A 72,089-nucleotide genomic window follows, 5' to 3' on the forward strand; every position below is an offset into this window, starting at 1 on the left:
TTTAAAGATCCAGCTCAGTTCAATGTTCCATTAGAAATAACTTGTAAGTAAATTATGAATTTGATGAGAACATGCGAGGCTATTATATAAATATGAAATATTAAATCACGGCTGACTTAACATTGGCACAATGAGAATATTATAATAAGCAGGCTTGTAGGGAGTGGGCAATGAAATATAAATTAATATTCCCACCAATCCATGTAATCTTGTAATATTATCAATACCAAATTCCATTGGTTTACAAAGAAAAAGTTAGTAAAATAATTTTGCAGGCTCATTTTTTAATGGCTATTTGTCTTGAGAGATTAGAGGTATTCTATCCCAAAATAGACATATAGGAGGCATAAATTGAAGAACCAATGCGAGATCCTCCACTTACAATCAAACATATATACATTCAGACATCCTGTTACTGTTATATAAAAATTGCCTTTTGGAGTTTCAAGTTAATTTCGCGCGTTGGCTGGTATTGCTTTAAATTTCTATTATAATTCATTTTTTTCTAGTATAGCTACCAAAACTTATTTTAATCTTAAAAATTTTTATTGTAATATCCGCTAAATGCTGTCTATAATACGACGCGATAAATAACAATTATAAAAACTTAAAATGCACTAGAAATAGATAAAGAAAAAAGTAAAATTCTTTGTATAAAAATTAGATAAAAATAATTTGTAATTTATTACCCTTGAAAATACATCAACCAAAAAAAGAAATTATCAATAATAATTATTTCTTTTGCATCGCACTTATAAATTAAGTTAGTATTCTCAAATTTATCTATCAATATATAAAATGTATTTTGGGGGAGAGTAACACCAACCTCCCAACAGAAATTGCCCCTAAAAAACGATTCCTCCAAATTTAGAGATTCTTTGCTACAGACAAAAAAATCTTGTTAATTTATATAATAGAAAATAATAGCAATATTGAAAAAAAGGTTTAAATTATTTTCATTGATGGCTTCAGTAAAAATTCTGATGATTTATTTAAAACTAGCGGCTACGCCTCTAGAGGCCTCTAAGAGCACTTGAGAAGGGGTGAGTTGAATCTTTTAAGATAAAATAAAAATTGGTGGGGAGGGTTTTCCATTTTTCTTTTTTTTGTTTCAAAAAAAAATTTCTATTTTTTTGAGGGGGGGGGGGTTACCTAATTCTAGGGGCGATTTCTCTTGGGAGAGTGGTGTTACCCTCCCCCATAATAAGTTTAAAACCTTCCCGGGACCTATGAGAAGCTACCCTGTTAAGGAGAACTTGATCGGTTCAGCGGTTAGCGAGATCCTTTGGTACAGACAAACAAACAAACATCAAAAAGAATGAACCTAATTTTTAGCCTCCAGTTTATTTTACCTTTTTTATTAGAAAATGTATAAACTTAACTTTTTAAAATCACCTAAACCAAAACTATATAAAAGAAATGAAAACACACAAACATGCTTTTACGCCATTGGCATGATTTAGCTTTCATATGGGAGTAGTTCACTGTTGAAACTGACGGACAGAAAACTGTTTAGTTAGCATCCCACAGCGCATGGTAACCAGAGTAGGAGTGTGGGAGGGGGGGGGCCCGGGGGGGGGTCTAAAAATACCACAACCCCACCAAAATGTCTCACTTCAGATTAAACTTACAGATGGGTTGTTCCTTAAAAACAACAGAAAAAAACCGGATAGTTTGCTGCTTTTTTATTTTAAACAGTCTTGAAATTTTACTTCCACTCTTTAAAGCCTTATAAATGTTTTTTTTTTCTCATATGAATTAAATGTCTAAAGAACAGTAAACTGAAATACGGTAAAATTATAAAGTTTTCTTCCATATTCACTAAATGTAATGTTAGTTATGTTATATTTGTCAATCAAAGAAACACGTACATGTGATTTTAGTTATAGCATCTTTGTTTTAAGTAATCCTTATACTAAAGTAACAGGATGACTGTGTGTTTGTGTGTCTGTACCGAAGGATCTCGCTAACCGCTGAACCGATCGGGTTCTCCTTAACAAGGTAGATTTTCGTATGTCCCGGGAAGGTTTATAACTATTTTGGGGGAGGGTACCACCACGCTCCCTATAGAAATATTTTTTTTTTAATTTCTCGATTTTAGAAAGAAAGTCCAACGAAACATAAACGTCAAACGCAAAATAGCCATATTTTAAATATAAAAAAAAACGTTTAAGTGCCACTAGAGGCCTCTAGGGGCGTAGCCGCTAGTAACATTATAATTTAAAGAACCTGCACTTCTTTTCTCGTACATAAAAGTGAAGCAGATTATAGTGCCTAGTAAAAAATTTCGTCATACAATACAAATGACCAATGATAGGCCAGTATACATTATATCATTGGTCAATTACAATTTATATTGTATCATCGGTCATTTGTATTGTATAATGTCACTTTATTAGGCCCTATGAGCTGTTTTCACAAAAGTATTTGGTAGTTTTATAAAGACACGGTGAACTCGCTGTGGCTATATCGCGACCGACGCGACTAAAAGGCTGCTACCATTTATATTTTTCTCCTCTGAAAAACTTCCACCCCCCCTATAGACTTTTATCTCTCTACGCTCCGAGTACTTAAGGGACAGTATTTTTTTTAAAGCGAGGCTTTATATATAATTAGGGTCGGTCCGTTCGTCCGTCCGTCCGTAACGGATAGCTTTTATCGTTAATTTAGGCATGTTTGATTTAATTATTGTTTTATTTAGAATTGTCCTATCTATTTCAAACTTTGCATGATGATTCATTTAGTAGTTAGGCACTTGTTAGAAAGCGTAGCAACTCTATAATCATTACCAGAATGTTCGAACGTTGATTTTAAACATGTTGATTTTTTTTGTTTATGTTATAGAATCATCTGATTGATCTGATTTTTAGAGTACTGATTCCAATTAAAATAAGGTACAATATTGCATCTCTATAATCAAGTCCTATAAATGTCAGTATGTCCTTAAACATTTTTTTGTATTTAAGAAGTTTTGCTACCAATTTATGTATTATTTTGTCAAAACTTATATATTTATATTTTGTATATTCAGTTCTGGCTATTGAAATAAATATTGATATTTTTTGGATATTTTTAAGATATGATCACTTAGATGTTGCGCCTGATTTTCATGTACTCTAATTAAGTATTACTCACAGCTGACTACAGTAACGATACCCCTCATCCAATCCCTATAACACATACGTTTTCCTTCCACTGCATGAACAAACTGACCAATAAATGATGGCCATATTAGCAGCCTAAATTGAGGGTAAATATTCCCCTGTCAATATATCCACGTATATCCATTTATATAATACTGTCCCTTTACACTACTCTGTTGTGTTAAATGGTGGTGAGTTAAAATGTTTCTACGGCTTTTAACAGAACCATAGCAATGGATATATAATAAACGTGGATATTATGACAGGAGAAAAATTGTCGTCAATTTAGGTTGCTTACATTGACATAATTTATAGGTTTGTTCGTTCATCCATTAGGAGGAGAGGTAATGGGCTAAAGGGGGTGAATTGGAGGCTATCGTTATTTTAGCCAGCTACGAGTTTTACTTTATTTAATTCTAGCGGCTACGCCCCCTAGAGGCCTCTAGGGGCACTTGAGGAGGGGAGAGTGGAATTTGATAATCCAATTTCTTATTTTAGATTTTAAAAGAAAAAGTTTTTAAAAAATTTTTGGGGGGGGCGAAAAAAATTTTTCTTTTTTTTTTGGGCGGGGTGCCCCCCCCCTAATTTTTAATTTTAGTTAAAAAAATGAAGAAAAAAAATTTAGGGGGGGGGAGGATTTTTTATTTTTTGGGGGGATTAGGGGTGTCCCACCCCCCAAGAAAATAGTTATAAACCTTTCCGGGACCTATGGGAAGCTACCCTGTTAAGGAGAACCCGATCGGTTCAGCGGTTAGCGAGATCCTTCGGTACAGACACACAGAAAAACAGACAGACAAACATCATGTTACTTTAGTATAAGGATATAATAATCTGGTGTAAGATCCAAGTAATAATAAATCCATTTCAATTGCAAGTAAACAAAGATTGTTTCCTCCAAGAGTAGCGAGACTGTTGCAAATCATAAGGTTAAAAAAGCAATTCTTTTATAAATTATGTGGAAGGATTTGTACCAAAAAACAAAATAGTCTGTTGATATTTTGCTGTCTATAATGCTCGTTTTTTCTCATACTTATTTGGCTGTTCTTATTATTTAAGTTGCTTGGTGCTTAGCTACTTATGAATATTGTCATCCTTGTTTTCAAATTATTACTCTAGAAAACTTTATTTTGTTTGCACTTTAGAATGGTGTCTGGGCTTTTAATTATTTTATTTTATTTTTATCTCTTTCAGTTATATAAGATAAGATAAAGCTGCCGTTCATGTCATTAGGCTTAACAACATTGTTTTGACTTAAAATTGTAAATGTTCATTTGGTAATCTATAAAAGTAACAGGACGTCTATCTGTCTGTAGCCTCTAATTATGAATAAGGTTTTGGCTATTATATGACATAGCATAATCGACGAAACCTTTTTCTATCATACAATACTATTCTGTAAAGACACTTCGACTTGATAAATAACAGCAAACCCTTAAAAAAGTATATTGATTGTTTAAAGAAATAAAATATAAATATAACTTTTTTCAAGTTATGCCACATATTTTTGTTTAATTCTTATTATTTTCAATTTAATTTTTTAAGCAATTTGTCACAAACAAGAGAAATTGTTAAGTGTTGTCATTTATGAAAGACGTGCTTTGAGATTTATGTATCTTTATTTCTATTTCACACAAGAATAAGAACATTCATAACTAGAGAAATTGCTAAAGAAACAAACGGAAAGACAGTCGCTTTTGATCAGGGCTCGGTAGACGCGCGTCAGCCGCGACTTCTTTTTTTTTGGTAATGTTTAGCTGATTTTTAAAATTGTAAATGGTTGATTTCCCTGAGACTTACAGGCGGCTGACGTGCGGCTGCTGAGTCCCTTTTTTAATCATCTATATATAAAAGTAACAGGATGTCTGTCTGTCTAGGTATACCGAATGAGTATACTGTTAGGTCTGTCCAGGTAGGTTTATAACTATTTCTAACCCCCCCCCCCCCTCCACCTTAAGTTTATATAGACGTCGATAGAGACTATTGTTTTATTTAGTAGTAAGGTTTTTTTACTGTCTGAATCTTAAGATTTCAATAAATACCGAACTGATTGATTTCTCTGTTTATGTAAGTTTCACCTAGGTATTGTTTGAATAGTAGAAAATATTTGCTTCAAAAATTGCATTTTTCAATTACATATTTATTATTATGTATTTGTGGATTTATTTTCTATTAAAATTGGATTTTTCTAGAGTTAGCAAGATTTCAATAATTTTATCGATGTATTATTACTTGGATGTTGCACCAGGTTTTCATGTACTCTGATAAAGTGATGCTCGCAGCTGGCAAAACTAGCCGTGTCCACAATTTTCAAGAAATTACTTTAATCTACTAAGAAGGAGTAATTTTTGTAACTGTAACATAAATTGTTTTCCAGCATGGCATTAAAAGCGATTGATATCCGTTGGATTATAACTGGTTCTCTGTCATACTGAAAAATCATGTATATCATCGTATTACAGACAATTTCCCAAAAATATTAAAATTAAAATAAAAAATTAAGAGCTAACAAAACTGGTTTAAATCTTATATTTTTTTTTTATTTTTACACTAGAGGAAAGCTAATTATGATACAAAATGCAATGATATAAATTAGTATTATTCCTTAAAATCCCTGGATTCCTGCTCAAATGCATTGACCCTTTCAAAAATAAATGTTATCAAATACCTTGTTAAAGATGTTTAAACAAAAAGGCATAATGTTTACTAATCCCACCTTATTATATAAAACTTTCTTGATTTTTATTTTGATATACGTGGAAAATTATCTGTAATGCATGATTTTTCAGTTTGACTGGGAACCTGTTTTAATCCAGTGGAAATTAATCGGTTTCGAATATACATGATGATTCTTGTTGTTTAAGGTACCTTTTAGTAAGCAAAGAGGCTCTGCACCGAGAGTGGCCCAAATAAAGGCCTAAATTGCTTTTTAATTCGATGAAAGTTAAAATAGGTTACAAGATATGTAGCAAAACATTTTCTTTCTTTCTGAAAAGCTGAATATTTTTAGTTCTGTGTAAACACTGATAAAAATCTTAATAGTGCCCGGTTTCATTTGATTAAATTCCTTACATTATCATTCTTTTTGTAATTTATCCTCATTCTTGAATAATATTTATACTTTAAACAAGGATGACAACATTCATAAAAGCGAAGCACTGAAACGGTAGGACAAACATTAACATTTGTATAGTGTCAGAACTGAATAATCAGAATATAAATGTATAAGAGTCGAAGCAAAATTGTAAGTAAATTTGTTGAAAAACTGCTTGATACAGAATAATGTTTATGGACATACTTACATTTTTAGGATTTGATTATAGAGTTGCTTCACTTATAATATTGTACTTTGTTGTTCCAGGAATCAGTATACCAAAAATCAGATCAATCGGATAATCAGATCACATAAAAATTTGTTGTCAAAAAGAAAAAAATCAACATGTTTAAAATGGACGTACGGACATTCTGGTAATGATTATAGAGTTGCTACGCTTTCTAAATCATACCTAACTGTTACATCAATCACCATGTAAAGTTTGAAATCCATAGGACAATTCTAACAAGCCTAATATAACGAACGCACGGACCGACCCTAATTATAGAAAATCTTCGCTATTAACAAGAATGACAACATACAAAAGTAGGAAAGCATAGAAAGAAAACATGAATCGACAAACGGACAAAGTAAATCATGCAAAAAAAGATAGTGAAGAACATATGGAAGTTATTATTAAAATCACGAAACCTTCATCAAAAGTATTTATTTTCCTTTTTTGCATGACCCATTGACTGGCAAACAAAGAAAGTAGTATACTAGAGGAACTTTGGAAAATGACACCGTTACAAGAAAAATCAACAACCTATCTTTTATGGCAGGAGATTACATAAAAAATAGTGTTGAGCTACCCAAACTAGACTTTGATTGTACGATTTTTGTCTGGAAGAAAATGATTTGCTCCTGTTTTGGGCCAAGGCAATCCCCCTACTCTAACTTGCACGCCACTTATTCTTCCTATTAGATATTACATAAAATACACGAATAGAATGATAGATTCCGCTATGTTAATGGATAAATTATTACTTGGTGGATGTTACACAATATTATCATGTTCTCTAATAAAGCAGTAATCACAGCGGGCTAAAAAACGATTTCCCCCTTTCATCACCTGACCAATAAATGATTCCCATGTAAGTAAATTAAATTGACGAAAATTTTTTCCTGTCATAATATTCACGTATATTCTATATCCATTGTTAAAGTTAGTCTTAAACATTTTTGTTTATAAATCTGATTTATTAGGTGTAAATACAAAAATTATTCAATATTTATAATACAGTTAGGGACTTGAATCCATTTTTATAGAAGCAGAAATATAATCTATGATTATGGTTTGGACCCTCTAAAACTGTAATCTACCTTTCCACTTTCCCCTCTCTTGGTGAAGATATCTTCAACGCCGATACGATTTTTGAAATGTAAGATTCTACTTTCCCTTCTCTTGGTGAAGATATCTTCAACGCCGATACGATTTTTGAAATTTAAGATTCCACTTTTGCCTCTCTTGGTGAAGATATCTTCAACAAGAGAGACAAAAGTGGAATCTTATATTTCAAAAATCGTATCGGCGTTGAAGATATCTTTACCAAGAGAGGGGAAAGTGGAAGGGTAGATTACAGTTTTAGAGGGTCCAAACCATAATCATAGATTATATTTCTGCTTCTATAAAAATGGATTCAAGTCCCTAACTGTAATAGAAAATAAAATAAATAGTGTATTTATTAGTTATCTATCGCATCGTATTTTTGACAGCTTTCCACGGATATTAAAATAAAAAATTATGAGATTAAAACCAGTTTTGTTAGCACCAAGGGGCTGAAGGCTTATTCTAACAAAACAGGTATTAATCTTATGATTTTCATTTTAATGTGTGTTGCAAATTGTCTGTAATACGATGTTAAACATGATTTTTCAGTATAATCATTCTCCTTATAATTTACTAAATACATATCTTTATTTATCTTAGTTAGTTGTAGTAGTTTTAAAATATTTCTTGTCCTAATAATCAAAATTCAGAGTGCTTTCTCTCAAAGTTCCTAGCGACCAATGAAACCCCCCTCCCTTTATAGTTAAAATAAATCAAAAAAAAGGGGGGGGGCTACACTCATAGAAGAACAAGGGTGTGGTAAAGAGATGTTTATCCCCCTCAAAATAAAAGGTTGGACGTCCCTAGCTACCTTAGTTAACCTAAAGTAAATAACAAAAACACACAAAATACTCCCCCCTCTCCCCCTCTCCTCCTTATTTTCATATTTTTTCAAAATTACCGGGAGTGTAGTGGATTACTATGCTCGACTTAGCACTTTGTGAGAAAAGGCAACTGGGCTTGTGTTATTTTTTTGCTATTTTGTACAAATATAAGTTTATGTAGTTTCATGGATGGATAATTATTAAAATGTCAACACAATTATAGAAATTAAATAACATACTTTTCATCAAAAGCTCTAAACACACACATTCTAATAGTTATCTATTGCATCATGTTATAGACAGCTTTCCGTGGATATTAATATGAAAGGTTATAAAATTAAAACCAGTTTTGTTAGTTCCGAGGGGCCCAAGGCCTGAGATAACAAAACCTATCTTGATTTTATGATTCTTTTCTTAAAAACTGGTTTTAACCCTTAACGGTCGGGGGGGGGGGGCGTTGAACGCCCCCCCCATACGGTTTTTTCCATCTCATTTTCTGTGTGTGAAAGATAAAGAGCCCAAACTGCTTTACTTTTTAAGTATGGGTATGACACATAACTGAGAGTTGGAATTTTTTGAATATCTCCATCCTGGCGGGCACAGGATGCCAGCAAACCTGGCAGGGTCATCCAGGTAAAGAGCAAAAATATTTTTTTGACTAAAACAATGCATTTTATCATAGCAAAATACTAAACAATCCTCTAGTAGTACATCCTTATATGAAATACAGGTGTTCAAGTCACTTTCAGGTTCCAGGTATGATCCTGCAGGTCCTGATCCTCCAGGTCTCCAGAAATCTTTAAAAGGCCCCTTTGGTCGCAATTTTTGACTTAGAGACTTCAAATTTTAAACTTAAGCTTTTCTTACATGTCTACATAACGTATTAAAATTTCATGAAGATCCGCCGCCGTTTTCCCGCCGACCACGGCGGCTGGCAGCTGCCAAGTACAGCTGCGGCCGCTGAAATTTATATTTTGATATTTCTAATGTAAAATTTACATAAAGATAAACATTTTCTGGAAAAAAAATTTTCTTCTAGCTTCAAAAATAAGAAAATTACAGCCGTTACAGGGGACTTGCACAAAAATTTAGCCCTCTAGCTCTAATAGGAACTGAGATAATAAGGGGGGGGGGCGTTGAACGCCCCCCCCCCCCCCGACCGATAAAGGTCCGGCAAGGGGCCCGACTGTAAAGGGTTAATCTTATAATTTAGATTTTCTTATCCACGGAAGTTCAATCCACACATGAAGGCTTATGCAGTTCGGAGGTTGATCACGGTTTTGACCCTCTAAAAAACATAATGTATTCCATTTTCCCCTCTCTCATGGCCGATATGATTTTTGTAATGTACCATTCCACTTTCAATAAAGACAAAACTGGAATGGTACATTCATGTTTATTAGTGTGGTCCAAATGAAGGTCTAAATCGCTTTTCAATGTGCGGAATGTAAAAATAGGTTATGTATTGTTTGTAGATTTTAGCCCTATAATTGATTTTAAGAAAAAATCTATCGCTATCTCGTCAAATGCATATTTATTTTCACCTTTTCTTCCCCAAATTAAGAAAGCCTTACACCAGATATAAAGCAAAACATCAAATTTTCTGTCTGTTTGTTTACAAACATTGAAATAAAATAATAAAATCACCAGGAATAAACATATGAAAAAAGAAAGTATAAAAATTTATTTATGTACAATTACAATAATTTGGGAAAGCTAATTCATACTGCAAAATCATTGAAGAAAAATAATTAAAGATAAGCTTTACTCTTTATTCCTGGTTTAATAAAAAACAATCAAATTATTTTTTGCAATATTAATTTTTTTGCTTTTTTTAAAGTTGAATATGAGAATACGTATATAACATGCTTTTTTACCTTCATTTAATTTTTTATTTAAATAAATTGTCTCTTTATTGACGACAATGTCTGTTAAGCCATGAAATTTATTAAAACCACTTTTTCCTATTTTATGTCTTTAAAACGTATATTTTTAGAGTTTTTCATAATTTCTCTTCTCATAAGACTAATAGCTACTGTTTTAGTTCAATTTCTTACACAAATTATCAATTTAAATAAAACAATGTTTTTAGACGTTTTTCGGAATTACTCAGCAAGAATATAATTGCTTCATATTTGAACTCTTGTTACATTATTTTAGGTTTGCAGTTCTTTAATTATTTCTTGTTAAAATCATGAAAATATGATTTTTTTGATAAAAAGCTTAAGATTGAAATTTCGAGATCAATTTTCATTGTAGAGAGGTCTAGTTTTCACTAAAAGGTCTACATTTGAGCCGGTAACAACTTCAAGGTATTCGCAAATTGATATTGTAAAGATTTAAAAATTCATGTTTTTTTGGCCAGTCTAATGTTTATACACTAGCGTATATATAAACAATGATTTCCTTATTTAAATCGACATAATAGTAATGGTATATACTAGTTATTATTTCTATTCTACATAAAAAAAAATAATTATAAATAGTACTTTGTACATATTTAGGCTTAACATAATTTAAAAATAGTATACATATATGAGTTCATTTATGTCGTTGTCAAAAGTGTAAACCACCATTCCAGTTTCGCCTCTCTTAAAAGTGGAATCGTACATTAAAAAACCGTATCGGCCTTGAAGATATTATCACCAAGAGCGGCAAAATTGGAAAGGAAGATTACAAAACTCATATCGGCCTTGGTGATAAATTCAGCCATAAATAAATCATATATAGAGAGGTTTTATGACTGGCTTTATAAAAGCAAAGTTGTTCAAAATTTTAAATAAATAATCTTTGCTTTTCTTGTCATGATTATGCGGTAACTCCTAGTGGGTGAAAATTGAACTTGAAATTTTTAAATCTAATTTTCTCAAAAACCGCTGCATTTCAGATTTTATTGAAAAGTGAAATGAAGTTACCTAACCTAGCACACCCCTCCTTAACCGAACTTTAGATTAAAAAAATTTTCCAAACATTCGGACAATTGAGCGTTCAAATAGGACCTAGTGGTAGTTAGAATCAGTTGAGAACAAAATCCCAGCCGTTCCTTCTTGCCAGATATCGCCATTTTAAGATTTTAAGTAAAATTACACTAAATATCCAAATACAAACTTAAATATTCTTTAATTTTTTTAGTATAATTTTAGTGAGACAGCCCAAAAACAGAGTATCTTTGCTCCTGTGGCCAAACTGACTGCCTGGAGTCCCTAATAGAGAGTGCCTTTATGTGTTAACACAAGTAGGGATTCGAACCCATTCCCAAAACTAACCAAAGTGGAATAGCTGTGTATTACAGCATGAGGTCAGTATTTTCACCACTGACAGATGGAAGGCAAGGCCTATCCTAACCAGAAACCCGATCATTCACCCACAGGCCCCAGTTGAGCACCTTGGAGGTCTGCACCACAAGTCAAGAAGCGCTCTAGTTGTACAATCAACTGTCTGGCCACGGTAGCTTTCATGAAGCCACTGCCAGCCACAGCCCTTGTTCCCATCAAATTTCAAGATGATCCCCTGTCAATCACAGATCAGCACAGCCACCATGGAAGGATAGCTGCAGGTGGTGGGCATCATACCTTCAATCAAGATGCAAGTTAGCACTACCCTGATCTTGATCCTCATGGAGATCATGGTGGTGAGCATCTTGAACTATGCCCTGAACCTGGGAGGTTTCTAATGGAGGTGGGGACACAGTTACTGTTTGAAACTATCCATGGTGGAATAGCTGTATATTACATTATTGGGCTCAGGGAATGCATGCCCCTCTGGATACCCTCTAGCTGTTGTTTGTGATCAGCAGGTTTAGCTCCTTGTTAAAGTTTTACTGGCAGTCCCCATAGTCAGGCCCCTGCACTGGAAGTTAGGCCTGGTCATGACCACCATCTCTCTCCTGGGGGGCCGTTTGATGCAGTCGCTTCTCCTGGAGGCACATTGAACACCATGGGGGTGTAAACTAAGAATAGCCCCTGTCCAGTTTCACCTATCTTGATGGGAATGGCCAAGAACTTCACGCTAGTCACTACCCATATCCTGGTCATCAGTCAGCTCTGAACAGGTGCTCCTTGAAAGCTGCTCTGGCCAGACAGTTGATTTTACAGCTAGAGGGCTTCTTGTCTGCAGCAGCTGGTTGTGGGAGGACCACTTGCTTAATGTGAGAAGGGGCGACCATGGCTACTCTCCCTATTGATCCATACCATCAGCTCGGGTTTGTCAAACAGTTATGGTGTCCCCAACTCCCTCAGAAAGAACCCTCCCAGGCTCAGGGCATAGTTCAAGATGAACTCTTGGAGGATCAAGATCAGAATAGGGCTAATTTGCATCTTGAGTGAAGGTATGCGGCCCACCACCTGCAGCTATCCTACCATGGCAGCTGTTCTGATCTGTGATTGGCAGGGGAACATCTCACAGCCCATTTAACGGGACCAGGTGTGTGACATTATTCTAAGCTTGAGCCAAATGGCAGGGTTACTGGGAGTCTAAGGGCTCCATTAGGTCTCAACCTGCCCAATTCATGGACGCAGATGAACAACACCCCAGAAATCATTTGGTGCAGACCTCCAAGGTGCTCCACTGGGGCCTGTGGGTGAATGATCGGGTTTCTGGTTAGGATAGGCCTTGCCTTCTATCTGTCAGTGGTGAAAATACTGACCTCATGCTGTAATACACAGCTATTCCACTTTGGTTAGTTTTGGGAATGGGTTCGAATCCCTACTTGTGTTAACACATAAAGGCACTCTCTATTAGGGACTCCAGGCAGTCAGTTTGGCCACAGGAGCAAAGATACTCTGTTTTTGGGCTGTCTCACTAAAATTATACTAAAAAAATTAAAGAATATTAAAGTTTGTATTTGGATATTTAGTGTAATTTTACTTAAAATCTTAAAATGGCGATATCTGGCAAGAAGGAACGGCTGGGATTTTGTTCTCAACTGATTCTAACTACCACTAGGTCCTATTTGAACGCCCAATTGTCCGAATGTTTGGAAAATTTTTTTAATCTAAAGTTTGGTTAAGGAGGGGTGTGCTAGGGTAATGAAATGCACTATGTCCTAATTTAGGTTCTGACACTAAAGTCAAAGCACCTTCGAAGGCACTGTGTGTTTAACTTTATGTAAATTTTATATTAGAAATATCAATCATGATCAGCGACGGCAGCTGTACATGGAAGCTGCCGTTAAGGGTTAAACAGAATCCTGTATTAACGCAACAAGTTCAGTTATTTTTAAAAGCGAAGCTTTTCTATAATTAGGGTCGGTCCGCCCGTACGTCCGTCCGTAACGGATAGCTTTTTTCATTAATTTAGGCATGTTAGAATTGTCCTATCGATTTCAAATTTTGCATGGTGATTCCTTTAGTAGTTAGGTAAGATTGAGAAAGCGTAGCAACTCTATAATCATTACCAAAATATCCGTACGTCCATTTTAAACATGTTGATTTTTTTACTTTTTTAACAACAAATTTTTATGTGAATTAATCATCTGATTGATCTGATTTTTGGTATGTTGATTCCTGGGACAACAAAGTATAATGTAATAAGCGAATCAACTCTATAATCAAGTCCTTACAAAAATGTAAGTATGTCGATAAACATTATCCTGAATCAAGCAGTTTTTTTTCAATAAATTTACTTACAATTTTGCTTTGACCCTTATACATTTATATTATGATTATTCAGTTCTGACACTATACAAGTGTTAATGTCCGTTTGTCCTACCATTTAAGTGCTTCGCTTTTGGATGTGCTTGGATGTTGTCATCCTTGTTTTCTTTTATTTATATCTTTAAATTAATGTTCTTCTTCTTACAAATAAGTTTTCATACTTGTATTGGTATTTGAATAGTATGTTTCCCGTGTGGATTCGAACTCATATCCTTTTTTTTTAAAATTGGGGGGGAGGGCGAAAAAAAAATTTTAGGGGGGGGGGTGCCCCTTCCTAATTTTTAATTTTAGTTAAAAAAATTTTTTTTAATCGAGGGGGGGGATTTTTCATTTATAGTGGGGGTTTGGGGTGTCCCACCCCCCAAGAAAATAGTTATAAACCTTCCCGGGACCTATGAGAAGCTACCCTGTTAAGGAGAACCCGATCGGTTCAGTGGCTAGCGAGATCCTTCGGTACAAACAAACACACAGACACACAAACATCCTGTTACTTTAGTATAAGGATAATGATAAAATCTTTCAAAAAAAAGTTTAAAATATTATAATCTTGTTTATTAAAATATCAGTAACATACAAAATATATAATTGAACTATTATAAAACATGCAATTGAAAGTTAGGTTATTTTTTGGTTTTATTTATAGAAACTAACTAAAATTTATTTTTTAAAATCACATTTAATAAGAAATAAGTTTTGTCAAATTTTGTGTTAACAAATCTACATTTGTTTCAAACATGGACTTTTTGACTGGCAGAAAATTTAGGTGAAATTATATTTTAAAATTGGCATTGACTGTTAATTTTAGACGTTGAAATAGAAATATATTTGATTTTAAAATTGCTTTAAGTCCGATTCTACCAACAACGAAATATATTGGGGGGGAAAATCACGAAACCTTTATGTGATTTTTAACATAGTTAATGATGACGACCTTTATTTCTGGCTTTATATACCTTGTTAATTACACTAGCGGATGCGCCCCTAGAGGCCTCTAAGGGCATTGAGAAAATTTATTAAAACTGATTATTTTCAATGTCTGTAGGTTTTGGTGGAGATGAAATTACACTGGTTCTTTTCTGACGCCGATTTTGCCTGAATTTTAAAAAAATAAGCATAAATACATCATTGAATTAATACAATAGAGGTGGAAGGGGTTAAAAAAAACTGTATGTTCTTACCCCCGTGGACCCTTTGTCGACTTTCAAGTAGGTCTTTTAATATTAACACAGCCAAGTCGTTACAATATCGAGCAGAAAGCAATTTTCTAGCAGACGAAAAAGGTCCCCAAGACCGAGGCCAGGTAGTTGTCTGGGCTAGACATCTATACTTAATACATTTACGTCCATAAAAACTTGCAATATTGTACCTATCAAAATATATGTAAACGCCCAAAAAATTAAGATCTAAATTCCCTTTTCTTTTGTAAAGTAACCAGATTGGATAGATATAGAATACGTTGGTATATTGACAGAGGAAAATTTCGGTTGTTTTTTTTAGCCAGCTGCAAAATGCACTTTATTTGTAAGTCGACCCTCCATTTTCTATTTACCTATCAAAAACCTTTCCTGGACCTTTAAGAAGCTTCACTGTAAAAAAAAAATAGAACCATATAGATCCAGCAGTTACCGATATCTTAAGCTACACACAGACAGATAGATCGACAGACAGACATCCTATAACTTTTATATTTTTTTAATACCTGGATCTAATCGTAAAAATTTCTTCGCTTTGTTCATCTTTCTTCCAATAAACCTTAATATTAAATATTTCAATTTGACAACCAAAGAAATACAAGGATAAAAAACATAATTATTAGGCCCTGGGACAAACTCAGGAGTCCCAAACGTCGGAGTGGACAAACACGGAAGTTGACAATTAACCTAACCTATTTAAAACAATATTTTTGGATTTTAAAATGCCTAACCCTTGCGGGGGCTTATTTGTAAATTCATTTCTTGACCTAAACTAACCTGTATAGAAATCCTTATTTACATAAATTAATATTTTTTTTGTGTTTGTCCACTCTTTGGTGTAGGACTTCTGCGTTTGTCCTGGAACCTAACTATTATACACAGAAGGCGTCTTAACTTTTATAATTTTTATTTTAAATAGCTAGTCGGTGTTTTTAGTAAGTAGTAGATGTAAAATTTTCCATAGAATTTAGATATGCAATCGTTTTTTTTGTAGACCTCTTTTTTTAAAAGTAATTTAAGATTTTTATAAAAATAATTAAGTGGGTTTTAAGTTACTAGAACGCAACAAAAAAAAAGAAAATTGCCATTATGAACAAAAATAGTAAGATCTTTAATTTGACACCTTACTTTTTTAATTTTGTTGAGTAATTATTGAAAAAATCGATTTTTTTGAACCCACGAGAATAAAAACTTTGAATATAAATATATCATTACACAGACATAAGAAATAGGTGTTTATATATACTTTTAGAATGAGAAAAATATTACAAATTCATTCTAAGCAAAATTGAAATAAAAAGTTTACAAAATAGTAAATAAACTACAATAAAAGAAATTTTATGAAATTATTATACAGGCAACCATCTTTAATGTTGTTTTGAGAATAAAAATGGGAAGGGGGTAAAGAGGTGGTTAAAGTAAGTGTTGCCTTTTTAACATAATATTTTAAATTTTTAAATTTTTTTCAATTTTGCTTACAATGGTTTCGTAATATTTTTCTGATTCTAAAGGTTTATATGAACCTATATTTTTATGCCTGTTTTAGGATATATTCATGTTAAAAGTTTTGATTAAACCGAGGTTTTAAAAAATCGATTTTTTCAATAATTACCTGACAGAATTCAAAAAGTAAGATTTCAAATTAAAGATCTTAGTATTTTTGTTCATACTGGCAATTTTCTTCTTTTTTTATTGCGTTTTAGTACCTCAAAACCGACTTATCATTTTTTTTAAAACTTAAATTACTTAAAAAATTAGAGGTCTACAAAAAAAAACGATTGCATATATAAATTCTATGGAAAATTTTATATCTACTACTTACTCTTACTAAAAACACCGACTAGCTATTTAAAATAAAAATTAAATAAGTTAAGACGCCTTCTTTTATAACTTTTTATTTGAAAAAAGAAACTGCTACCTAAAGTTTGGTAAACACCTTAACTTAAAAAATTGGGCAATTTTTAGGAAATTTAAACTATTAATTAGTGCCCAAACTTTTAAGTCAATTAGAGCATCTTTAGCTATGCCTTTTCCCTGTATGGTCCCCTAGGCCCTAACCATGCGGGGCTATACCTGCGATACCCTACCCCAGAGGTCATATCCAGTTCACAATATAGCCTAAACTAACCCAGCTGTTGCTAACAACGAAATAAATTCGAGAAAAAAATCACGAAACCTTTCAGTGATTTTTAGCGCAATTTGAAGGCAACGCTTATTAGCAATGATGACCTTTTATCTGCCCCTATAATATTATTTTCTCGTATTCATTCGAATCCGGTGGATAGGAACCGGTTCTCATCCATACGAAAAAACTATGTCTAGCATCGTATCAAATCCAGCTTTCTACGAATATAAAAATGTACAATCATAAGATTAAAACCAGTTTTTTTTAGCCGGTGCCTTCGGCACCTCGGGGCTAAAAAAACTAATCTTATAATTGTACATTCTATATCCGCGGAAAGTCGTTTATAATACGATGCGAGAAATAACTATTATATTGATTTCGATGGTTAACTATACCTTATGACTGAAACTAGCCCATGATCTATCGTAATAAAAAAAAATTAAAAACTACTTTACAAACCATATTTTCAATTTATTCAAAACTGCTTGATGGGGGGTTATCAGTGCTCAACAAGGAACTTTGTGTTAAAGCACCGTAGCTTCTCTGCAAATCATCAGGGAGGACAGGGATATTGGGCTGTTTATTACACTGGTCCCCAAAGTTTTATAATAACGTTTTCTTATTCGTTGGCTTAACATCTTTAGTTAATTAGGTTGGGTGTCAAAACGTTTCAACCACTAATTGAAAAGGGATAATTTGGTGTACTATTATTAGAGATGTACATTAATTTATCGGCCATTGTCTTATCCCTTTATATCCCTGACAAATCGTACCTGTCTCATAACACACCAGGGTGTACAGGTAGTAAATACAGAAAACAGGCAGTTCTGAAACTTCTCAAACGGTGCTATGGGTCCCTTTGCCTTCTAAAATTTAAATGGATGTAGAATATTCGTGGATATTATGACAGGGGAAAACGTGTCATCAAATTAGTGCCATTTCCCTTGTCTTTTATTGATCAGTTTTTTTATCCAGTAGGTTAGGAGGGGATTAGGTAAAGGGGGGTATCGTCTTTTTAGCTCACTACAAGATAATCTGGTGTAAAATCACAGTAATACAAGAGTTATTGTTCGTTTGTCCTTTCTTCAGATTTAGAGCTTCGTTTTTATGGATGTTGTCATCCTTGTTAAAATAGAAATAGAATAGATCCCTACTTTCTTTCTATTTTGAAACTCTTCATTATCAGTTTCTGTGTCTGTATCCTGTTGTGTATCAACTCCAAGCTGGTGGCGCAGAGCTGCCATGGGTATTCCTGTTCAGGTTTAAGGTTTCAGTTAAAAAATTTTGCGCTTTCCCGCACAATGCCTTAAGCATAGGAAGCCTCCCCCCCCCCTCCCCCCCCTCCACTTTATAAAATATTTTTAACATACAGAGATGGGTTCTGCCGCGTTTTTTCGACAATTTTTTAGACATTGATTGATTGAACGAAGACGATGGGATTTCAACACAGAATATACAACATAAGAATTCAAAATAATACAACTTAAATCCATTTTGCGCTGCATATTTATTAATGCATCTTTTTAGAGCTGTGTTAGACATTATACAAATGGCTAAAATAATAATTTAAAATTTTGAATTCTCAAGTTGAATACTCTGTTAAAATCGTACGGGGCATTGATCTTCGAGATGGAATAAGGTTTTTAACAGAGTATACAAATTTAGAATTCAAAATTTCAAAATTATTATTTTCGCCATTTGTATAATGTCTAATACAGATCTAAAAGAATGCATTAATAAATATGCAGCGAAAATGGATTTAAGTTGTATTAGACATTATACGAATGGCTAAAATAATAATTTTAAAATTTTGGATTCTTATGTTGTATACTCTGTGTATCGTCTTCGTTCAATCAAGCAATGTCTAAAAAATTGTCGAAAAAACGCGGCATCTTTTAAGAACCCATCTCAGGAGATTTAGCGCAGTAGGTTAAAATGACAATAGTCTCCATCCACCCCTTTGCCCCATCCCCTTCAACATTACTGGATAAGCAAATTAACCATTTCAACCTTAATTGATGATAATTTATCCCCTGTCATATTTTTATTCTATATCCATTGTATTTAGACTTTTAGACATTAGCTTTTTTAACTGATCCTTTCCTTGATTATTAGCACCGAATGTATTAGAACCAGAGGCCAGCATTGTCGACTAAAATTAAAAAATAAGTTAATCTTCTTATATGTCTGGGGAAGCTTTGTCACTTTTTTGGGGGAGGGTACAGCCACCCTCCCAAAAGAAATACCTCGTTAAAAAAAATAAAGCTAAAGGCTTACTTTAGTATAACTTAGCCATTTGAAATAAATTAGCAGCTTTAATTATTTTAAGTTTCTAAATCCCTTTTCCCCTTAATAGTTAGTAAATTAATATCAGGGATCTAAAGGGATAAGACAATTGACGATAAGTTAATGTACATCCCCAATGATGATACACAAAATTACCCCTTCAGTACACTACAATTAGTGGTTAAAACGTTTGGACTCCAACCAATCAAAATTCAATAAAGTTTCCAAAGTTCTTTAGCCAACGAATAAGAAAATATTATTATAAAACTTTGGGTACTTACGGGTTTTAAAAATCTAAGCTTATAAATTTTTATCTAAAACAATTATAAAAGTATAATTTAAGTCATAAACCTGATATAGTGAAATTTCCTCATAAAGTCCGTCAGGCGTTGGGGCTTGTTTCTTTGGCTTTCGCGGAGTTTTCTTTACCTAAATATTTAAATTAGTTCAGTAAGCTGTTTGACAGTTAGAAGGTTGAAAAAAAATTTATAAAGCAGAAATATAATCTACTAGAGTTGGCTCAATATAACTATATCGCTATTGGCTAGTTTTCTATAAGTACATATTTATTTATCTATTTCTCAATAAATCAATTTTCCTCTCCGCCATTACTATCTAAAAGAAAGAAGTAAATATTTATTGATTTAAATGATTTTAAAAAGATTTTTTTAATTATATTTTTTTCTCATTACCATCACCAAAGGGTTAATATGATTAAAATTTTTGTTTTAATATTTTAACACAAAGGAAGTGTCGCCACAATCGAATTCTTTTAAAATAGAGTTTTCTTAGATTTACTCTATTATGAACGTATATTTTTTATTTATGAAATAAGGATTAAATACTTCAATGTAATTCAAATATCAACATGAAGTGAAAAACTTAATTCATTCCATAAACAAATAGAATGAAGGTCTTATCGATTTTGGTCAATGAGAGTTTATTATGGATTATTGGAGCACCATGAGTTTTAAACACTTTACCATTGGAAGACTCGAGCTCATATATAGACGTTTATTTCCTATATAGATCTGTCATGGATCTTGATGCAGTAAAGCAGGCCATTTTGTAAATGTTAAAAATTGGAAGATTTCATTAAATATAAGTAATCGCTAATATACTTAGTAAATGATTACAGTTTTGTCTCTTTAGGGAAGGTATGTATGATTCTATTTTCCCTCTCTTCATAATGATATCATCTTAGCCGATTAGCCGAAATGATTATTGCAATGCACAATTTCACTTTCAAGAGAGACGACACTGGAATGGTGGTTGAATTTTTGAATAGCTATTACCTTTTTAAAATTGATAGTTTAGGATTATAAATGAAAATTTACAAAATTGCTAGTTTAATTTATGATTGATGAAAACTGGGCTTTAATGAATAATCTGTAATAGTAAATTGATACTGCAACAAGCATAAAAGATAAGGACATTAAAAATTTTACAATTTAAAAAATGCCAGTCAGCCAATGATGGAAGCAGTCTAACATATACATTTACAGGTACTACACATCTAAAAGTGATTACAAACCTGAGCATAACTAGGAATTTCTTCATATTCATTATCCAGTTTTGGTGACTTGTTTCTGCCAGCTAGGGTGCCTGCTAGCCGGCTAACAAAGGCCTGACATCAAAATTAATTTATTTTCTTTCAAAATATTTTCTAAAAGGATTTAAGAAATTACTGTACTATACGTTCCATAATTTTAAGGGAAGTCTAATAATGGTCTAAGTTTGGTTAAATGCTATTTTCATGAAAATAATTAAAGGGTTCGGTTGACTCAAGAATAAGGTATAACCAACAAGTGAAATAAATCTAAAATAATATTTGGGGGGCAATTGGAGAGGTCGTTAATTTTACAATGTGTTGCCCCCCAACGACAGCTGAAAAATACGTATAGGTTTTGTGATTTTTTCCAAATTAAATTCATTGTTGGTAGAAGCTGCGGTTGACTACCCCTTCCCTTTATAAATTTTACTCCCGAACATCTGAAACACCCCCTCCCCCTCTCCAAGAAAATCATAGGCTTTCATATTTTAAAAATCGTGTAAATTTTTATATTTAACTTTTCAAATGTGGATTTCCTCCTCCACCCAAAAGCTGTGGCTCAGAGCTAGCACACTGAGCTACGGTGGTGAGAGTTTGTGCAAATCTTGAATTGAATTGATCATTTTCTCAATCGTAAAATCAAGCAACTTGTGTAAGAATGTTGATATATGTGAAGTAATAGGTTGAGGTAATAATGAGGAGCTTTCATGTCATAATGTGTTTGAACGGAGCTTGAGCTGACCCTAGTGGCCAAACAAAAGTATCTCAATCAAACCCATGACGACATTCATGACAATAAATCAATTAGGCAAATAATGTTGTATATTTAGATAAATCATCTTTCCTGTGAAAGTCCAGCTGTAACTTTATTATTCTGGACGCTGGACTTTGCTGATGACTGCTGGCTGATTTGTTGATGACTTGAGTGGGGAAAGTTGGATTTGGATAAAAATATTTCTGTTCCAAATTATCTTAATTTTAAAATTTAGCTTGATATATCCACCTCATTTATTGGTCAGTTTGTTCACTAAGAAGGAGTAAAGGGAATGGTGGATAGCCAGATGACTTTGAAGATAGAAAATTGATATTTGTGAATTTGCCTAACTCAGCATTAAAAACATGGAAGTTTTTGCAATGTAACTAGATGTGTGCCTTAAAGTGGTTAGAAATTTAGTAATAATGGGGGTGTTAAAAACCTCTTTACACCCCCATCCGCACGCCTATGAATGCAACCCTGTGTAAGCTCTACATATGCTCTCGTCTCCAACATTTTTATGAAAATGATTGATTTGGTTATGTATAACTCATAATTAGATAATTCCTTGCTTATTTATATTAGAATGTACATCAGGTTCTTTACCAAGCTCGAAATTTATGCTCTAATATTTGTTTATAACTTATTTTTTGGTTTTGATTAAGTTCCTAAAATTTTCTTTCTTGAATAATTAGAATTTATTGGAATTTTTTTAAACAAGCATGATAACATCCAAAAAGGTAATTTTCTAAATTCTAATGTCTAAATCTACTTCTACCAATAAAGAAGCAGCTTATAGTGTCTCCAAAAAAAAGCGTACAAATGTTTCAACATTTGACCCCCTAGCCAATTGACGTCATATTAGAATTAATTATGACGTAAATCGACATTGTTCGACCAAATGTTGGAACGTTTGTCCACTTTTTGGAAGACACTATAAGATGCTTCAAAGTTATGCTTTAAAAAGTATTTCCAGTTTAAACATAAAAGTTATATCAGTCCTGGTTTCCAGATGATAAATTGGCAGTGTTCAGAGTCAAAGGCTTTTGTGAGGTCTGATTTAGACTTGTGGTGGATGAATTTGATATATGTTGCCGTATTACATTTGTTGCCTGAAAAATATATTATATCAGCGCAAGCCGAGCTTTTCCAAAATCCTTCGATAAAAGTAACAGGATTTGTGTCTGTCTGTACCGAAGGATCTAGACTCCTAGAGGCCTCTTGCGGAGTAGTCTATATTCTTAAAATAGTCTGTCTGTTAATCTGTCAGGCTTTCTATTCTGCAATACAATCATTTGTCATGAAAAAGTAGTAATTTATTACATCGTATTATAGACAGTTTTCCGAGGATATCAAAAAGAATAATTTAAGATTAAAACCAGTTTTTAGCCCCTATATTATAATTTATATTTCAGTATTCATACAAAATTGTCTGTGCATAGTAATACGATGCTAAACATGATTTTTCAGTATGGCTGAGAACCAGTTTTAATACAGTGGATATTAATCTGTTTCGAAAACATACTAAAAATATAAATCTGTAATTTTTAAACCTGAAATCTTGCTCCTTGTTTCGGACTGCTAATGTCGTCTTTACTGGATTTTCTATCTAAAAATTATACATAAGATTAAAATTCAACGTCATTTATCGCATCGTATTATAGACAGTTTTCCACGGATATAAAATGAAAAAAATATATAAAATCTAACCAGTTTTGTAAGCTCCGAGGCCGGGCTAACAAAACTTATTAATTTTATGACTTTTACTTTAATATTCGTGGAAAACGGTGCTTTACTTGATATACATAAAACGATGCTATACGTAATTTTTGAGTATTTTTTGAGAACTGGTTTTATTTCTGGGGATATTAATCGGTTTCGAAGCCATACTGAGGAATATATTTATTCAAATAACTTAGCGTCTCAACTGTTTGTCTAAATGTTTAGCCCATATTTAAAAAGAAACATCAATATACAGGCAGTAAATGATATTGCAATCGAAGTACATTTTTATATATATCTAAGACTTGAACTCGTTACCCCCTCAAAAAACTAGTTATTATTATACCTTTACTTTGAGCTCTCTGTCTGCTAAGCTTGAGCTTGTGTTTAGCTGGGGATGAATCTAAGGGTTGGTGGTGGCTGAGGCCTGCTGGGCTTCCAACAGTATTCTGCCCGTCGTTATTGGTCAACTCTGAAAACAGCAAAGATTGGCATAATTTTAGAACTTCATAATAAGTACCATAAAAATATTATTTCCTTAGTGCTACTTAAATATAGTAGTGACCTTGCCCCAAGCCTTTAATAACTAGACCCAAAAAACGAAAAAAATATTTTATCTCTTTCGGAGAGGGAAGGTGTCAAACCTCATCAATTTATAGCTTAAAACCAAAACTCCACCCCCCCCCCCCCCCCGGACTCATTTTTTCTGTAAATTATACTGTTACCTACCGTTTTATAAACATATTTTCTCATTCATTGGCTTAAATGCTTTTATCGAATCATAGATGTCCAAGGGGGGGGTAAAGTGGCGATTACCCCCCCCCCCCACCCACCCCCCCAAACGAATTTGGGGGTGCCGTAGGCACCCCCAAAATATTTTTCGTTTTACCCCCCCATTTAAAATTTACCCCTACCCTGGGTGCTTTGCGCGCATTTTTAATACTAAATATTTAATAAAATTTAAATTACCCACCAAAAAATTTTTTCCCCGGGGGTAAATTTTGGGGGGGTAAACCAAATTTACCCCTGCCAACAGATTTCAGGGGGGGGAAAAAAATTTGCGCGCCATTTTACCCCCCTCCCCAAAAGCGAATTACCCCCTCCCCCTTAAAAAAATTTTACCCCCCCCCCCCCAAAAAAAATAAAAAGCTTGGACGTCTATGTATCGAATCTTGATTTTATTTTCTTCAAATTGGAATGCAAAACTTTTGAACCAACGATTTCATTCTACAGTAGATGTAACTTTGTTTACCATTGGAGATGAACATTAATTTATCGTCTTTACTCTTTTCTCTTGAATTCCTGTCTTTATTATTACAATGAGCATAGCTTTATGAATATTATTATCCTTGTCAATGGATCTAAACCTAAATCACTTCATACTATTACTGCCAAAGAGAGAGTGAACTATGGGCTGTTGATAAAACAAGTCCCCAAAGTCTTATATTAACGTTTCTTATCTGTTGGCTCAGTAAGTTTGGGGACTGTTTGATTGGCTGGTGTATTAGGTTGAGAAGGAGTAATTTTGTGTATTATCATTGGAGATCAATTTATCGGCTAGTGTCTTATCTCTTTAGATCTCTGATTACTGCACTGCTCTACTTTCATCTTATTGCCATATTTATCCTTGTTTTAACCTTTTTAACTTTTTATTGTAGTAAATATTGGAATGTATAGTATATAACACTATATCTTTGGAATGAAAGATAATTATCAAGGTGGGAAGCGCTAATCCACATCTTACTATGTAGAAAAATTATCATATCAATTATAAACTTAAAGCCGACGTATTGATATTGATATTCAAAAAAATACTAATTTTTTTGGCAAAAAGAGACAGTTTTTTTGCCGTTTCCAAAAATAAACGAGCCTACATAACATAAGATTCGATTAAATCACTATTCTGAATGTCACTTTGAGTTTTTTTTTAATTTGAAATATAAGCTTTAATCATGTTTCTACGTGGTAAGTCTTGGATTTGCACCCCTAACTTCAGTATGAAACTAATTAGATGTGCATACACTTCCGCTTAATAATCCTTATATTATTACTTGGATATTGCACCAGATTTTCATGTACTCTGATAAAAAGATGCACGCGCTAAAATAACATCCATCCCCTTTATTCCATCCTCTTTATTCCATCCCCTTCTCTCCTACTGGATGAACGAACTTACTAATAAATGAGGTTCATATTCGTTTAGTATAGATACGTATACTGTTCCACTTTAGAAAATAATGGATGTTGTCTAATTGAAAGAGGGGACATTGGACTGTTAATTATACTTGCACCCATAGTATCATACATACATTCTTTAAATCTTCAGTTCGTTTGGATACTTTCATAAACTCCTTAATGGATTGTACGTACAATATAGAAGGGTCAAACATTTCAACCAATAATTTTCATCTAAGAGAACATTTTAATTTTGTTAATCATTATTGGGGATTAACGTGCATTGCCTTATCCCTTAGGATCCCTGAATTGCTTTGTTGTGTTTTTGAATGTGCGATTTTTATGTTTAATAATAATAGGATACTTGCGCGGAAATTAATGCACACCTTTTGATAGATCCTATCTATCTGAATAATTATATATTGCTTCTATATAATGGATATATCATAACCTGGATCTTACACCAGATTTTTATGTTCTCTAATAAAGTGAAACTTGCAGCGGTCTGAAATAATGATTCCCGCCTACTACACCTTTACCCCATCCTATTCTCTCCTACTGGATGAACAAACTGACCAATCAACGAGTTTCATGATAGCAAGCTTACGATTTTCCCATGTTATAATATCCACGTATATTCTACATCCATTATCTATGTATAAGGAAAATAAGCAATAGGTATTCATTCATTCATACTATGCATAGGATAAACCATTAAGTAAGTTTACAAATCAAACAATGTTACTACTTCCTACAGTGGCGTGAGAAAGGGTGTCAACACCACCCTGTAACAAGTTGTTACGAATAAATAGCTTATCCTTTTTCACACTTTTATGGATGTAACCGATGAATAGATGTACAGACTTGAATTTGAGACTTGTAGAATAGCAATAAAAAATTATGAAACTGATTTTTATTCTAACAAATGAATCTTGAAAAAGTAAATGATTTCTAAATTCTATAAATATAACTATATTCGCTTTTAATTGACTATTTCTAATTAATTTTCTTTCAAGATTTGAAGTGTGAAATCCAGTGAATAGATTCCCTATAACGCAAGTGGGCCATCTAATTATCCCCCATCAATTTTTTTTTTTTTTTTTAATAAGGTGTAAATTTGTAAACGCTGAACTTGAAAAAAATGTTAACTAAAATTGCTTTAAAATTGATTCTGAATAGTAATAGATTCTAAACTTTCATATCTTCTCAGTTGCTTCTAAAGTTTCGTTAGATTATTATTGCTGCACTACTTTTTTTTAAATTATTCATTTCTATTCTTTTATATAAAGCAGTAAGGTTTTTTTGTCTTAATATAAAATCTCAAATTCTATTGAACCAATTGGATTGTAAGCATCACATAGGTCCTGATTTTCAAATTTAAGTCTTGAGATGATTTCAAGCTATTATTTAAGCCACTCTCTGCCCCTTTGAATACGGTGCCCCTAGATGCTAGGGGCGTAGTTTCTAATTAAATTAAAAGAAAGGAAGAGGTATGATTGGTTGGTTATCTGAAGATAAAAAGAATTTGTCCAACTTACCTTCATGCAAGGCCTGAAACTGTCGTTCGATATATTCATAACTAAAATAAATCAAATAGTTAATATTTAAGTTAATAGGTAACTACAGATGAAGGAAAGTTTATAAAAAAACAAAATTTCTAAAAGTTACAATCTTATTGTTTAGCCGTTTTAGAAATTTATTATTGAAAACAGACAAATAGGATAAAAATAATGGATTGATGTCCGTCCTCCCGCATAAAGATGTCTAAAGCTTTCTAATTGATCTTTGATGATGGTTTAATAGATTTGGAAAATGTATGTCAATACAGGTATCTAAAGGGATGAGGCAACGGCCGATAAATTGTACATCCCCAATGATGATACACACATTACCCATTCTGTAGATTACAATCAGTGGTTGAAACGTTTGGACACTCAACTTAATGAACCAAATTCAATAAATGTCCCCAAAGTTATTAGGCCAACGAATAAGAAAACGTCTTTATGAATTTTTGGACTGGTGCGTGTAATAAACAGCTCAATATCCCCTTTCTCCCTGATAACAATACCTGTATTCTTTAGCATTTTTGTTGTTGAACTCATTATACTCTTTTTCAAACCTAAATATTTCATTAGACAATTAAGAGGAGATAAACAAGGATGACAACATCAATGAAAGCAAAGCTCTAAAGACACATGGTATGACAAAGAACATAAATACTTGTTGAGTGTCAAAACTAAACGGGCACAATTATTTTTTTTTGCAAAATTATATGTAAACATCTGTTGCAAATTTGCTTAAATACATGATACCTTTTAATGACTTACTTACAAGTTACATTTTAGGACTTGATTCTGGAGATGCATACAAAGTTTTCCTTGTAATCATTGGAATAATTATTCCAATAATATAAATAACAAGAGATAGGATAACTATGTTATAAAAAAACATTCAAAAACAAAATCATTTATGGGTTATAAATGTATTAGTATCACAAATAAGAAGAACTTATATAATTCTTTATTTTCTTATCCGAGGTCAAAAAGTTAAATAACCTAAGCTTTATCAAACTTTGAGTGTTAAAAATTCAAATAAATTGTAAAATTTATAAAGACATACTTTTTGATTGAAGAAAGCATGTCAGTGGCGGAAGAACTAAATAAAAACTTTTACAGTAAAGCAGATTATATAATTTTAGAGCAAGAAATATGGCATCCAAAAAAAATTGCTCGCTGGGTGGAGGAGAAAGTGTTAAAAAAATGTTCTCGTATTCATTCGAATCCGGTGGATAGGAACCGGTTCTCATCCATACGAAAAAACTATGTCTAGCATCGTATTATATACAGCTTTCTATGAATATAAAAATATACAATCATAAGATTAAAACTAGTTTTTTTAGCCCCGAGGTGCCGAAGGCACGGGCTAAAAAAACTGGTTTTAATCTTATAATTGTACATCCTATATCCGCGGAAAGCTGCTTATAATACGATGCGAGAAATAACTATTCCATCACCTCTTAAATATAAGGAGGGGGATACATCTATCTTTTCAAAAATAAATGCAGAAAGGTAATACAATTGATCTCAATTGTCATATTGGGGGAAAAAGGAACAAAAAGTGTTGAAAGCATTATTCTTCAAAATTTCCCTCAGGTTTAATATCCCTTCTATCCTATAAGAGTTAAACAACTAAAGAAAGTTAAAAATTGAAGAGAAAAAAATATACAGCTATTGTAGAAAAATGATAAGAAAGTTTATTTGAAGAAAATATGCAACAAAATGCCAAATGTATTTTTGTAAGATTTTTGTAAGAAATATTGAGTGCATTCCCACAAATTACCTGTCGAGCATTGAAAATGCTCATCCCCCCATACATTAAAATAGATGGAAAATAAGGAGGAGAAGTTTTTATTCCTATGCACTAACTAAAGTAATAAACTAACTAATAAAATACTAACAATCCATTTTATTTCAATATTTTCATTGGAAAAGGGAGGGGAGGTTATTTTGCTAAATAAGAAACTTTTAGGTAAAACGCAAAAAATTAGAACATGAAGAAAAAACTGAACCTGTTGACCCAATCCTGAAGGGTAGAGGAGTTGGCCAGCTTTCCAGATTTCCTTCGCTCCAGCAGGGCCTTCAATACCTCTGGAGATACAACTCCTCCTCCTGGCTGCCCACCGCTCTGAACAAATTCATCAATTAATACCTAATAATAATAAAGGAGGGAGGGGACATTAGACTGTAAATTACACTGGTAAGGTACCCAATGTTTATACACACGTTTTCTTATACATTGACTAAAAAACTTTGGGTTCTTTTATTAAATTCTCATTAGTTGGTTTCAAATTGTTAGCGTCCAATCTTTTCAACCAAAAATTTTAATCTACAGAAGGTATAAATTTGTTTATCATCAGTGGGGTATCTAAACAAATAATTCTTGAGCTCTTTCTTAAAAGTCACCTTTAAAACTAACAATTTTATTATGTAATTTGTTCAGATAGATGGACAGACAGTCACAGACAGATTCAGATTATATAATATTTGTGCAACCAAAAATAAATAAGGATAAATAAATGCAAAAATACAATTATTTTTTACATAATAATATTATTTATCTGTTTATTGTAGCGGCCGTACAATCACTATCACCAATGTATTATATTAATTAATCTCAAGAACCGCAAATTATTAGAACTCTGAAGTCACTTTTTAGGGAAGGGTGGGTAAGTTTTAAAAATAACTAGTGAACAAAAATTTGGTTGAAGTGGAATTCCAGGGGCGAATTTTCTTAAAAGGATGAGAATTAACCTTCTCCAAAATAGTTAAAAACCTTCCCTGGAATAAAAGTAGCTTATCTATTATACAAAGTAGCTTGATGTCTATCCGTATGTCTGTCTGTCTGTCCGTCCATCCGACCCTTAATATATCGGTAACTACTGAACCGATTGATTCTACTCTTCAGGGAATATACCTACTGGTCCTGTGGTGGTTTTAGGCTACTTCTGGGGAGTAGGACATCCCCAAACCCCCCAAAAATGAAAAAAATCACCCTTCCCCCCCCCCCCATTTTTTATAATTATTTGAAATCAGTGGTGGCATCTCCAGAGGTACTTAATATTTTTTTTCTTTAATTATTTGAAATTAGTAGTGGAATCTCCAGAGGGAACCTAGTAATAGTGTCTAATTTTTTATCTTTGTGACGTAACAAAAATCGAAGGATGAGAGTGGAGGTGAGAAAGGAAACCCCTAAAAAGAGATGGATTTTTGTTACGTCACAAAGATAAAAAGTTAGACACTATTTCTAGGTTCCTCCAGAGGTACTTATTTTTTTTAATTACCTTTTGGGGCAAAGCCCCTATAGGCTAGGGGGAAGCCACTAGTCTGTAATAAAGAACCATATCGGTCAAGATGTTAGTGAGAACTTAAGTGAGAACATAAAAGACAGATTGCTATCCTGTTACTTTTTTCCAATAAAAATGGATCCTTTTGCGAAAATTAGATAATTTGTGGAAGTGATAGCGTACCGTTTTTTTGTGGGTGATGGATCATATCATCTGATATTGACTACTATTATATACCAGGTATATAGGGATATTACAATGGAAGATAATTTAGTTATTTCAAATTTTTAATGTGTAAATTAGAGGATAATAAAACTAGTTTTAATCTTTTATATTTCATTTTAATATCCGCGGAAAGCTGTCTATGATACATTGAGAGAAATAATTATTCCTTCATTCTCCTTCATTTATATTTCACTATTAGCTTCGCTCCTAACCTTTAGGACAGGTCAGGCGGGACGGACAGACATTGCATCGCTTAACTTTGCATTACAGATTAGCCTGGGACAAAAGGAATCAGACAATGCAATGGCGAATAAATCTCAATGATGATTTACAAATTAACACTTCAGTAGTTTACAATTAGTTGAAACGTTTGGACACTTAATGTAATAAAACAGCTAATCAAAATTTAATTAAAGTTCAAAGTTGTTAAGCCAACGAATAAAAAAAACGTTATCTTTAAACTTTGGGAACTAGTGAAATAAAAAAAGCCCCTCTCTCCCTGTAGATTAACACAACGTCTATTTTCTTCGCTATGACTTGTCCTTATATCCTTGATGTTATGTGTTTAGTGTATAATCTATAATCTGGTCATCATATACGGGTGTTATATCGAGTATGGATTCTAAACTGATCAATATCCGCTGGATTAGAACCGGTTGTAAGCCATACTGAAAAAAAAATTTTAGAAATATTGAAATAAAAATCGTACAATCAGTACCAGTTTTGACAGAACGGGACTTCGGCCCATCAGGACTAAAAAATTTGGTTTTAACCTTATAATTTAATTTTTCATTCTAATAACCGGGGAAAACTGTCTATAATACTAGAAAAGACAGCATAGTAAGCATACAATAATACAATGGAGCTTAATCAAATATTTAAATTATATTAGAAATGTAGAAGAAAATTATTTATTACTGCTTTATAGTAGACAGTATAATTCGCCTAAAACCGACCAGAAATAAATGAAACTAAATAAAAGAAATTTCCTAAATTAAAACAACCTAATTGGACCATCCTCATCCATATTCGATATTTTTCTCTATGTAATAGACAAACTTTGTTACTCTTTTCATATCCACTCATTTTTTTGTAGGTATGCCTTTTTTGTGGAAATAATTGAACACCCATATACTTCAGATAAGCACCTTTCTATATTACAATTATATACCTTATTTTTTATTTATGCTAAAAGAGATAACTAAAAGAAAAAATAATAGGTATATGTAATATAATGTTTTTTGTTATAAATTCGAATCTGCTAAATAAATAATTTTGTCTATATGTATGTCTGTCTGCCTGTCTGTCTTTCTGTTTGTATGTATATCTGTCTGTGTGTATGTCTATATGACTGTCTGTATGTCTGTCTGTATGTCTGTCTGTATGTCTCTTTGTATGTCTGTCATTCTGCATGTCTGTCGGTATGTCTGTATGTCTGTCTGTATGTCTGTCTGTATGTCTGTCTGTATGTCTGTCTGTCTGTATGTCTGTCTGTATGTCTGTCTGTATGTCTGTCTGTATGTCTGTCTGTATGTCTGTCTGTATTTCTGTCTGTATGTCTGTCTGTATGTCTGTCTGTATGTCTGTCTGTATGTCTGTCTGTATGTCTGTCTGTATGTCTGTCTGTATGTCTGTCTGTATGTCTGTCTGTATGTCTGTCTGTATGTCTGTCTGTATGTCTGTCTGTATGTCTGTCTGTATGTCTGTCTGTATGTCTGTCTGTATGTCTGTCTGTATGTCTGTCTGTATGTCTGTCTGTCTGTATGTCTGTCTGTATGTCTGTCTCTATGTCTGTCTGTATGTCTGTCTGTATGTCTGTCTGTATGTCTGTCTGTATGTCTGTCTGTATGTCTTTCTGAATGTCTGTCTGTATGTCTGTCTGTATGTCTGTCTGTATGTCTGTCTGTATGTCTGTCTGTATGTCTGTCTGTATGTCTGTATATCTGTCTGTATGTTTGTGTATATGCATTGTCTATCTATACTAATTACGGGTATTGTCCCTTTCCTGGCAACGCCTCTTAAGGGGCACTTCGTCGTATTTTAACAGTAGCTTTTGGTGGGTTATTTTAGGTTAGGTTAGTTTAAGTTGGGTTAAGTGAATGCTCTGCAAAGTGAGAGCCCCCCGCAGTGGAAAAGCTACTATGGAAATACGACGAAACGCCCCTTAAGAGGTGTTGCCACGAAAGGGACTGTGCCCCTAAATACCTGAAAATATGAAGGTCGTCTTAGAATCTTGGTCGTAGATTGTCGTATTTGTTTGTTCAAAATCAATTCATCTTTTCCAAACATTTCTAAATTAAAACATATTATAAGCATTTAAAACAATAATAACTCCTAGGACTACACGGTACAATGTTATAAGCAAAGCATCTTTATATTGAAGTCCTAAGAACGTTCTACGGAAATATCGTCTTGGAAATTTTTTTTTTAATTTTGAAAATTTGGGTAAACTCCCCCCCCCCCCCCCCCCCCAACTCTGGCAGTGCTAGGCGTCCTAGCCTGCCTAGCCGCAGCGCTCAGACCCCTTGCCTGCCTAGCCGCATCGCTCGGCCCCCTTGACTGCCTAGCCGCAGCGCTCGGCCCCCTTGACTGCCTAGCCGCAGCGCTCGGCCCCCTTGCCTGCCTAGCCGCAGCGCTCGGCCCCCATGCCTGCCTAGCCGCAGCGCTCGGTCCCTAGCCTATAAGAGGAGAACGCCAGTTCTACTTATTAAGTTATGACACTCTACAAGTGTAAATGTACGTTTGTCTTATAATTTTAAAGCTTCCCATTTATGTATGTTGTCATCCTTGTTTTAATTAATGTTCAAAAATAGTATTTTTTGCAAAATTGTTTATGTCAGCAATCTTAAAAATATAGGAATTAGGACAAATTTTTTTATTGAACATTTGAATTTTATGTATTTTCATTTTTCGTAAGATTCATATGACTAAAATTAATTTACTCCTTAATTTCATTTTGTTACAGTTTTTTTCCTTTCACAGTAAACATTCAATGGTTACTCTTCTGATATTATACCCTAACAAATTTTTACAATGGATATATTATTACTTGGATTCTACACCAGATTTTTATATTCTCTAATGAAGTAAAACACTCAGCGGGCTAAAATAACGAGTTCATCACCTTTATTCCATCCCCTCTTGTCTTACTGGATGAAAAAACTGACCAATAAATGAATTCCACACTAGCAAGCTAAATTGGCGATCATTTTTCCCTTGTTATAATATCCACGTATATTCTACATACATCCATTGCGGTTACCATCTTTCACCCTGATGGATAATATAGAAAAGGTCGGGGGTAATGTAGCGGAATTCTGGATAAAAACTGTGGTACCCAATCATCAGGATGGATGGATACCATATTAAACTAAGGTGTTGCTATTCTTATCAACGTAGGAAATTGATCCATGCAACGCCTTAATACACAATCCAAACCTACAAAAGACCTATTTATGAATTTTAAAATAAATATATACATTCAGAGTGCTTTTTTAACGAAGCCCAAAATACATTTTGCACCACTTCGTCTTCCTGTGACGTCATAATCTCGATCCATCTCTTTTTTAGGGATTTTCTTTCCCACTTCTCCTCTCATCTCCCTCATTTTATGACGTCACAGGAAGACGAAGTGGTGCAAAAGTTATGTATTTTGGGCTTCATCTGCTTTTTTAAGTTCTTAACAGTTTTATGTAAAAGTTGTAGATTTTTTTAAGCTTAAAAGAGACGAAGACCAAACTGCATAACTTTTGTGTCACTTTTGATTTCTGTGACGTCATAAAATGAGGAAGATGAGAGGAGAAGTGGAAAAGAAAAACCATTAAAAAATTGTAAGTCAATAAATGCATCAATATTTGACAGGGGAGCTAGAAGTTATATATTCGACGTACACCGTTCAAAATCAGGGAAGAAAGAAGAGAAATGATGATTATTGTTCTATAGACATTTAGACAATATATCAGTATAAGGTTCTTAGTTTAACAGGGAAGATAGAAGAGAAATGATGATTATTGTTCTATAGACATTTAGACATTATGTCAGTATAAGGTTCTTAGTTTAACAGGGAAGACAGAAGAGAAATGATGATTATTGTTCTATAGATATTTAGACAATATGTCAGTATAAGGTTCTTAGTTTAACAGGGAATAGAGAAGAGAAATGATGACTATTGTTCTATAGACATATAGACAATATGTCAGTATAAGGTTCTTAGTTTAACAGGGAAGATAGAAGAGAAATCATGATTATTGTTCTATAGACATTTAGACAATATGTCAGTATAAGGTTCTAGGTTTAACAGGGAAGATAGAAGAGAAATGATGATTATTGTTCTTTAGACATTTAGACAATATGTCAGTATAAGGTTCTTAGTTTAACAGGGAAGATAGAAGAGAAATGATGATTATTGTTCTATAGACATTTAGACAATATGTCAGTATAAGGTTCTTAGTTTAACAGGGAAGATAGAAGAGAAATGATGATTATTGTTCTATAGATATTTAGACAATATGTCAGTATAAGGTTCTTAGTTTAACAGAGAAGATAGAAGAGAAATGATGATTATTGTTCTATAGATATTTAGACAATATGTCAGTATAAGATTCTTAGTTTAACAGGGAATAGAGAAGAGAAATTATGATTATTGTTCTGTAGACATTTAGACAATTTGTCAGTATAAGGTTCTTAGTATAACAGGGAAGATAGAAGAGAAATAATGATTATTGTTCTATAGATATTTAGACAATATGTCAGTATAAGGTTCTTAGTTTAACAGGGAATAGAGAAGATGAATGATTATTGTACTATAGACAATATGTTAGTATAAGGTTCTTAGTCTAACAGGGAAGATAGAAGAGAAATGATGATTATTGTTCTGTAGACATTTAGACAATTTGTCAGTATATGGTTCTTATTTTAACAGGGAAGATAGAAGAGAAATGATGATTATTGTTCTATAGACATTTAGACAATATGTCGGTATAAGGTTCTTAGTTTAACAGGGAAGATAGAAGAGAAATGATGATTATTGTTCTATAGATATTTAGACAATATGTCAGTATAAGGTTCTTAGTTTAACAGGGAAGATAGAAGAGAAATGATGATTATTGTTCTATAGATATTTAGACAATATGTCAGTATAAGGTTTTTAGTTTAACAGAGAAGATAGAAGAGAAATGATGATTATTGTTCTATAGACATTTAGACAATATGTCAGTATAAGGTTCTTAGTTTAACAGGGAATACAGAAGAGAAATGATGATTATTGTTCTATAGATATTTAGACAATATGTCAGTATAAGGTTTTTAGTTTAACAGAGAAGATAGAAGAGAAATGATGATTATTGTTCTATAGATATTTAGACAATATGTCAGTATAAGGTTTTTAGTTTAACAGAGAAGATAGAAGAGAAATGATGATTATTGTTCTATAGACATTTAGACAATATGTCAGTATAAGGTTCTTAGTTTAACAGGGAAGATAGAAGAGAAATGATGATTATAGTTCTATAAACATTTAGACAATATGTCAGTATAAGGTTCTTAGTTTAACAGAGAAGATAGAAGAGAAATGATGATTATAGTTCTATAAACATTTAGACAATATGTCAGTATAAGGTTTTTAGTTTAACAGGGAAGATAGAAGAGAAATGATGATTATTGTTCTATAGATATTTAGACAATATGTCAGTATATGGTTCTTAGTTTAACAGGGAAGATAGAAGAGAAATGATGATTATTGTTCTATAGACATTTAGACAATATGTGCATTAAACTGTCAATATAAAATTCTAAAATATTGCTCTAAAATATTTTTATATTTGAAACTTTCAACTAATACGGCGTTTTCCACCCCAGTTCACTATTGAACAGAAAAAGGCCCAACCTTTAAAATAAATTGTAAATGATGGTGGTGGAGGCGTGTAGTTATTAGTTTGTTGTTTATTACCTAGATCAGGTTAGGTTAGGTTATATTTTGTACTAGGTTAATGAACACCATGATTATATAGGCCCCGCAGGGATTAGACATAGGTAAAAACTTTCCCCCTCCTTATTTTCAATTTAATATACATCAGAGATTTTATAGGCAATTTTTGGATCATATGAAGGAAATGAAGTCATTCCTTAAAAGGACAGAAATTTCATTCCAAAAAGGACAGAAATCATCTTCCTTTTTCTCAGATAAGTGAAATATGGACAAAAATCACTCTCCTATTTCTCACATATCTGAAAAAGAGAATAAAAATCACCTACCTAAATCTCACTTAATCTTCCTAATCCTAAGAAAATTAACCTAGTTCCTCCAAATTCTACCTTTTCAAAACAATGTCTACCTTTTCCTTACACATTCTTACTTATTCTCAGATAACCTACCTTATTCTAAGAAATTCTTCCTAAATCTAAGAAAATCTACCTGACTCCCCCAAATTCTTCCTTATTCTAGGAAATTCTACCGTATTCTAAGAAATTCTTCCATATTCTAAGAAAATCTACCTTATTACCCCAAATTCTTCTTATTTTCTGGAAATTCTACGTTATTCTAAGAAATTCTTCCTTATTCTAATAAAATCTTCCTTATTCTAAGAAATTCTTCCTTATTCTAAGAAAATCTACCTTATTCTAACAAATTCTTCCTTATTCTAAGAAAATCTACCTTATTCTAAGAAATTCTTCCTTATTCTAAAAAATTCTACCTTATTCTAAGAAAATCTTCCTTATTCTAACAAATTCTTCCTTATTCTAACAAATTCTTCCTTATTCTAAGAAAATCTACCTTATTCTAAGAAATTCTTCCTTATTCTAAGAAATTCTACCTTATTCTAAGAAAATCTACCTTATTCTAAGAAATTCTTCCTTGTTCTAAGAAAATCTACCTTATTCTAAGAAATTCTTCCTTATTCTAAGAAAATCCAAATTATTCTCCCTAATTCTTTCTTATTCCCCCAAATTCTACCTTATTCTAAGAAAATCTACCTTATTCTAAGAAATTCTTCCTTATTCTAAGAAATTCTACCTTATTCTAAGAAAATCTACCTTATTCTAAGAAATTCTTCCTTGTTTTAAGAAAATCTATATCATTCTCCCTAATTCTTTCTTATTCCCCCAAATTCTACCTTATTCTAAGAAAATCTTCCTTATTCTAAGAAAATCACCTAATTCTCCCTAATTCTTTCTTATTCTAAGAAAATCTACCTTATTCTAACAAATTCTTCCTTATTCTAAGAAAATCTGCCTTATTCTAAGAAATTTTTCCTTATTCTAAGAAAATCTACCTTATTGTAATAAATTCTTCCTTATTCTAAGAAATTCTTGCAAAACATAGCAAATTCTTGCAAAACATAGCAAATTCTTGTAATATATAGGGGTCCAAAACTCAAAAACGAATTTTCAGCGCGATCCATCCACCCGTTCTTGAGATACGGTGACCTGGTGTCCTTGGTACCGATGGTAAGATTTGGGAAATGCTTCGAATCCTTAATAAATTTGGCAGTAAAGGCCAAAAATATTTTGGCTCTTAGTCAAAATTTTGAAGAAAAAATACCCAGGTGGACAAATAATTTTGATAAAAAATTTAAAGTGTCAAAATATTTTTGGACTTTGACCAAGGATTCGAACCATTTCCCAAATCTTACCGTCAATACCAAGGACACCAGGTCACCATATCTTGAGAATGGGTGGTCGGATTGCGCTGAAAATTCGTTTTTGAGTTTGGGACCCCTATATATTGCAAGAATTTGCTATGTTTTGCAAGAATTTGGAAGAAATAGTTAGATTTTCTTAGAATAAGGAAGAATTTCTTAGAATTAGGTAGATTTTCTTAGAATAAGGAAGAATTTCTAAGAATAAGGTAGATTTTCTTATAATAAGGTAGAATTTCTTAGAATAAGGAAGAATTTCTTAGAATAAGGTAGATTTTCTTAGAATAAGGAAGAATTTGTTAGAAAAAGGAAGAATTTCTTAGAATAAGGAAGAATTTGGGGGAATAAGGCAGATTTTCTTAGAATAAGGAAGGATTTGGGAGAATAAGGTAGATTTTCAGGTAGAATTTCTTAGAATAAGGAAGAATTTCTTAGAATAAGGTAGATTTTCTTAGAATAAGGAAGAATTTCTTAGAATAAGGTAGATTTTCTTAGAATAAGGAAGAATTTCTTAGAATAAGGTAGATTTTCTAAGAAATATGGAAGAATTTCTTAGAATAAAGTAGATTTTCTTAGAATAAGGAAGAATTTGGGAGAATTAGGTAGATTTTCTTAGAATAAGGAAGAATTTCTCAGAATAAGGTAGATTTTCTTAGAACAAGTAATATTTTCTTAGAATAAGGTAGAATTTGGGGGAATAAGAAAGAATTAGGGAGAATAAGGTAGATTTTCTTAGAATAAGGTAGAATTTCTTAGAACATGGAAGAATTTCTTAGAATAAGGTAGATTTTCTTAGGATAAGGAAGAATTTCTTAGAATAAGGTAGATTTTCTTAGAATAAGGTAGAATTTCTTAGAATAAGGTAGATTTTCTTAGAATAAGGTAGATTTTCTTAGAACAAGTAAGAATTTCTTAGAATAAGGTAGAATTTGGGGGAATAAGGAATAATTAGGGAGAATAAGGTTGATTTTCTTAGAATAAGGAAGAATTTCTTAGAATAAGGTAGATTTTCTTAGAATAAGGAAGAATTTCTTAGAATAAGGTAGATTTTCTTAGAATAAGGTAGAATTTCTTATAACAAGGAAGAATTTGAGGGAATAAGGTAGATTTTCTTAGAATAAGGAAGAATTTGGGGGAATAAGGTAGATTTTCTTGAATTAAGGAAGAATTTCTTAGAATAAGGTGAGTTATCTGAGAATAAGGGAGAATTTATGTAATTAAGGTAGAATTTCTGAGAATAAGGAAGAATTTGGTGAAATAAGGTAGATTAATTAAACATGGTTGTAATAGTGAGGAAAAGGAAGAATTTCTAAGAACAAGGAAGAATTTGTAAGATGGTGGACAGAGGTCACCTTCCTTTAGTGATTATTTGTAAGATAGTGGACAGAAATCACCTTCCTTACTGAGAATTTGTAAGAAAAAGGAAAGGAAATAGCCTTCCTATACCCAAGGAAGGGGATTTCTGTCCTTTTTAGGAATGACTTCATTTCCTTCATATGATCCCAATTTTTAAATGGCATATTTAATTCTTGAATGCTAAAAAAGTGAACTGTTAAAATCATTTTTAGTGGCAACAGTAGGTAACATTTTCGATGTCTCTAGCTTGACACAGTGTGTTCTAGACTAGATCCCGACACTTCCCTTTAAATAGAATTATTTGGAAATATATCATTATCAATGCGATAAAAAAGAACACTTCCTAGGGATCTAAAGGGATAAGTCAAAGGCCCATAAAATAATTATATCCCCAATGATGATACACAAAATTACTCCTTCTGTAGATTTCAATTAGTGGTTAAAAAGTCTAAGCACTCAACTTTATAAACCAGAGAATTAAAATTCAATAAACTCCCCAATTTTGTTAACCAATGACTAAGAAAACGTTATTATAAAACTTTGGGTACTAGGGGTGTAAACAGCCCATTGTTCCCTTCCTCCCTGACAGTTTCAATACGTTACGGTCAGTCATATGGCTTTATATTGTTTGTAGGGAAAGTGATAATCATTCCACTATGGCTTGGAAACCGATTAATATCCGCTGGATTAGAACAGGTTCTTAACCATACTAAATGTTTAGCATCGTATTACAAACAATTTTCCAGGAATGTAAAAATAAAAAAAATCATAAAATTGATACTAAAACGATGAGCTAAATAACTATAACTAGTTATAAACCTTCCCTGGACCTATGAGAAGTTTCACTATTAATGAGAATCATATCGGTTCAGCAGTTAATGAGATCCTGTGCTACACACAGACATCCTGTTACTTTTATACAGGATAATTGTTCCTCTCTTTAGTTGTTTGTATAAATGTGTTCCCGTTCAGGTAAATGAATTCCAAATTGTCCCTCATTAAGATAAAACTCTTTTGGAAGTCAAAGCTTTATTCTTTTCTCCGGGGATTATATACTATGAGGTTATGTAAAAAAGTCAGCCCTAACCCTACGGGATGCTAATTAACTTAACTATGGGAAACAGAGACGTATAAGCTTTTTATTTCTATTGAGGGGGTTAAAATAAGGGGTTTTAAAGGAATGAGGGGTTTAAGTAAAGTATTTTTTTTAATTTTCCGGGTGTAAACACGCCTTTACCGCCACCCTTAGACGTCTTTGACAAAGTATAATGTTTTCTTTTCTTCATACGAAAGCATACAATCAAAGTAATCAACATATCTTATCAATGAAATTATCCAGATTCTTTAAAATAAAGAAAAAAAATTGCAGAGTTTTTCTTTGATCGAAAGTACAAAACTTTGAAAGTCTTATATAATTGAAATTGAAAAGCCTGCTTTTCCCTTTTTTGCCTTAAGAATTAAAAAACTTATTTTTTGAAGTTTTGATAATGGTGCTACTCTATATCTAGAGTATTAACTATACATGTTCTTAATTATATACATTTCCACAAAATCCTCTCTCACAAAGTACCAGTCAAGCGCTATAAACTTCGCCCCCTCCCCTCTATTGGGGGCTCGATGCTTATCAAGGTACTTTGAGGGAAAACGCCTGATTTTCTACATATTACAATTAGCTGTTATATTTTTACCAAAAGTTTTGGTAGATTTAAGTTGCTGCGCTGCGTATAAACATAATTGTTCTTGATAATATTATTCAATTTATATAATTTGAAAACAAGGATGACAGCATCCATAAAAGCGAACCTCTAAAATCAGACAGTAGGAGAAACACTTTACATTTCAAATATGGCTTCGAAACCGATCAATAAACGGTGGATTATAACCGGTTCTCAGCCATACTAAAAAATCATGTATAGCATCGAATTACAGACAATTTTCTAGGAATTTTACAATAAAACTCATAAATTTGTCAGCCCGGGCTGATACGGAATTTCTGTGAGTTTAAATATAAAAGGACAATTCTTACATGCCTAAATCAACAATAAGAACCATCTCCTACGTACAGACGTTCGGATCGAGCCTTATTATAGAATAGCTTCGCTGAAATAAGTTTTACCTTTATCCAGCTTCATTTTTAATCTCTCCCTCTACTACAAGTTAATATTTTAATTCTGAAATGAAAAGAAAACATTTATTTTACAAATCCTATAAGCCTTTAAATTTTATTAATTAGTACTTTAATAAAGCACAAAAATGATTAAAATATAAACTTTTTTCTTGGTTCAAAGAAATAAGAGTGAGAAATTACAGCTTTGATACCAGAGCTCAGCAGCCGCGACTAAGCCCTTAATTTAAACCCATTTGGATGTTTTGACAAATTTTTTGACATAATTAGGTTAGGTTTAGACTTCCAGCTAATTTTTAAAACTATACAAGGTTGATTTTTACATAAAGCATCTACTATAAGAAGAAATAGGAACGTGCAGAGGTTCGGACCAGGGAGTGCTCGTAGAACAACAAAAAAAAGTTGTAAAGCATTTTTGTAAACTTTGAAACCCTTCAAAAACAAAAAACTAAAGGGAGTTTTGAGGGATGAATGGATATAGTATATACATGGATCTTAGGACAGGGGAAAACTTGTCTTCAATTTAGGTTTTTAACATGGACTCATTTACTGACCAGTTTTTTTATCCGGCAGCGAGTTTCACTTTATTAGATTTAAGATGTACACTACTGAAACGTGTCTCTTAGTTAGGGGAATATAACCAAAAAAAATTAAATTAATCAAATATTAAAAGTGTTAATATCACAATTCTTTTGACATAACTAACTGATGCTCCTGTGCTTATTCTTCCAGAAAATAATTACAAATACCAGGGATCTTAAGGAAAAGACAATGGACGATAAATTGATATACAGCCATAAGACCCAAATGACGATATGAAATACCCCTTCTGTAGATTAAGGTTATTGGTTTAAAAGTTATGACACTACAAGTTGGAAACAACTATTGAAAATTCTCGAAAAGTACTCAAGGTTTTGTAAAAGACAATTTTTTTTATAAAACTTTGGGTACCAGTGCAATTTATAGAACATTGTCCTCCCCCTCCCTGAACCTTCTAGATTATGTATGACCATTCTAATATTTGTTTGCATGTTTCCAGTTTAAATTTGAAGTTTTAGATCTTAACTCTAATAGCAGCTGAGTAAATCTCAATTCCTCCATAGCTATATGGACGGACAGACAAAGTAAATTATAGGGTGGCTCTGCAATAACAAAATATCACTTTCTTGTTTTCTAAACTACAGTAAGGTTGGTTGTTTGTCCGCTTAGATATTCCTAATTCAATTCTCGTTTATATGGAACCTTAACATTTGTCCCAGGACGTTTTAAGGCTATTCTTTGTGTAAAACCCCTTCCCCTTCGATTACATAGCTTCTTCACAGGATGGTTTTTGGCTGTCTATTTTAAAATTTGATTCTTGGAGTGGTTTTTAGCTATTTTTCTTTCATACATTGCTTTGATAGGGGTGTAGGCGCTGGAATAAAAATGTTCTAGAGTGTTATACAAGCTCTATCTATCCCTTAAGATCCCACAAACTGATGAACTTATATGAAGGAACTTTAATATGACAAACTTTTGATTTTTCGCCCTTAAAATCATCATTTTGATGTATTTGAGGGTTTTTAATTGTATTATAAATCATAAAAGGCATACCGGTACAAAGCTGTAAGAAGCTACACTTTCTATATTAAAATTATGCTTGTTCTCTAATATATTGTCTGTTATATGCATTAATAAAGTACATATAGTGTAAATATTTAACGATTCTGTCAATTTTTTTTATATTACCACACAAACACACACACACACATACGTCATACATACACAAACACACTTATACACAATATATATACATACACAAACAAACATACAAAGATTTGAACAAGAATACTTTTTATACAAAATCAGCGCAACTAAACCATATTTAAAAGTAGCAGGATGACTGTATGTCAGAAACTTCAGATCTTGCTAACCGCTGCACTGGACCGATATTGTTTTAATTTAAAGTGAAGCTTTTCATAGGTCTTGGGAATGTTTATTACTATTTTGAGGAAAGGTACCACCACCATTCCAAAATGAATTACCCTTAAAACAATACTCCCACGCTCCCTTTTTTGTTTTTCAAAATATAATTGAGAATAAAGATTGACATACTTCCCTCCTCCTAATCCTAGATGCCTCTAGGGGTGAAGCCAATATTAATTTAATATGAAAAAACTGGACTTTAATTTTTTTAATTTAAGTATTTTTAGTATGCTTAAAAACATACAAAAATAAAGAAAGTCATAACAATAACATAAACATACCAACGTATATGCCAGTAATAGAGGAGCTTTGCAACTAAAACATTTGATCCTTGTTGTAATTTAAATCAATACAATTACAATTAAATACATAAAACAAGGATGAACAAATTATTAAAAAAAAAAAAATAATGTTTACTATAAATAAGTTAATATAAAGTTAAATATCAAAGTTAAAAGTAAAATGTTTCACTTCACTATAATAAGTACTCCATTTGCGAACTAAGTAATAATAACAATAATAAAGGAACCAAAAATATGTTTAATCAACATTGGTAAAAAAATAAGAACTTAAATAAAATTCGAAAATAAGCAAAAGCATATCTTTGTCTTAAAACCGTCAATTACAAAGAGACTGACTGACAATAACGACACACAGGAAACTTAAATTTCATAAATGCAGAATCCTTGATATATATAAGGACATACTCACATTTTAAGACTTGATTATAGAGTTACTTCGCTTTTAGCACTATGCCTAACGTTTCTAGGAATCCATAATACAAAAACAAGTAAATAGGATAGATATATCATATAAAATATTATTTTTAAAAAGCCAAAATTAATCATGTTAAAAATGACCTTACTGATATTTAATACAGAGTTTCCACGATTTTTGAAGTGTACCTAACTGAGGATTCACCAAAATAAATTTAAAATTAATAGAACAATTTTAAATTACTTAAGCTAACTAAAAAAGCTATCCGTTCCGAACGGACGTACCGACCCTAATTATAGAAAAGCTTTGCTTTTAAAAATATAGAAAAAAATACAGATTTAATTCACGGTGATTTGGGTTTGTGATTCCTCTGAATGGTGTTATATTTGTTTGTATTGAATTGTTACTAACTAAGGCGTATGCTGTGTTATTCAAACCATTGCATGCAGTGTGCTTCATCAGGAGCGTAGCTAATATATAATATTAGCTGGCTGTCTGAACGTTATTATAAGCGCATTTATTAGTAATATTGAAATATGTTTTGATTCTAACTTATTATCTTATATAAAAATGTTATCTAATTTTTTTTAATGCTACAATTTTTCAAATCCGAAAATAAGCAAGGAACTTACTGCCATTTATAGTTTGATGCACAAATATAAAAGCCCAAGATGCATATAGTAGATACTCTTTTAAATGAAATTAAATTTAAAGGATTTTTACAAATAATATCTACTAAGGCATAATCTGTTTTAAAGATTGGGCAATTTTCAAATAGTGTATTTTTTTAGCTATGCTCTTTTGAACATTGATTTTCCTGTTAAGTCATCTATTCTACTTTATTATGCTTAATTAACAACTAGCAAATTGTTATATTAAATATATATTTATGAAATGAAAACATTTTTGTGATTTTTTTTTATAAATAAGAAGTAATTTATTTTTATTTAGAGATATTTTTAGAAAGCTAATCTAAATGATTCCCCAAAAATATGAAATTACTACATAAAGCTGTTCTAAAAAGAATTTTTAATTAATCGTTTGTTTGGATTTATAGACTTCTTAGTCTGGAAGAATTTGACTTAATGGCTGTAAAAAAAGAACATTGACAAAAATCCAATTTATATATTTATGCCGGTTGTTCTGTTAGCATTTTTGACTTTGTATACAGGGATTGTGGGGACAGTGAACGGTAAATATACTGGTACCCAAAGTCTAATAACCACAATATCGAATTCGTTGGTTCAAATATTTTGATTGGTTAGTATCACACAATTAGTGTTTCAAACTTTTTTAACCAATAATCTTAATCACCATGAAGTTTGTCTTGTTTATCATCATTGGGGATGTATATCAATTTATCAACCATTGCCTTATCCCTTAGAATCCCTGCTTTGTATGTCAAGTATTCATTCGTTATGGTCATAGATTCAAAATTTAGATGAATAGATAATTTGTTTATTTCCATAATAAAGATGCTGCGTCAATATCAAATTTTAAAAGTTATTCCAACGTAGCTTCGAAATCGATCAATATACGACGGACTAGAACCGGTTATCAGCAAAACTGAAAAATCATATACGTATAGCATCGAATTACAGACAATTTTCCATGAATATTAAATTAAAAATCCAAAAACCAAGGCCAATTTTAATATTATCATTTCCCAAATATAGGAAGGTAGGTTTGAGGCTATATTTCCCTCCTATCTTCTGCCTCTAGTATTGGATAAAGAAGGGTAAACTATTACAGCGTAGCAAAAAACAACGGTTTCTGGCGAAAAACGAACTTTTGACATCAGTTTTTACCGGTTGCAAGGAAGAAATTAATGTATATAAACTTTTTGTTGTTGTTTTAAACTTGTGTTAATTCTAGTTAAAATTAGGACAGCAATGTTTTTGCGGTGGGTCTACATTTTCGCATTTTTTACATTATCTACTCTCCAGGACCGCAAAATTTTTATTTTCTAAATTTACATTTATCGTTTACAAGTATGACAACATTTATAAAGCCTTGCTCTAAATTCAGACAGTAGGACAAACGAATGTTAACACTTGTAGAGTGTCACAACTTAAGTCACAACAAAGCTGTGTGTAAATTTGTTGCAAAATTGCAGTTTAAGGACATACTTAAACTTGAATAAAGAAATGCCTTGCTATGGCTCATGACATTGTACCTTATTGTTCTAGGAATCATTATTCCCAAAATCCGATGAAAAAGAAAATCATATAGTATTTTTTTCAAAAAAAAAAGGTAAAACGATTTTAGAGTTGCTACGCTTAGGCAACAGGAATCATCATGCTAAGTTTGAAATTAATAGGACAATACTAACAGAACTAAATCGGGCATATCCTAATCATAGAAAAGCCTGGCCTAAAACTTAAAAAAAAACACTTTTTACTATTTTCTGCTAAGAGCTTTTTTGAAACATTTGAATTCTGCTTAGAGGACTTTTAAAAAAAATTTGTATTCTGCTTAGAGGCTTCTTTTGAAAAATTTGTATTCTGCTTAAAGGCTTTTTTTGAAAAATTTGTATTCTGCTTAAAGGCTTTTTTTTGCAACATTTGTATTATGCTTAGAGGCTTTTTTGAAACATTTGTATTCTGCTTAGAGGTTTTTAAAAAAATTTGTATTCTGCTTAGAGGCTTTTTTGAAACATTTGTATTCTGCTTAGAGGCTTTTTTGAAATATTTGTATTCTGCTTAGAGGTTTTTAAAAAAATTTGTATTCTGCTTAGAGGCTTTTTAAAAATATTTGTATACTGCTTAGAGGCTTTTAAAAACATTTGTATACTTCTTAGAGGCTTTTAAAACATTTGTATACTGCTTAGAGGTTTTTAAAAACATTTGTATTCTGCTTAGAGGCTTTTTAAAAATATTTGTATACTGCTTAGAGGCTTTTTGAAAACATTTGTATACTTCTTAGAGGCTTTTAAAACATTTGTATACTGCTTAAAGGCTTATTTGAAACATTTGTATGCTCCTTAGATGCTATTGTGGAAAACTTTTATGCTGCTTAGAGGCTATTGTGAAAAATTTCCAGTTATATTACTTAGCGGAAATGAAAGCTCACTTTGTTTATGGCCATGAAAATGACGTACGTATGTGACTTTTTGTCAATGTCAATTTTTGCAGCAAATTTTTCTTTTGGTTGCATTTTGTAGATAATCTTTGATGTCGGGTTTGAGTTCTTCATAATAATACAGACTTCTTAAGCTGTTATGTCTTTGCACAATGATTAGCTTGTTAAAATGGACAAATTTACTGATCACTTCGTTCATCCGGTGCAGTGGAGGGAAAGGTTAAAGGCGGTGAATGGGTAAATCGTTTTTTTAGCCCGCTGCAAGTTACTTTATTTGAGAACATGAAAATTTAGTTCAACATCTAGTTAATAATAAATAGATTGACGTATGTCACTTTAACTGTCAATTTTTGCAGCAAATTTTTCTTTCGGTTGCATTTTTAAATCACAGTATCTAAAAAATCTAGAGTGTCGGGTTCGAGTCTGATGCTAGAAACATCCAAAATCTACTGCTGCTATGTCATGAATAGTAAGAGTTGGGAGATTGCCTTTGACCATAAACTATGGCACAATTATAATTTCAAGACGAAGTCGTGCAATTAACGTAATAGTTGAAGATGTTTGTTCAATTATGACCTTAAATTTTAACACGAATGAGATACGTTTAAGGGTAATTTTAAAGATAAAATCCAGGAAATCTCAACGGGGCTATGCATTGGCAATGAATGTAAATCAATCACAATTTTTATTTCAAGAATGTTATATTATTTTTCAAAATTTTATTATTATTTATCAGGGCTAGCATAAGTGACATCAATCTCTTTCTTTTCTCAAAACATACAAGCGAAGCTTAAAGAGAGTTGCTAAGCATTCTACAATGTACCTAACTGTAAAGGGAATCGTCATGCAAAGGTTAAAATCTGTAGGACAATTCTAATACCAATACATAAAATAATAGTAATATCTTTCCAATAAACTGGACTTTCTAATATACAGAAATAATTTTATAGCAAATAAAAAAGTATTTTATTAAAAATAATTTTTTAGAGTAATTTTATTCATTTTCACATTTACAACGAGTTTTTATTATATCACTTTGACACTTACAAAGAAACAAAAACTTGTAAAATAAACAAAATTTAATTATAAACACATTCACTATCATTAAGATAAACACTAAACAGTATCTTTGCTGTTTCTGTGTATGTGTATGTGTGTGTGTGTGTGTGTGTGTCTGTCTGCCTGTGTGGTGTGTATGTGTGTGTGTGTAGGCTTTTTAAGGCCGGTTGACCGCTTGACTCTCTTAGGAACTGTAACTAGTCTGCCCTCTAGTGACGTTTCTGTAAAACAACCTAATATTTTAGAACATCAATTTTTGTAACGATATAGCTATATAAAATCTTTTAAATTATAAAACATACCTTTTAATTAACTCAAAAACACAATAAGAACTACAAAATAGCTTAAAGTATATGTACTAAAAATGCCTTAATTGTCTTTTTATGAATTAGAAACCTGTACAGTTATAATATTTTTGTGTTAAATTAATCTATAATGTTAATGCTGCGCTACTTATCTTATTATATAAAGTAGTAAGTTTTTTTCGAAACCTTAACCGATAGAGTTCTTTATTTAGGTCCTCGAATTGTTTTAGGCTATTTTGTTTTTTTAGATTTAAGTTTTGGGATGGTTTTGTGCTATTTTTCTGCTTATCACATCCCTAAATGCTAGGGGTGCAGTCTCTAGTTTTTTTTATATAAATGTAGCTAAAAAGTAACAAAAAGTAAAAGTAGCTAATTATAAAAAAGAGACACAGAAATATAAACATCTATCGGCTGTTGCACAAAAGCTTTCCCTTTCATTAATTTGATTTTTGTAACTACGACTCGCATTGCAAGTAGCGCAGCTGTTCTTTAACCTGGGTTTGTTAACTGTACCTTTGTACTTAGAGATAATTCTTTATTAGGAAGTGGGCGATTCATAAGAAATTGTGCTTACTATTATATATATATTTTTTAAAATAGATTTGTAAAATTTCTTGACTTATTTGTCCTAAGACCTTATTAAACACCAAAAAAATTAAACAGGGCTTGCCAGCCTCAAATTTAAACCTGTTTGGATGCTTTGAATTTCTTTGAAAACAGGGATTACCATATTTTTGTCAGGTTTATACTTCTAACTGATTTTAAAATTGTAAAGGTTGATTTCCGCAAGGCTTACAGGTGGCTGACACGTGGCTGCTAATACCTGAAATTTAGCTTATTATTTTTCCTATAGAAATTACAATTATAATTACGAGCAAAAAAAACTTTTAATGTGTTATTTAATTTATGGCTTCGAACCCGATTAATATACGCTGTATTAGAACCAGTTCTTGGCCATTCTTGAATATCCTGTGTCGTATCGTGTTATTTTTCTTACGAATATTTTTTTTAATTTTAATAATTGCGGAAAGCTGTCTTTGATACAATGCGATAAATAACTATTCTTAGATTTTTAGGCCTAGAGCACAAAGTGCTCTCACGGTTAATTTGCAATATTTTCAAGGAAATATTTTTTAGAGATGTTTTATCATTTCCCTGTCAAACTTATGTCTTATAAGTATATATGAAATATAAAAGTAACAGGATCTGTCTGTTCGTCTGTATCTATTTTAATATTCCTGGAAAATTGTCTACAATACGATGCTTCACATGATTTTTCAGTTAGGCTGACAACCGGTTTTAATCCATCCTGCAAATCGATATTAAGCCATCTTGTAAAAAAACTTCTTGAAATTACATATTGACAATGTAAATTTATTGGATTAAAAACTTTAGGTATTCTTTATTGAATTTTGATTGGTTGGGTCAAACTTTAAGTGTCCTAACTTCTCTAAAATTAATAAAAACCTACAGATAGTTTTTGTTTATTATCATTAGGGATGTATGTATATCAATTCATAGTCTATTGTCTTATCCCTTAGGATCCATGCACTCAAAAAACACATAATAAGACTCTGCGAAATAATATATAATATATATAAATATAAATAAATAAATTGATGTGCATCACCCATGGTAAAGTACAAATTTGCCCCTTCTGCAGGTTACAATTAGTGTTTGTAACGTTCGGGCACTCAATTTAATAAACCAATCAAAATTCAATAAAAGACCCCAAATTTGTAAACCAACGAATAAGTAAACGCCATTTGAAAACTTTGGGGACTAGTGTAATAAATAGACCAATTTTTCCTTCCCTCCCTGTAAGAAGTTAACTACATAGAGAAACCGAATGTAAAAAGAAACACAGACACTCAATAAAACAAATTTGACAGTGCGTTAAATAAAAGGTTTTAAGGATCAGTCTAAGCCCCAAAAAAACTTAGGTTTTTATATGACAGGTTGGGGTTTTTTCATACTTAAAAATTTTTCCAGAACAGTTGGCAATAAACAAAAATATCTTTTAAAACATAGATTAACTTACAATTCAAAACAATATTTTTTGTTGCTTTTTAGTTTGGGACGTCATAATACTTGTTTACTATAAGGGATCTCAAGGGATAAGACAATGAACGATAAATTGAGACTCATCCCCATTAAAGATGAACAAAATTAACCCTTCTGAAGATTAAAATTATTAGTCGTTAAGTTTGTAAATTACCAATCAAAATTCAACAAAATTACCCAATATTTTTAATAAGTCAACTGTGTTACAAAACTTTGTGTACCAGTGTAATTTAAGGACCAATGACTCCTCATTCCCTGTTTATTTTTCAATTTGTAATTAAATTTGAAATGTATTTAAGGTTTGGTTATTATTATTTGTGATTTTTAGTTGAGAAAAAAGGAAATTTTTCCAATTCTTTTTCTTTTCTTTCAATTCTTAAAACCTTTTATGTGAATATTTAGTTACATACAACTTCCTACTCTTAGTTTTTTCCCCAAAAAACAAGGATGGTAACATCCATAATTAACACAAAAAAATTGGGAGGGAGGGGGGATGTAATATATTTTTAGGAATAAAAATTGTAAGAGAAAACAATGCCATCCGAGAAAGTCTTATTTTCCAAAGAGCAAAAAAGAAAGATTTTTTTTAAATTAAAAGATTTAATTGTCTATCTCTTTCAGCAGCCATTAAAGTCTCATTTCCCAATAAGGGAATGACTGATAATTTAAGTATTCTAATAGATAGTTTCAAATTGGTCGGGACAATCTTCATAAAAAGTTTTAGATTTCTGTCCTATATAGCAACTGAGTAAATCAAGTTTTCAACATATCCGTGACTTATAGAGTATCCACACTGCTAAAAACAAATGGCAAACCACAACTATGTTAAAAGGAAAATAAAATATAAAAGCTTAGCAAAAGTTTTGCGATCTTTTATAATCCAAACAACCTTTTTATACTTGTCGTTGTTAGTTGGGAGGGAGCGGACATGTGGATGTTTATTACTCTAGTCCCCAAAGTTTTATAATAACGTTTTTTTATTCGTTGGTTTTACAACCTCGTGGACTTTTATCAAATTTTGATTGGTTGGTTCATTAAACTGAATGTCCAAACGTTTCAACCATTAATTGTATTCAACGAAAGAAGCTATTTTTTGTAACATTATTGGGGATGTACATCGATTTATCGATCATTGTCCTATCCATTTAAATCCATGAATTATTAGCCTAGCTTCTCTATAACTTACATCCATATTTTTTCCGTTTGTAATTAAGAAGGGGAAATTGGACTGTTTATTGTACTAGTCCCCAAAATTTTATGATAACGTTTTCTTATTTGTTGGCTTTACAACTTTGTGGACTTTTATTCAATTTTGATTGGTTGGTTCCCTTGGTGGGCGTCCAAACGTTACCACCACTAATTGTAATCTACAGGAAGGGTAATTTTGTGTATCATCATTGGGGATGTACATCAATTTATCGACCTTTAGATGTCTGGATGATAATATCCATAAATATCGAAGCACATAGAAGTCATGGATGGACAAAGGGGCTATATGACAGATGTTCATTGGCTATAAAAATCAATTATTAAATGTTTAAAATCACGAAATCTTCCAAAGTATAAAAAATTGTCATTTGTAGAATTACCGACAATCAAAATAGATTATTTACTAGATAATTTTAGGTTAGGGGTATTTTCAACAAAGAAAATTATTATTAAGATTGTTATTTCTGCGCAGCATATGGGCTTGATAATCCTTGTGAATTCTTTATTTTCAAAACTTTTGTACGGATCTGCGGGGATTTAAAGGGATAAGTCAATAGTTGATAAATTGATGTACATCCCAATGATGAAGCACAAAATTTACCCTACTGTAAATACAATTAGTGATTAAAACGTTTAAACACTCGACTTAATGAACTAACAAATCAAAAATTTCCAATTGTCCCCAAGGTTGTTGGGCCAACGAATAAGAAAATGTTGATATAAAACTTTGGAGACTAGTGCAATAGACAGCCCAATGTCCCTTCCCTCCCTGAATGATCTGAATGATTAATTAATAAATCTTTTACTATGACAAATTTTCCTCTTTAGCTTGCAGAAAAACTTTTTCAACTTTGGACGTTTAATATTAAACTTTTATGCTCTTTAGATTCTTGCAAAAGATTCATAACTCCAGATGGGCTCTCAGATACAATAAATAGCAAAAAAATAAATAGAAATGAATTTCTAGCTGACGAACATACTGGTTTATGCAGGGAGTAAGGGAGGGGACAATGGGCAATTAATTAAATTTAAGAGTTTTTGAAGAAAGGCCATGAAATCCAGAATAATCCAGAAAATTTGGTGGAAATTGTAAAGTGATTGTTAATTAAATCTAGAAACCATAAACTAAGAAAAAAGTTCTAAGAAATAAAAGCAATCATTTGAAAATTAGATGACCAGTATTAAAGACTGACATAACCATTCTGTAATTAATTACTAGAAAAATCTCCCTGGAAAGAGGGAAAGAGAAAAGAGATTTGGGGGCAAGTGATGTGAACACATAAAAAAGGGGCAGGCAGGCGTGTAGGGTAACTGCTAGCTTGTTGGGCAAGAATATGACCCACACGCCTTCCTGCCCCTTTTTATCCTGTTTATTTCTCCACCTCCCTTCTCCATTTCCCTTTCTTGTCTACTTTAAAAAAGGAGGTGGGGGAGAAGGGAGTGAAATAGAGTATGGGAGGGGGGCTGTGTATTTATATTTAAACTACTCTCTGTCTGCAAAACTATATATATTCAAAACTAACACAGTGAGTAGCGGCATTTCTTGCGCAAGTACCCAAACTCAGTCAGAAACTAATTCTTGCACATTCCCTTTAAGCCAGTCCCCAAAGTCTGAGACTCCTAAAGATTGAATATTCGATCCATTGTCCCCTCCCTTACTCCCTGATGTTTTGTACTTAAAATATTTCAAATGTTTAGTGACATATAATTGATTCTCATAACTATCTTAATCCTAAGAAATTTAACTATTTATAACGGACTTATAATACATGGAGAAAATAGAAAAAAATACTTATGTACCTAAATAAGTACGCAATCTAACCAATAGTATGGTTGGATTGTTCCTTCATGGTTTTCGTACTGTTCTCTAATTTACTGAGTAGGGTTCTAGATCTTTTATATTCATTATTCTTGTATTTTGGGTACATTATATATTTGTACATATGTACTAGACTACTTAAGAATTGATCTGTTAAATTGAAACTAAGCACCCCCCCCCCCCCCTCCCACTATCTCTAATTTATATTAATAACAAGGATGACAACATTCATAAGTAGCGAAGCTCAAAAATTATGGATGAACTTTATTGCACTTTCATAAAAAAACATTAAACTAAAAAATCACGAAAACTTGTAAGATTTATAACGTGAAAATTTAGGAATCGATCTAGCAACTCAGTAAATTAGCAAATCTTAATGAAATTTTGTTGGGATAAGTAAATTGTGAACTTATTTAATCCCTAAAAATATCAGCCGTCTATCTCAGATAGGAGTAAAGAAAATCATAAAAATCTAAAAATCTAGGAATCGATCTAGCACCCCAACCAACAGACGAATCTTAATGAAACTTGGTGAAAATATGAAATCTGTTAACATAATTAATCCCTGAAAATTTCAGCTCTCTATCTTTTTTAGGAGCCGAGAAAATCACGTTTCCCCTTTTCTGTCTCAGACGGATGGACGGGCGGACATTTCGAATTATAGAGTAGCTTCGCTACTTATAATATGGCCGGTTTTATGTGCTCAAAGTCACTTTAAGGGATAACATATAAACTTATTTCTTCATAATAGACTTTGGACTATTTCCTGTACGGAGAGGGGTGTAGTAAATAAAGAATCTATGGGTGTAATGCTCCTAAACACAGGCTGTTTACAACACCTTACACAAACACACATCCCATTACTTTAGTTCAGAAAATTGAGGGGGGGGGAATATAAATCAGAAAGTTCCCTTTTTGTCCACTATAATAACATTATAAATGTTTCTGAAATAAATCATTTTAAATCATACAATACAACATTGTAACATAAATCCTACAATTTTTATTACATTGTAAAGGCAAATCTTCATATGGTTTTCGGCAGGGATCTTGAGGGATAAGACAATAGATGGTAAGCAACGCAACAAAAATATTAGTATCACTTTTTGACCAAATAAGTTTTTATACGAATGGATATAGGATATACGTGGATATGTGGACAGGATAAAATTTGTCGTCAATTTAGCTTGCAAATATGGACCTCAATCATTGGTCAGAGCTGGATCTTTAATTCATTCTAGTGGTGCGCCAGATCGGGGCGAACCAGAGGTGGTCCGGAGGTGGGCCGATGGTGCGCTACAGCCACTGCTAAAAACATTGATTTTTAAAAGATTTTTAGCGCGGTCCAATCCGCGCGGGTACAACTTTATAACTTTAGCCATGTCAGTACAATATTTTATATAAAAGTTTTATATAAAATATCGTACTGACACAGCTAAAGTTATTTAAAGTTAAATAATTAAAACTAATTGAAGAAAATATTAATTTATTAAATACGGTTCACTCTGATCTGGCCTGGTGGTTACACTCATTGAGTGTAACTGCCGCGCCACTGGGTGTGCTGGTTCGCCTATGCCATTTTGATTTAAAGATTGATATTAGGTGCGCCGATCTGGCGCGCCCCGATCCGGCACACCACTAATTGATTTAAAGATCAAGCTCAGTTCTTTCATTTTGTAGGAGTGGAGGGGATGAAGTAAACAGGATGGATGGGGGGGGGGGGTATAGTATTTTTTTCCAGTAGCAAGTATTACTTTATCAGAGTACATGAAAATCTGGAGCAACATCCAAGTAATAATATATAGATTTTTATACCATAAGGAAATAAACGACCATTTAAAAGAACGAAAAGGTTGACTGGTAGACATGCTTTGCTTTTCAATATGAAGTATACAACAGCATGTTTGAATAATTGTAGTAAGTTAGTTTATCAAACCATGTCAGCCGTTTGCTGATTTATTAAATTGTGCGGACGGCAAATTGCAGTAAATTCATTGATCAATAGCCTTTCCCCAAAAATAATATACAAATTTATCCCTTCTGTAGATTATAATTATTAATTGAAACGTTTGGACACTCCACTTAAGGGACTAACCAATAATTAAAATTCATTAAAAGTACCCAAAGTTGTTAAACCAATGAATAAGAACACATTATTTTAAAACTTTGGGAACTAGTATAATAGACAGTTATATAATGTCCCCTCCCTCCAAAGACGAATAATTGATGTATATACATGCCCAATGAAAAAAAACAAAATTAATATTTCTTTCTTGAAATTAAAAGTATAGTTCAAAAGTTTGGACTTCAAAATTCAATAGACATGTATGATTTCATCCAAATTGACTGGTAAGCACTGATTACCCCTACCGTCATTTTTGAAATAAATTGAAAATGTGAGGGAGGGGTTATGTTTTCCCCATTCCTAACCCCTGATATGGCATTACCCTGCGGGGGCTTTATCCTACGAGGCTACCCAATACCCAAAATAACCTAACACTACCTAAAGTAATAAGCAAACCCCCCCCCCTTTTATTTTCAATTCTTTTGAATATAAGTGGAGGGAGGTTAAAAGTGATCAACAAGGTAATTTGTATGAAAGCACCGAATTTGCGGTTTCAAAGTCCTGGGATATGATATAAATCCAATTGGTTTAGTTGATGATTATAAACAAATATAATTATCAAAGTTACAATCACATTTACAGGGATCTCAAGGGATAGGACAATGGGCAATAAATTAACCCTTATGTTGAATAAAATTATTGGACACTGTACCAACTAAAAAAAATTTACAGGTTTTAAAAGACCCTATCAAAACGATTATTTGGGTTCAGTAAAAATTACTATCTAATATTCCCTTCCTACCTGAATAATATCAGACAAATTGGTTCTAGATTAACCATAAATTTCTTTATATGAACTTTTCATTATTTAGATGGTCTGTAGAATATTTAGTTAGTCAATTCTGTAAAACATTAGTGTTTTTAAATGAAGTATTCCTTATGCTTTTTCACATAATATTTTTTCTTTCCCTTTTCTAACTTTTTAAGTTAAACTTTTTTCTGAAATAAATTAGAATTTTAAACTCGACAGTGAAATAATCATTTTTAAAAAGAATTTTATAGCTAGTAAATATTATATTGAAATGAAGAAAAGAAATATTCTTCATGTAAAACATCCTTTTGTGAATGACACTCTAGAATTTAAATGTGGAATCACTGATAACAGGTGAATTCAGAGTCCATTTTTGTACGATAGGTAAATATTTTGTATATGGGTTTTCTAAATTTTTTATAGTATTGAAAGAAGATTTTACTAAAACCAAGGGCTATGCCCCAAGAGGTAATTCAAGGAGGGGTGAAGCCGACCACCTCCACCTTTCATTTAGTTTTTTAAAAAGAAAATTATTTTTAATAATTTGGGGGGTTATTTTATTAGTGGTGAGAGTCGTATACCCTCCCCTAAATTGGTAATAAACCTTCACAGGACCTATCTATGGTAGATTGTAAAGGAAAACCTTATCAGTTCAGCGGTTAGTAAGATCCTTTATTACAGACAGACACACAGAGATCCTGTTATTTTTGTATAAGGATTAAAATATTAATTAAACTTTTTAAAGCAGTATTTTATTGCGTATTAGACTTGCACTTTTCAAACTTGCATACATTTTCTGTCTTCTGGTTGTCTGTAATCAGATCCAATGATAAGATGAGGTTGTATAAACCAAAGTTTTAATCAAACATACAATGTGTTTCAGAAAAAACTGCGTTTTCCAGTTTTGGGAATCAACCAGAAGGAGCATGAAAAAAATAATTATAGGTCCATATCTCTGTAAAAATGCACATAACATTTACTTAAGGTGGTTTTTGATATCTCTAAAAATGTGACTGTACTGATAGGTACATGTAGGTTAAAAATGCCTGATCCTAAATCTGTGACAACAATGAGATTCAATTAACTTATTTTTTTGCAACATATAGGCTGAAAAGTTCAATATTAAAGTAATAAAAGGTTAAATCAATGTCCGCATTTGAGATTTTAACATATATTCTTTTTTTTTGGCTACATGCACAGAGCTTTTTGGGCTTCTCGGAATTTAGTTTTTTCTATTTCTCTATTGCAAAGGCATTTTTCATAAAAAAATCTTTTTTAATTCCATGCGCATTGATAAATAAAACAAGTCACTTTTTAATTCATTTCAATATCTTAAAAAATAAGCAAGCTATCTTAGTTTGAAAATGAGAGAGCATAATTGAATGATCATGATTGAATCGTAATTAAAGCAAAAATAAAATTGGTTATCTATTCTTTAAAAAAGCATTATTGAATTAGATTTTAAATGTAATTATAGAATATTTGGTTGAGCATGCTATAATGTCGTTTCAAAGTAAAAAGAAGAATTTAATTGGACGTTATAGCCCTAAATAAAGCAAAACACATACATTTTGAATTCTTTAAGCTCTAAAAAGCGCTATTGTTTTAAGAGATATTAAAGACACCTTTTATAAATTGATCCATATTTTTATAGAGATTAAGAATATATAATTATTTCTTTCATACTCCTACTGGTTGTTTCCCAAAACCGGAAAACGCAGTCTTATTTGAAATACCTTGTACACTATATAGTAATTGAGAGCGTGAACCTAGGGATTCTTTAACAGTGGCGTGCGAACCGAAGGGGGCATTTGGGGCAATCGCCCCCCCCCTGCCCCCCCTAAATGTTGAAAAATGCCCCGTTTTGCCCCCCCCCCCCTAGCAAACAAAAATGCCCCTTTTTGCCCCCTACTCTCCAAATAGCAAAACTATCCCAGTTTCCAAAAGATCAAGAAATACTCAAAAAAAAATTTGGCGCTTCGCACCAATCAGACAGTTACTATTCATTTAACCTTACCAAATTTTTTAATTAGTGTACAAATTAGGTTATAATCTTTTTTTGCTGAACATAACAAACCAGGTAATAGGATAGTAAGTATTTTATTTTGTATAATATAAACTTTTTACCAAAGAAATTTTGTACATCCCCAATGATGATACACAAAATTACCCCATATATAGATTACAATTACAAGGATGAAGCGAATGGAAACTCAACTTAATTAACCAACCATTCAAAATTCCATTAAAGTCCTCAAAGTTGTTGAGTTAAAGTGTAAGAAAATGTTATATGAAATATTGGGGACTAGTGTAATAAATAGCCCAAAAACCCCTCCCTCACTGCATATTTGAGAAAAAACTTTGCACTTTGCGCCCTTCTAAATGATTTCTGCTTTTTATCACATGGTTTATTTTGTTGTTTTTTCTTATTATTATTCTATAATTTATTGGGTTTTCTGTAAAATAAACATAAAATATTGATAAAATACGCATATATTAAAACAAGATAAGATAAAGTAATAACGGTGAGATATAGTTTTACTGGTTTATAGTTGGATGGCTGTGTCGATTCCATTTTCCATGTTGATGTTGTCATCCTCTGCATCGTTGTTAGTGTTGATGATGGTGTCGGTGTTGATGATGGTGTTGCTGTTGAAGATATTCTTCTTTGATAGCAGGGAAGAGAATTGTACCTGTAGACTCTTCTTGAATCTGGAGGTTGGTTTGTTGAGTTTGGTTAGCAGACCAAACACACATTTGGACAGGGTTTCAGTGGCACTGTCCTGTAGATGGACGCTATCAGTGAGGTTGACGCCAGTAAAGTTATCACCAAACACGGCAGGATATTCGATGTAGTGAACATGTTCAGGGCTGAGATCAGGTGACATGGCAATGTACTTGGAGACACAAGAGTGTAGTTGATCATGTTGACAGGGTTGCCTATGACATCAACAATAGCATGGTCACAGTTGTCACAGCATTTCTCTATGTGTCGGGGAAAAGGACCAATCATAACTATTTTCCCTATGAAAATACTTGTTAGTTTGACAGAAGGACAATATGAAGGGCAGCTTGTTCATTGTTGAGGAGGTGTGGGTGAAGAAGGTGATACTGTCCATTAGCTAATTGGTGCTGCTCTTTGACAAGCATACTGTTGCAAGTGGCATGGAGGATTATAATATCATCTTAGTTACACTCCTTTATGGCAGACAAGTCAAGTTTCTTGAACGAATCAAAAAAATCACCTCCTTTGGACCAGTTTACAGTCTCAACTCCTGTTTCAGCGCAAATACAACGCAGGCTGCTCTCAATATTTCTTAGGATGGAGTTACCTAGCAGAAATATTTTTCTGCCAAGATACCAAGCATTAAAGGGAGTGTGAACGTAAAAATTTCTCATCTGATTATCAAATCTTAACATTTTCTAAGCACATTTCACTACACTGATCAACCAAAAAGGTCCTATTAACAAAAATATCCAGGAATAATGCCTTGATTTTATGATATTTTGGGAGGGAAAAAGGAAAAAACAGGGAAAATCTGAACATTTTTATTTCTTCTAATGTTTGTAGGGATATTTAACGTGTCATATATAGTTGAAACAATTTACTTACTGTTAAGGATTTATTTTATGCTATAAAATTGCCAATTAGTTTTTTTTGTAACGTAGTAATTAGGTAATAAAGACCTATTTTAAATTTGTATTATTGACAAAAAAATACCTCACTGTCTACAAAGGGTTTAATCTCATAGGTTATTTAAAATAATAATATCCTTTTTTATTGTGTTGGACAATAAATAACCCACTTTAAATAGTTTACACTTTAATCAGACTGTTCATAAAGGAATATTGCGTCTTTATTTTTAACAAATTTGTAATTAAAGGTGGGCGAGAGATGGGCCATCTAAAGTTAATTGGATAATAATAAAAAACCTGTTTCTGGCTTTGTTATTGTATTTGGTTTTCAATAAAAAATATTGCTTATTTTATCAATTTCTAAGTAACTATACATTGTTTTAAAGCAAGGATTATGTTAAAAGTCAGCTTAACCATTAGGAAAAATCTAGAACTATGTGAAAAAGTTTAATTTTAGCTATAATGGGAGAAAAAAGCAATTTAATGGACATTTTATATAATACGGAAAATTTCTTCCTTTCCCTGTACCTTATAAAAAACGTCGGAAAAAGCCGTTTTTTAAGCAAACAAAAGCGCGTTTTGCTCAATCTGTGAGATATTATGAATGAGATGATGTTAAGATTTGATATTAAGATGAGAAAAATTTACGTTCACAGTCCCTTTAAATAAGGATTTATGAATAAGTTCAGCAGTTGGAAGTACAACACGTCCAAAGGTGTTTGAGACGTCATTCTCCTTGAGTGTGGATATAATACTTTCCACAAACTGTGCAGCAATGTTTTTAGGCGGTCCAAGTTGACAGTTGTCTCTGAATCCTGTCATGAATTCCATACTGCAATCACACAGAGAACCCACCTCATTTACCATAATTGGCGGGGCGAGTATAGCCACTACACCCGCACCAAAGTTCTGAGAGGCAGATAGAAAAGCTTTCTACAGGCAGAACTTGAAGTTGCCTGAGCCTGACCTGTCGCCTACATCTGCTGCTTGTATGTTAACAAAAAGCTGTGTGAATGAGATTAAGCTAGATGTGCTATAGCCCACTGGAAAGGGGACAATCGTTGGCAACACAATCAGGTTAAGGCTTCTTTGAGCCCAGGAAGAAAAAATTAAGTATTCTGATCAGTATATGCTGTGACTGACGCGAGCAAGGTGAGACAGGAGGCATACAATGGCGAAACTACCTGGTTTCAATTTGAAACTGCGGCTGCGCTGGTAATTCAGGAGGAATTGCAGTTGTTCAAAGCTGCCTGACTCAACTCTGTTATTTCAGTTAAACATTTGTAAACATCAAATATATAATCAAAAAGTTAATTTATTAAAAAAAAAAGCAGCGTTGATATTTATCTAAGCTTTTTTCTCAACACTGCATGACTGTCTAAATGAATAACTATATATGATGTCATATGATGTTCAGGATAAGTTTATCATTTTTTAGTGTACATACCCTTATAAAAAGACATGTTTTTTTATGGTAATTTTTGTTTAAAACCCTTTAAACTAACTACACTCTATATTCCTAACTTGATAAAATATGTCACTCTTGTTGTCTTTAATTGATTTTAGTTCTGAGGGGGAGTAAATGTTTTTACATGCGCTTTGCGCACCTCCCTAATAAATCCTTGTAAACACCACTTTAAAAATTGACACATTTTTAATGTGCCATTTGAAGAGGGTAGGATATGTTGATATAACTTTTTAGCTCTCTATAATTTACTATGGCCATCAGTTTGTAATGGTTAGAGGGAAATGTGTTTTTCTCAACTGCAATTAAAGATAGAAGGCTAAAATTTAATGTTAACATTCCCATCATTATGGAGTATAATTAACTATTAAAAATTTATGGAGGTCGGACTGCTTTTCAGGCCGTTTGTGGCTATTTTTGTGTCTTACACAATTCCCCCATTGCAGTTTGGTCCAATTAACAAAATTTTTGTATATAAGTGTATCAAATTCAAATTTTGGGTATAGTTCCTTTCGTGACATTGCCTCTTAAGGGGCGTTTTGTTGTATTTTCACAGTAGCTTTTACCCTATTTATAGCCCCTGCGGGGCCAATTGCTTAACCCTGCGGGGATATCACCTAACCTTACTTAACCTATAATAACCTATTAAAAGCTATTGTGAAAATAAGACGAAATGCTCCTTAAGAGGCGTTGCCACGAAAGAGACTATACCCCAAAGTTTTCCATATTTCTAACAGATTTTTTATATATTCTGTAGATGATTTTTTTTTATTTTTAACATAGTTCTTTATGTCTTTGGTTTTTATGGTACGATAAAATTATAATATCAAAATAAATAAATTTCTTGTTGTTCCAAGCAACCAGTATGTAATTTACTTTGATTGTCATCACACAACATACATGGAAATGAATTTGTGACTTTTTCTCCCTAAAAATATATTTGTCATACTTGTTGTCATTCAATAAAAAAATATTTAAAATTAGTCTTACATATTAATTTTTAGGTAAATTATTTCCAAAATGAGTGTTTGTATCCCCCCCCCCTTATTTTTTTTTAATGGGGTTATTCATCCTTCCTGTTGAGATTTTATAACATCCCCCTCCACCCATAAAAAGTGTTTTGTGGGGGGGGGGAGGAAGGAAGACACGTTTTTAAATAGTTTATATTGAGAATACACGGCCACCCCAATAAAAGAGTATGGGGCCCCCCCATACTCTTTTTCACTCCCCTTTCCCCTACCTCTTTTAAAGGCAGATGATAGGGAAATGAAGGAGGGAGGTGGGGATAAGGAGCAAAGGAAATGTACAGGGAGAAAAGGGCAAGTCATGCAACAGTTGCCATTTAGGAGTAAAAAAATATGTTTTTCCAATAATGCATAAGGATTTGGTGTTAAAATATTACTTGTAAAATATAATAGAAAAAGAAATCCAGAAAAATTTGAAAGTAGATTTTTTAAAAATATTAGAAAATTGCAAACTTTTCTTCATTTTTAGTTGGCAACTATTCTATGAAACAGCGCGCCAGCCTTCTCTTTTCTCCCTGTTCACATCATTTTCTCCTTAACCCAACCTCCCTCTTCCATTTCCCTATCGTCTGCCTTTAAAAGAGAGGTGGGGGAGTGGGGAGTAAAAAAAGAGTATGGGGGGCCCCATACTCTTTTTTGGAGGGCCGTGTATTCTCGAAATAAACTATTTAAAAAACATAACTCTACTTTTTTTGTCATTGATGCTTTCTAGCTCCCATCCCTTCAGTCATTGCAGGGTAGGGAGAAGGGATGGGGGAGAAGAAATGGGAAATAGGGATGGGAGAAGAAAGGGGAAGAAGGGATAAGGACTAGAAGGCCCATAATCAAATAATCCCACCCCTTAAAACGCCCTTATTTAAAATTAGAATACATAATCAAAAATCCCCCCCCCCCCCTAAAGCAAAGTGCCCCCGGGGGCACTCTGATTTAGGGAGGGGGCAAAATTTTACAAAATCTTCAATATGACCCCCCCTAGACAAAGTGCTTTGAACACCACTGATCTTTAAAGAGATCACGAATTAGTTTTTTTCAGAATTCATTTTTATTTCCCTTTCCTTGTTTTTTAAGTAATTGTCGTACAATAATTTCTTAAAAGCTCCAAGAAGTTAGAAAAAAATTTGATTAAAATGCCAAGCTCAATTACTCACAAAGTTAACATTAAAGTCTGAGCAACAATTAAACTATAAGAAAAAAAGCCATTTCCTCGCTTGCAGATAAAAACAAAAAAATATTTATTAATATTTGTCTTCGAACTTTCTTTAAAATGTAATGAAAAAGTTTGGTTTATTTTATAAAATCATTAACCGAATTTCGGTATGTTTGAGCCGGTATAAAGACAATAGAAAAATTGTTTAAATCTATAGAAAGAATGATATTTAAGATTTAAATTGTTCAAAAAGTAAAAATTTATTATATTTGCTATATACTTAAGCAAAAAATTCAATCATTTTATTAAAGTTTTTCCATAAAAATAAACATTATTTTTTTTATTCCAAAATAAACAGTTATTGCAATTCGTCACACACACACACACACACACGCCCACACACACTATCGTAGTATAACAGTAACACACACACACACTTAACGCCCCACCCGCACACCCATTGCTACATAATTGACCAGGGAACTAGAGGCATAAGACAATGGCCGTTAAATTAATGGATATTCACAATGAAAATATACACAAAATTCTATGAAAGCCTCCAAAGTTAATTAGCCAACTAACAAAATGTCATTAACTTTGGGAACTAATGTAATAAAAAGCCAAATATCCATTTCCTCCCTGCATACAATCACATACTGAAGGGTGAGTTTTAAATTAAAAGATTTAACAATATCCTATTCTATAAAGTTGTAAGCTTTTTTTATCTGTAGAGAAGGATCTCGCTAACCGCTGAAACAATATGGTTCACTTTTACAGTAAAGCTTCTTATAGTTTTTGGGAAAGGTTTTAGGCTATTTTATTTTTATTTAAAAAGTCGTTCGTTGGTTTTAAGCTATTTTTCTGCCCTTTTATATCCCTTTGAATAATAATATCCTTAGATACTAGAGACGCAGTTGCTTGTGGATTAAATAGAAATTAGAAAATATAAATTTAGATTAGAATGACTTTTTATAGATTTGAATGGTTTAATCTTTTTACACTTTAAATAATATTCAATTAACAACTAACCTAGAGGTAGAAATAGCTAAGTGAAAGAAGATAAACTGAGAGAGAGAGAGAGAGGGAGGGAGAGAGGGAGGGAGAGAGGGGGAGAGAGAGAGAGAGAGAGAGAGAGAGAAAGAGAGAGAGGAGAGAGAGAGAGAGAGAGAGAGAGAGAGAGGTAACGCAAAAGCCGGGCCAGTAAATAACATTTCAAGTTTTGATCTGTTACTTTGTTTTATTTTTTGCATTTTTATCATTAAAATGACTGTCTTGTGTGTTACTTTTAAATGACATTTTAAAAAAAAACATAACGTTTTAACTATTTTGAATGCAATTATCTATAAATCACTACAATTATTCGTATTTAATGCATTTATTATTCAGTTTTCTTAAAAATGGTGTTCGCGGTAGTGTAAAGTTCAGAAAATTTAAAAATTCTTTTTCATTTAATTGAATAATTGTCATTTTTTAAGGCAATATTTTTAAAAAATTATCTTCAATTTTCAGTTATCAACCTATATATAAAACTTTATTTGCAAATTCACAGCCACTTTAATGATGATAGAAATAATTGTCCCTTATGTTGATCAAAATTAATAGTTAAAAAGTCTGGACACATTCCGTTTGGAATTAACAAAACAAAATTCACTAAAAGTGTCCAAAGTTTTTTTTATCAACAAATAATATTTTTTTTTTCTGAAAGTACTATCATTTTTTTAAAAAGCTTATAAAAGCAGTGATGATATAAATAACAAAATAATAATAATATAATATATAAAATAACCTTGGATAATTTATATATTTTAAGTTTTTGCTTGTGAACAAAAACTGATTTATAATATTTTGTTTAATATGTATTTTGTAAAAGGCATCTGCCAAGTTAATTCTTATTGACATTTTTGAAAGACCTGAAGTTTTCATGAGGGGTTGCACCATTTGTGGGGAGTTTTAGAAGATTCTAAAATGTTAGCATGTGCCAGATCATCACACTCTCAAAGCATGTAGACATGGTGGCTTTCCCAAACTCCTTGTGTATCTCGTATTCTTTTGTTGGACACTGGCGACTAGAAACTTTATGAGGGTACCACTACCCTCCCAAAAGAGAAAAAATAAACCCCTTGGGGAATACATAGCCTATTTGCTTTCAAAAAATGTTACACAATGATTTTGTAGGTGCTTTTGTGGTATCCGCCTAGGGTAAATGGCAGACACCAGAGTTCGAATAAAGACTACGGCAGTGTGAACAGACGTGGACACCTTACTATAGAGAAGCTACGCTTCTCTAGCATTCACTAGACAAGAATCAACATCTATTTCAGTTGTCACTTTATTGAAGGGTTAAAGGATACTAAAGCTATATACAACAAACAATAACTACATGGATAGGAATAAATGATCATAACATAAAAGCATTATAATACATATACAATAGTCAGTTTGGGCAATCATGATTCCCCATCCCTGGAAAGGGTGGGGGGAATTAAGAATACAGTTAACCATAATATAAATACATATGGATTAGGAATAAAGATAGTTAAAGATAAATCATACAGTAAAACATAGATAATTGCAATGGTTAGGTAGATGGCTATCCCTGTCTGGGGCAGGCAGGATAGCCCATGGAGCAGCACAATAGGTAGATAAGCATAGAGGGGTTGAGTGGTAGGTCTGGGTCCTAAAGAGGGAAGGTTTGATGATTACTTGTGACAACAACAGTCTGTGTGGGGGTGATTCTATCAGGTGAGGGCAGGTTTAGATCCTTTATCCTCAGGGTTGAGGTGGTGCTGATAACTTGGTGGTTGAAGGGGAAGGTTCCGGTGCTTAAGATGGGAGAGGGAGGGGTAACACCCCTCCCTCCATTTGCAGGACAACTGAGAGATGAAATCAGTACCGTTATCTGACATATTTTCAGGTGGCTTTATAATTGTAGAATAACAGGATTTAGCTAGGTGCGTAGCATCACTATAATGTCTTGGTTTCTGCATGGTCCAGAGCTACCGCATACCACAACTCTCCCCTCGGAAGGCTGGAGGGGTTGTCTGCACCGCCAGACTTCCGACAGTGGTTGCGGCCTTCAGTTTGTTGTCCTTGTGGAATGGGTCCGCCAGGATACCAGTTGCTGGACGGTGGTGGACTCCAGCCCTCCCCAGGTCTAACGGAATCGGCTATATCTGCTGGAGTAGCTGGTCCTGTTGGATATTCTGGCCGTTGGATGTGTACCTCTGAGGCCACCCTGGCAACCTCCAGGGGTGGCACAGCACATGAGGGGGCTTGGACCAACAGCCGCCTGGTATACACCTCTTCAGGTTTCTCCACTGGGCTGGTGGTCTCCATCGTGTTGGTCACCTTGCTGCTGGCAGGCTGGCTACTGGATGCAGGCGCAGTTTCTTCGCCCTCGGGGCTGGTCAGGTTCATTCGGCTTCCAGGGTCTCTGTCAACGCGGGCAGGTGGTGGTTGCCATACTGTAGGAGCGTTGCCTCCTTCAGGCTCATTCTGGACATTGGCAGGGTGGTGCATGGCAGTCCGACCTGCGGGGTAGGGAAAGGTAACAGTCCATCCTTTATGCCGGAGGCTGTCTTGGATCTGCAAGGGTGGCTCCGCTCTAGTTGGCTGGGAGACAGGCCCATCCACGGACACTGCTGCTGGTGGACTGGAGGCACAAGGCTCCGGATTTCCTCCCCTAGCCTGAAGGGGTCCAGGCACATTTTCTCCATCTTGGGTAGACATAATTGTTGGGGATCCTCTACTTCTATGGTTAGGCTCGGCACTTGGCGCATCTAGTTGTGTTACTCCCCAGGCAGCGGTCAAAGCTTCTTCAGTTTGGCTGGTAATGGCTGATACCCTGGCTCCTGGGGCAGATGCAGGGGGCGCAGGCAAGTTTGGCCCAGCCCAAACTTCCTGGTACACCAGTGCAATACAATTACCCTGGCTTGGTTGAGGGAGGTAGACAGCTGGATGCAGTTGAGGGTGAGGGACAGCTGGACTCTCCCTGCTGGCTGGGGGCTCTGGCTGGCTGGGGGTGACGGGTGTCACCCCTTCCTCTGGGGCTGCGGGCTCATTCCGGGGTCCAGGTATCTCGGTGGCGGCGACGGTTGTCGCCCCAGGCACCAGTGTGGGGGCGCTGGATAGCACCCCCCAGTCTTCACACGGGTCCAGGTCTCTCGGTGGCGGCGACGGTTGTCGCCCCAGGCACCAGCGTGGGGCGCTGGATAGCACCCCCCAGTCTTCACAGGTGGCGGCGACGGTTGTCGCCCCAGACATCAGCTTGGTGGTGCAGGGAAGCACCTCTCGTTCCTTCCAGGTGGCGACGCCGGTTGGCGTCCCATACATCGACTCAGACTCGCTGGCTAGCGCCTCTTGCCTCTCCCACTCGGCGGCCGCCAGGGCCTCCTCGTACACCGTCCCGGTGGCGCTGGGTAGCGCCCCTCGGCTCTTGCTGGGGGTGACAGGGGTTACGGACACTGGTCCCCTGTGGTTGCGGCTGAGGTCCAGGCCAACCCGGTTGGGTTCAGCCGCTCCTCCCAGCACGTTGATCCTGGCCACCATGGTCCCAATCTGAGACACAGACTCCTGGGTAGCCGCGGCCCCAGCGGCGGCAGCTAGTTGGGGTGACGGCTGGGCATCTCCCTCCAGGTGGACCTGGGTGGCAGACTGGTTGCATGCAGGTTGTTGGGCGGCCTGGTGTTTCTTCATTGCCCGGTCCCAACCGGTCCTACACTTGGCGGCTGTGTGGCCGTTGAAGCGGCAGCGCCCCTTCGTCCAGCTGGGTCCCATCAGGCCGGCTTCCTCAGGGTGTATCAACCTGCCAGGTCTCTCCTCCTCCAGTTGGGGCACCAGCTGACAAACAGGGTCTCCCCTACTAGGGGTCAGGCGGTGCTGGGCTGCTTGTGGTGGCTCCTTGGTTACATTCAGCCTCCTCCCCATACACACAGGTTCCTTCCATCCAACAGCGGCTCTCCTCCCCTGGGTGGCGAGGCCAGCCTCGGCCTTAGCTTCTGCAGGTGCTTCTCCACATGAGGGATCCTGCCTCTGGGTATGCCAGGTGGTTGGTAGCAAAGGCCGTTGATGGTGCCAGTCGGAAAGGGGGCTATGATCTCTGGGGGGTACCTGTGGCCAGTGTGTGGACAGGTACCCACAGGTGGACCAGCAAGGCCCAGAAGATGCCATACTGATGGTAGCCTGAACTGTATTCTGGACTGTCAGCAGACTGTTGGTAGCCACCTGAGTTGGGCCAGAGTTGCCAGCTGGTATTGCGTCCCTGCCAGGCTCCGTCAGCTGCTGGTGGGGAGCCCCTGCGGTGGTTCTGGTTTTGGCAAGGGGTGGCCTTCTTATTGACTTCCCTGGTTGGAGCTCTGCATCCTGGTGGGCCTCCATCTTCAGCAGCATGGGGGAACTTGGCTGGGACATGTGCAGTGGTTCAACAGAGTAGCGGCATCTGGTCTTGGAGTGTGGGGGAACAGCCTCACTGCTGCTGGTCAACCCTGCTCCCTCCGTGCTGGGTAAAGTCTTCCACTGCAGCAGGTCACCAGTCCCCATCCTTAGGCCGGTCCCCAGTCGTTCCATGCCTGGGGGCTCCCAGGGAGGCTTGGGTGGCGGCTCCCCCACCCCCAGGTACGCGTCGGGCATCTGTGTGAAGAGCCTATTCCCCTGGGACAGCTCCCCATCCTCCAGCTTGGTGAGGCCAGCGCCAGGGAGGACCTTTCCACCCCAGAAACAGGTGGTACTGGCCCTGGGGCTGGGCCCCGTTGGAGTCTCAGTTCTGGTGGTAGTGTCCATCTTGGGGCTGGCCACTAAGTCTCTGAAGCTTGTCACCTTCTCATTAGGCTCAGTTGCATCGTTCAACACCCCCAGGAGGACACCTACAGGTTCAGCAATCCCCAGTCCAGTATTGCTATTTCTCGTACGTTGAGCACCAACTGAACAGGAGCTGTGCAGCGGACATTCAGTCACCCTTCCAGACAAGGGCATCTCAGGGACCAGGGGTCTGTGACCTGGCATGTGTTTGATGTTCACTGTACTCAACACAGTAGGCCAAAGTAATAACAGAAGTAGTATCTTGTAGATATAGAAGCAGAGTAGAGTAGCCGCGCCGCAAGGGGGTTCGAGCCGGCTCACCCCTAGTATAAATACTATAGCTGTGTAATTAGGGTGGTAGTCCACGTAGCCGTAGGCTCGGTCCTCCTGGCTCAAGAGTTTCTGTGGCTGGCGCGCCCCCATGATAAGTAGCAGGGGGTTGGTCTGTTGGTGCCAGCGTCTTGTTTAACTGTTGAGCCTGAGTGGTTCTCCTTTCCAGTATAGCTCTTGATTTCTGTGGTAACCAGTGGATCTTAGCTTAAAGGTAACAGGGAATATGTTAGGCATCCACAGATGTCTCTAGGAGCGTATCCGCTAGTAGATATATGGATAGGTAGGCTATCTATATATATACATGGCTACACGCCCATATATATATATATACGTGTATAGGGATATCCCCAGAGCTAGCTAGCTTTTCCTCCTTGCTCCAAAAAAAATCACGCTTCCTCTGTATATAGTTCACAACTATGAGGGTCGATGGTCCAGGTACACACCACCACTGCCCAGTGTGGGGCAGCAAGTCAGGCTATGTCCACAGGGTGGGCGTACTTTCGTTCAGTTACCATATCAGTTTCCAGTGTTGTTTGGTGAGGTTAGTATTCACTGGCTTGTACCCATGATACAAAAAAACAACATTATTTATCACTTGGGTATTTATATATACATATATTTGTTTCACTAACCACTCAGCTTTGAAGTAGGGTTGGCAGGGCTAGGAGATGTTGAGGGTCTGAGCGGGTTTAAGGAACTGGTTGAGTTTTCCTTATCACACTGTAGACAGGGAGGGAGGAGCTTGCAAGTTTTTCTCCTAAAAAAATATCTCTGTTGTATGCTATAGAGTGGCCCCTCTCCTGTGTGGGTGTGTGTGTGTGTGTGTGTGCGTGAAATCTCCTTTCCCTGCAGCGCGCTTACGCACCGTCAATCCGCGCACACAGATAAAACGCGCACTTGTCCCTCAACTCGCTCTCTCTTTGGTCCGCTTTGTCCGTTGGACTTATGATATTTTCCGCACTCTGTTGCGCTACCCGTGAATGGCGCTTTGTGTTCCCGGTCGCTAGCCCCACACTACAGACGGACTTAGTCTAGTGTGGGTAGGGGGGAGCGCGTGAGGGGACGGGGGTAACTCCGTCCGTTCCCCCTGTGAGGGAGGGGGGTAACTGTGTGCTGGTGTAATAGTGCCTTTTCTTCTTAATCCTAGGCTTATCTATTATATCACCCTGATTGTATTTGCCTTCAATGGAGAGGGGCTCCTCCCTTTCCCTTGGAATAAGGGGTGTATTGTTGTTGTGCTATAGGCTTGAGGTGATTTGATTGTATATCAGGGTCTTTATTATATTACATCTAGCTTCTATTTTTGTCCTTATCACAATTGCATAACAGATTTGTTTACTAACCCTGTTCTATTTTTAGCTGTTATCACAATACACAATAAATCCAAGCCTGTTCTATTTTTAGATTTATCACAACACAACAATTTGTTTGCCAAGCTTTGCTCATAAATCTATTGTTTAGCCATCACACCAGGGTGGTAATCCCTGCAATGTGACCTAATATCTGTTTTTCTAGATGGGTGGCTGCGTTGTAGCCTCTCAGGATACTTGGAGTTGA

At 33.9% G+C, this 72,089-nt stretch overlaps 1 protein-coding gene across 1 annotated transcript; it reads right to left on the minus strand.

Moving 5' to 3' along the window:
* Positions 1–14,572: 14,572 nt before the first annotated feature.
* LOC145325612 (uncharacterized) lies at positions 14,573–42,083 on the minus strand. The gene is made up of 18 exons (XM_080168574.1): positions 42,027–42,083; positions 33,123–33,208; positions 29,418–29,533; positions 28,469–28,504; positions 27,918–27,968; positions 27,388–27,428; positions 24,021–24,146; positions 23,506–23,561; positions 22,954–23,064; positions 22,520–22,577; positions 22,042–22,155; positions 21,181–21,272; positions 19,998–20,075; positions 19,461–19,512; positions 18,515–18,609; positions 18,134–18,226; positions 15,742–15,794; positions 14,573–15,134 (listed from the first exon to the last, which is right to left on the minus strand). Exons 1-18 carry the CDS (start codon positions 42,040–42,042, stop codon positions 15,056–15,058), a joined length of 1,353 nt encoding a protein of 450 aa, XP_080024700.1. The 5' UTR covers positions 42,043–42,083; the 3' UTR covers positions 14,573–15,055.
* Positions 42,084–72,089: the final 30,006 nt, after the last annotated feature.

Source organism: Acartia tonsa, chromosome 8 (assembly GCF_053477335.1).
Source record: "Acartia tonsa isolate MP-2025a chromosome 8, ASM5347733v1, whole genome shotgun sequence".
NCBI lineage: Eukaryota > Metazoa > Arthropoda > Copepoda > Calanoida > Acartiidae > Acartia > Acartia tonsa.

Bases quoted from the DNA above. Each gene is read 5' to 3' on its own strand.
- LOC145325612 (XM_080168574.1), bottom strand. The intron at 28,505-29,417 runs GTTCAGTTTTTT...GTTTTTATTTAG, and splicing joins CTTCAGGATTGGGTCAACAG to TTCTTCCGCCACTGACATGC. The intron at 24,147-27,387 runs GTAAGTTGGACA...TGCTGTTTTCAG, and splicing joins GTTTCAGGCCTTGCATGAAG to AGTTGACCAATAACGACGGG.